This window comes from Xyrauchen texanus, chromosome 30, assembly GCF_025860055.1.
Source record: "Xyrauchen texanus isolate HMW12.3.18 chromosome 30, RBS_HiC_50CHRs, whole genome shotgun sequence".
NCBI classification, from domain to species: Eukaryota; Metazoa; Chordata; class Actinopteri; order Cypriniformes; family Catostomidae; genus Xyrauchen; species Xyrauchen texanus.
In genome coordinates, this window is record NC_068305.1 from 32843364 (window position 1) to 32913183 (window position 69820).

Genomic DNA, 69820 nt, shown 5'->3' on the forward strand with positions numbered 1-69820 from the left:
CAGTCCGGTCAAAGCAATGACACAGCCATGAATGCAGTTGTCTGTGGAGAAATGCCAGTGAGTGTCTGACAGAGTGAATCACAGCGCATGAGTGCACCTGACCGACAGCATGTCAACCTCGATCTCTTTACCAAGAAAACTTGAGTTCTCTTAAACAAAAGCTAATTTGCATTTTAATATTCAAAACAAAAAAGCAGTGTTGATATTAAGAGATAATATTTGAATGCAAAATGTGTGTATGTATTCCTCCATGAGTATTACTGTTGCTCCGTTATTTTCCGTTATTTAATCTATCTTAAAGGGAATGTTCACCCTCATGTTGTAGCAAACCTGAATGTCTTCCACTGAACATAAGAGGATGTGTTAGGCAGAAAACAATAGCCTCAGTCACCATATGCTCCTACTCAATGGAAAAAAAGATCAGATTAAAGTGAATGGTGACTGAGACTAACAGTGTGACCTTTTGTGTTCCACAAAAGGAAGAAAGCCATACAGGTTTGGAACAACATGAAGGTGAATAAATTAGCACAGAATTTTCATTTTTGGGTGAACTATCCCTTTAACTGCAGCAAATTCTTGTTCTGTGTTTGATAAATTGATATACTATTAAAGTATTGTTCATTAATTTCACTGTTCTGCAGACAATAGTACCACATCAGACTTAAAATGACCATGAAGGGTATCTGTAAGGTTTATGGCTTTACCGTAGAAATGCATTTCAAAATGAGTCCCCTCCTCATTTCCATGCATAAGATGTGAATTTACAGTAATGATTTCTATAGAAACACTCAAACAAGAATCTGACATTTCTGAGGTTATTAGGCTATGATGGCAAAATGAAACTGCACTAAAGGACATAGAAATGACAAAGCGAACCTCGTGTAAAACTGAAATATCATCAACAACCCAAGAAAACATTAGGAGAACAATGTGGCAATCTAAATGACAGAGAAAAGAGAATGTAGCATAATAAAATTTAATTGGTCTTTTGCTGAAAATCGAAGCAAATCACAGCCACACACTGTAGCATCAGCAGACTTTCACAGGAAGTGAGTCTGGAGATTGTGGGAATGCTGAATTACCTTAATGGGCATAATAATGTTCAGCTATTAGAACAGAGCAGTAATATTTGATACACATTTACAGTGCGGTTTAATTCTGCTGTGCAGTGGATGGCAGTGCCCTTTGATTGACCCACTGATCTGCCTGCAGTTCTGATCCAGCTGCAGTTAAGTCCATTCATTTCCTCACTATTTGTGATCAGAATGGGTGATTTTTCACATCTCACTCAGTCTCCATTTTTCCCCCTCATCACTCTCATCCATACGCATCCACATACAGTATATGCATGCATATCACACCTTATTATCTTATTTATCTGTTATCACACTATTCAAAGCATTTTATGTTTTCATCGAAGTTGTGGTTTACAGTGTGATAAAAAAAGAGACAGTAACTTTCCCAGGGGAAATTTGTATTGCTAATGGTTGCTCAGGAAACATAATTTTTTTTCTCCTACAATTCCTTTTGAATTATACAGAACAGACATAATTCAGACTATTGTTTATATACAATACAATTTATGTGGATAGCATAGCTCTAATAATTCTTGGAAGAATTTGAGAAGAAATATTTGTGTTCATAGATGTTTCTTTAACTTCAGGTCATTTTATGTACCAGGGGTTGATTTTCATTCAAACTAACAGATTGCAACTTTTTCTTGCTTTTTGTTCTATGACACTCATTAAAACTGAATTGAAAACTTTTTACCTGGCCATCCACTTTTTAAATGCCTGGACTGTTTCAGTAATTCACATGTTATAGCAATCACTGAATAGATGTAAAGGTAAACTTACAATTTACAATTTATTCAAAAAATTTATATTAATAATCAAAACATTTAATTTATTACATGTGTAATTTCCACCACACCAAATATATGTATATGTATTTCAAAAGTTAGTGTAAGTGTCAACATAAGTGTCAGTGAAGAACATGCTGATGTTTGAAGAAAACAGAAAAATCAATAATTTCCAAAAGTATGCAAGAAGTGTAAAAAAAATAAAAAATAAAACATTATAATTAATTGTATGTATTTAGTATACATACAATATTACCAATGAAATTGGACTTACCATTAGCCATTTTATTTAAAACAAAAAAAAACATTTAATTTCCGCCATTTCCATCACAAAATTATTTTAAACATAATACAGAATTTAAGAAAAAAAAAGACACCATAATGGCAATACAGTTTTCATAACTTTACAGGGAAAAAATGACATAAAGCTCTTGCACTACAGTGTAATGCACAAATACTGTTGGATATTGTTCAGAAATTTGAAATTTAAAAAGTTCACTGTACTAAAAGTGCCCAAAACTGAAGAAACACCCTCATTATCTCTAGCTGAGTCATACAATCTGACTTTTTAATGCAGATTTTGGTATATTGGCAAATTTGAGCACATTTAATAACATTAGATTTCTAATGCAACTTTACAGGAGACACATATGAGACTACTTGGGTCTCTGAGAATTAGGAGAATGAAGTAAATGTCTTTAAATCCCCTCAATTAAATAAAATTTCGTCTAAATTATTGAGATATTCAAAAGATCTACTTTTTGTGACTTTTCTATGTGTTGTGTTTAATGTATTTTAAGACAAGATTGCCCATTGCCAGCAGCAAAAAGCCTAACGTCAGGATTGAAAAAATATGCCTTGGCATTTATGCTATTAAACACTTTGCTGTATGCCTTAATATGTGTGTATAATTGGATCCCCGTACAGCAACTCAAATTGTTAAATGCTCAGTATGAGCTGCCAGCCCACACCTCAGCTCAAGAGGAGCTCTCTTTTTCCTATCAACATTTGGATGGCACATTAAAATACGATGTCTGTTTAATGTAATTTTGAACAGTTAAATTATGCTCTTTTTAAGAAATTAGATGTGTGACCAAAGTCACATAGAGGGAAAAATGCAGGTTGACTGATTCTTGAATTACACTTTTTATGCCTTTGTAACCTATATGTATTGATATCACTACATAGATAATGCAGAAGTAAATTAGCACAGGTGTCCATTCAGCCTTTACAACATCTCTGCCTCTTAAGCTCCACCAATAACACACACACACACACACACACACACACACACACACACACACACACACACACACACACAGTGATGCTCAGATGATATACCAGGCAAACCTGTCAGGATATATGACACATTATAACTCAAAGCGCTGTGAGATGCCCCAGAGATTTAGTCCTTAAATATGATAAGACAGATAGCACTATGTACTCCCCAGGTAAGACACCTCTTGCTGCTGCTATGAGAGGCCTGATTACTGCCAGCCTTGTTCAATCAAATCAACACCTAAATATAACTTTTTCAGCAGAACAAAGTTGGCTAAAAGGTCTCACACGGTAGCATACAATGCCAAGGTCGAAAGAAATTCCAGAAATTATGAGGAAAAAGGTGAATGAAATACATCAGCCTTGGAAGGGTTTCAAAGCTATTTCAAAGGCTCTGGGACTCCAAAGAACCACATTGAAAGCTATTATCTACAAATGGAGTAAACTTGGCACAGTAGTGAACCTTCCCAGAAGTGGCCGACCTTCCAAAATTCCTCCAAGAGCACAGCGACAACTCATCAAAGAAGTCACAAAAAAGCCAAGGACAACATCCAAGAAACTGCAAGCCTCTCTCACATCAATTAAGGTCACTGTTCATGACTCCACTATCAGAAAGACACTGGCCAAAAATACCATCCAAGGAAGAGGTGCGAGGTGAAAACCACTGCTAACCCAGAAGAGCATTAAGGCTTGTCTGAATATTGCCAAAACAAGTCAAGTCAAGTCAATTTTATTTGTATAGCGCCTTTCACAACACACATCGTTTCAAAGCAGCTTTACAGAATATCAGCATTAACAGACGATAAAAATGTAATGTCTATAAAGTCGATTAATCATCATTGTGTAATTTAGATAAAATATGATTTTTAATAGTGTTTAAAAATAATTAAATGATAATTATATTAATAACCCCAGTGAGCAAGCTGTAGGCATGTGGCAAGGAACACAAAACTCCATAAGATGTTGATTAATGGAGAAAAATAACCTTGGGAGAAACCAGACTCACTGTGGGGGCCAGTTCCCCTCTGGCTAACATTATGAATGTAATGTAAATATTAATTATGTATAGGTAAAATCATGGTTTAAAATTATTAAACTAAGTGTTAAGGGTCAGTGATTAAACATCGATTGTGTTTGAACTGTAAGATTAATGACCAAAGTCTTTGAAGTCCATCTTGATTAATTGCAGAAGTTCACATAGATGCAATTGTCCTTGTTAATTGGCTGATGAAGGCTTTTGTTGGCAAAAGTTAGTCTAAGCATTTCATTTCATTTCAAGGTCGTAGTCCATAAATAGACCGAGGAAAACACACCTTGATGATCCTCTAAGCATTTGGGAGAATGTTCTGTGGACGTATGAGTCAAAAGTGGAACTGTATGGAAGACAAGGTTCCCGTTACATTTGGCTTAAATCAAACAAAAAATTCTACAAAATGAGCATCATACCTATGGTCAAGCATGGTGGTGGTAGTGTGATGGTGTGGGGATGCTTTGCTGCTTCAGGTCCAGAGCGACTTCCAATAATTGGGGGAAACATGAATTCAACTCTCTACCTGAAAATCCTAAAAGAGAACGTCCGGTAATCAAATGCAATTTAATTAAGCAGCAAGACAATGATCCAATGATCCACCTCTGATTGGCTCAAAAAAAGCTAGATTAAACTTTTGGAGTGCCTTAGTCAAAGTCCTGACTTGAACCCGATTGAGATGCTGTGGCAGGACCTTAAATGGGCAGTTCATGCTTGAAAACCCTCCAATATGGCTGACCTAAAGCAGTTCTGAAAAGAAGAGTGTGCCAAAATTCCACCACAGCGTTGTGAAAGACTGATCTCCAGTTATTGGAAGCATTTGGTTGCAGTTGTTGCTGCTAAAGTTGGCACAATCAGCTATTTCGTTTAAGGGGGCAGTTAGTTTTTCACATTGGTGATATAGGTGTTGGATAACATTTTTGCTTAAACAGAAATATATATATATATATATATATATATATATATATATATATATATATATATATATATATATATATATATATTTAAACTGAAAACTTTGTGTTTACTCAGGTTGCCTTTGTTTTACATGATATCTCGTTTGAAGATCTAAAACAATTTAGTAGGGGGCAAATACTTTTCTACATCACTGTACTTTTGAACAACAATTGGCTCTTGTAATGGTAATTCAGAGAGCAATATGAGCAGCCTCGGGCCTTCGTGCACATGGATGCAGAGCTTAGCAGAAGTGCATCTTCATATCTGTTGTGCTTCATCAGCTACTAACAAGAACAACACTAAGGCAATACAGGCCCTGAATATTAAACAGCTGTTTCAATTATCTTTCTCTTTTAATTATAAAAATTCAGTACCTCATCTAGAAAGGCATGTCATGGTTGTTTGCTTCCATGTTCCTTTTATCACAAATACAAAGTAGAGGAACTTGTTTGTGTTCTCCATTAGTTAAAAGATGCTGCTTCACAGAGTATTACATTTATTATCTGACTCCGTCTTTAACACACAAGAACGGGATAATAACGCAGTCCAATTACAACTGCAGCTTGTTTTCATTTTGATTTTCCAGTCATGTTTTTGCCTTTGCTTGAATTGAACTTTGAAATAGACGATCAAAACCCGTTGGGAAAGTGAGAGAGACATCTAGTGGTGAAAGCATGTAGTTACAGATTTCACTCTGTGTGTTTTGCATTTTTGTAAAATTCCACTGTCCACAAGGAGGATAGAAAAATGTCTTTGCTTCCCTTTGATATAAAACATTAATATATTTATCCACAGCTTTATGAAGTGCAGACGTTCTTAGTCTGAAAGGACATTAAGTGTCCACATGTGTTATTGTACATATTGCACAAATGCACAAATCTTTATACAATTTGCATTTTTACATAAGCATTTTACTGTAGAATTGATCCCTTTTCTCCCCAATCTGGCATGCCCAATTCCCAATGTGCTCTAAATCCTATTAAAGGAATATTTTACCCCCCAAAAAATGAAAAAAATGATCTCTGATCATTTACTCACCCTCATGCCATCCCAGATGTGTATGACTTTCTTTCTTCTGCGGAATGATGAGAGGGTTTTCATTTTGGGGAGAACTATGTCTTTAAATTCAGAAAACCCTAAATTATGTTTTTTATTTTAATTTTAATTTTTTTACACCATCTACTGGATTAGTCTGGTGGTCCTGTGCTGTTGTACTTACTTTTTTACGTCACTAAATCATGCATGTAAAAACCATTATTTTTGATTTTAGGAGATATTTCTGCAGCCTGGCAACAAATTAACACTAATTTCATTTTTTTTTAAAATATTATTTTATAAAAACTTCTTGGATTCTCATTTACCAGTTGTTGCTCATTTCAAATAATCTAAAGTTGTTCATGTTTAAAATCTCATCATGCATGAAACGTGACAAACTTTCTGCAAATTAAGTCAAGTTTAATGTCACTCCAGCCATATACATGTATAGAGTAGAACAAAACTAGATACTATAAGTACATTTCCTCAAGAAAATGTGGGTGGTGCTTGCCATGGCAAAACTCGTCACCACAATATTCCACCAACTGCCCCAAGTTGAAAAAGCCCACCCCCCCTCTCTGCATGATATTCTGGTGCCGATATATGGCTGGGGCATGTTGCTATGAAGGTGCTAGGGTGTTTTGGTTGGTCACTAGTTGGTTACTAGTAGTTTGCTAGGGTAATATGTGTTGTCGCTAGGGCATTGCTAGGTGGTTGTTTGGCGGTTGCTAAAGGGTTGCTAGGAGGTTGCTAGGGTGTTCAGTGTGGTTGCTAAGGCATTGCTAGGTGGTTGCTAGGGAGTTTTTGGTTTTTGATTGGGCATTGCTATGCAGTTGCTAGGGTGTTATAGGTGGTTGCTAAGGCATTGCTAGGTGGTTGCTTGGCAGTTGCTAGGGTGTTCTGGGTGGTTGCTAGGGCATTGATAGGCAGTTAATAGGGAATTCTGGTGTTCGCAAGGGCATTGCTCGGTGGTTGCTAGGGTGTTTTGAGTGGTCATTAGGTCGTTGCTAGGTGGATGATAGGCAATTGCTAAGGTGCAACACCCATGTTCTGGTTCAAAATATGGGTGTAAATATTCAGTTGCTAGGGTGCTCCCTAGGGTTGCCAACCATTCCGTATAATACGGAATCATGCCGTATTTAAAACATCAAAGCAGCGTTCCGTAATAAACCCATATGGAATGCAGTTTGTCCCGTATAGGCTACATGCAGATTAGAGAGGCTTTTATAAATGTGCAAGTGGTAATGTCTGTGCAAGGTAGAGGAATTTACAGTTACTGAATTAAAAAGTGAACTTACAAAAGTACATGAGATGTGTCCGTGTGTCCACACGTGAGAGTGAGAGCTCTCTGTCATTGGTTGTTGCTATGTTACCTGTATCCTCCTGGCTGGATGCTAGCTGACAGTGGAGGGAAGTTTAACTTTACAGCGAGTATCTCATGATGGCAACTGTTACTAGTCCACCTTGTAAAAGAAAAAAACTTTTACAGAAATATTAACCAGAACGGGAGAACCCATGGCTTTGTGAAGGAAATATGTACAGTATATGTCAAATTGTAAACGATGTAGGAGAGATTTCTCTGTAAGCCATGGCGGAGTTTGCGACGTCAAACAACATGCGTCCACAGAGACTCATCAACAGAATGACCGACAGCAAAGGACCCAAGGAATTTCTGTGTCTCATAATTTTTGCAGTCACAATTTTATAGTGGTACTGTTCAGGCTGGTGGTTTGTGTGTAACGGATGTGACATTTTAATATGAGATTATAATTCTTTTTAGAATTAAATTGTACATAAATAGCTTAAGCAAACTGTGTTTATGTCTGAGATTCCTTTTAGCAAGCAACAACAAAAAAAGAGACATTAATACACATACTTCTTCAGACACTGAAATGACATAAAATATGTGGTACAGTACAAATATTTTGAGTGTCCCTTATACTGTCCCTTATTTTCATTTGCTGAAGTTGGCAAGCCTAGTTGCTAGGCATTGTCCAGTAAGATTACTTAAAGACTGCTTGCTAGCCTGAGTTACAAGAGCCAACTCCCATGTCTCTGCCATGATCTAGTGCTGATATATAGCTGGGGCATATTGTTATATGGTTGCTAGGGTACATTGATTGGTTGCAAGAGTGTGGCTAGGCAGTTGGTAGTGTGAGCCTTAAAGGGATAGTTCACCCAAAAATGAAAACTGTCTCATAATTTACTCACCCTCATGCCTTCTCAGATGTGTATGACTTTCTTTCTTCTTTTAGGACAATATCCCAGCTCTGTAGGTCCTCACAATGCAAGTGAATGGTGGCCAGAACTTGACATAAAGAAATGACATAAAGGTAGCATAAAAGTAATCCATATTACTCCAGAGGTTAAATCTATATTTTCTGAATTGATATGATGGGTGTGAGTGAGAAACAGATACAAATTGAAGTCCTTTTTGTTACTATCAATCTCCACCTTTGACCAGCCACAACCAGTAAGTAGCTGAACGTGAAAATGAAACTGCAGATTTAAAGTAAAACAAGATACTTAAATATTGTCTGTTTCTAACCCACCCCTATCATATTGCTTCAAAAGATATGGATTTAACCACTTGAGTCTTATGGATTACTTTTATAATGCCTTTTGAGAATTCTGGTCAACATTCTGGTCAAATGGGATATGCCTTATTTTTCATTCGCCACGCAAATTTTGTTCACATAATCGCTTATAAAAGTAATGGCACAATTTTCCTTTGAGAAAATAATATTTAAGATAATAATAACTGAATTGAGAGAATTGAGATAATAGTGCTGTTTCTATATATTGTATACATACAGTGGTAGGCCTATACATTACGAGTAAGGCATCTGAAGCTGGTGCTTAGATACAAACTGACAAGTGAAAAGTGACAAGTGACTGTGCAACTTTGCAGCAGCAGTGCACTTTAGATCAATATATATATATATATATATATATATATATATATATTGAATATATATTATTCTTAGAAGTACTATTACATAAGTACTGTGGTAATAATGTAATAATATAGTCGTAGCAACATAATAATTACAAAGTTTTGGTGCAGAAGCAGTAGTGCAAAGTGGTATTCTTATTATCACAGCAATGTTCTTTAAATCCATATAGGCTACAGTATGTTTTTATTGCAACAAAAAGAAGCCACTTGGATGAGTGCTGAAACATCATCAAGCTACAACATAAATTTAGCTGTAGCGACTAAATTTCAAATGTTTGTATGTGATGACATGGTTCTGGATGAATGAGAATCTTTACAAGACACAGTTTTAAAGTCAACCCTAGACTGCGCACACACTCCTGTCTATGTTTGGGTTTGTTGTGCTGCACAATATTTCCACTAGGTGGAGTAATACAGTAATCATTAATATTTGCTGTCATTTTCAACCACAATGAGTATACTGTCTGTGAATAAGAGATACATATCCAATAGATTTTGGCATGTATTAACATATTGCACTTAATAATCCTATTAATACTTTATAGCACGTAACATAATAGTGTGATAATGTGATGTAATTATGAATATAATCATATTATTATTATTAATGCATTGATATGGAATTTTATGTAAATTTGTATTTTATTGTTAATATTTTTTTACATTATTATTACAATTGTCATGTTAATAATAAAAGACTTTTAGGTTTTTTTAGCTGTATTTTTGCTTTTTTTAACACATTACTCTTAATACTTGTATTAATATTTTTATAACACAAAATATTATGTTATATGTTGAATTCATATATACAGTACATATGTATATATATATATATATATAATATATAATATATGTATACACACAGTTGAAGTCAGAAGTTTACCTTAGCCAAACACATTTAAACTCAGTTTTTCACAAACATTTTCACTGACATTTAATTGTAGAAAACATTCCCAGTCTTAGGTCAGTTAGGATCACTACTTTATTTTAAGAATGTGAAATGTCAGAATAATAGTAGAGAGAATGATTTTAATATTTTATTTCTTTCATCACATTCCGGGTGGGTCAGAAGTTTACATATACTTTGTTAGTATTTGGTAGCATTGCCTTAAAATAGTTTTACTTGATCGTAACTGCTTTTTGGGTAGCCTTCCACAAGCTTCTCTCAATAAGTTGCTGGAATTTTGCCCATTCTTCCAGACAGAACTGGTGTAACTGTTTCAGGTTTGTAGGCCTCCTTGCTCACACACACTTTTTCAATTCTGCCCAAAAATTCTCTGAAAAATATCGGATGGAGGTAAGGGCTTTTTGATGGCCACTCCAATACCTTGACTTTGTTGTCCTTAAGCAATTTTGCTACAACTTTGTAGGTATGCTTGGGGTCATTTTCCATTTGGAAGACCCATTTGTGACCAAGCTTTAACATCCTGGCTGATTTTTTGAGATGTTGCTTCACATAATCCACATCATTTTCCTTCCTCATGATGCCATCTATTTTGTGAAGTGCACCAGTCCCTCCTGCAGCAAAGCACCCCCATGATGCTGCCACCCCCATGCTTCATGGTTGGGATGGTGTTCTTCGGCTTGCAAGCCTCACCTTTTTTCATAACGATGGTCATTATGGCCAAACAATCAAATTTTTGTTTCAGCAGACCAGTGGACATTTCTACAAAAAGTAAGATCTTTGTCCACATGTGCTCCTGCAAACTGTAGTCTAGCTTTTTATGGCAGTTTTGGAGCAGTGGATTCTTCCTTGCTTAGCAGTCTTTCAGGTTATGTTGATATAGGACTCATTTTACTGTGGATATATATACTTGTCTAACTATTTCCTGCAGCATCTTCACAAGGTCATATGCTGTTGTTCTGGGATTTATTTAAAATTTTAGCACCAAACTATGTTCATCTCTAGGAGACAGAATGCGTCTCCTTCGTGAGCTGTATGATGGCTGCGTGGTCCCATGATGTTTATACTTGCATAAACAATGCTTTGAATTAAAGTCAGAGAAAGCATAACATAAAGTGCTTACCGGAGGGTGGCGCAAAGCGAATAGATGAATATCTATTTGTGCTGCTCAACTGAGATGAAAGATGATGAATTCGAACAAAAACAGCAGTTTATATTATCAATTGTATTTAAATATGTCATAATGCCATTTTTCTCTCTTCTTTTAGGTAAGCACTGCTTACTCTGCGTATATGGACAGCATGATTGGCTTTGCAGATCCTTGGCGTTCTAGCTGTCATTTTGTACAGATACTCGGGTGACATTTCACCCCACGCTTCCTGTAACACTTGCCATAGATGTTGCTGTCTTGCTGGGCACTTCTCATGCACCTTACACAAAAGCTCAATGGGGTTAAGATCATAACACTCTTTTCCAATTATCTGTTGTCCAATATCTGAATTTATTTGCCCACTCTAACCTTTTAATTTAGTTTATCTGTTTCAAAAGTGTTTTGTTGTTGTTATGTTTTTTCTTTGCAATTCTTCCCATATGTCCTGAACCCCTGAGTCTTCTCTTTATTGCTGTACATGAAACTGGTGGGTAGAATTCAATGAAGCTTTCAGCTGAGGACATGTGAGGTGTCTCAAACTAGAGACTCTGATGTACTTATCCTCTTGTTTAGTTGTACATCTGGGCCTTCCGCATCTCTTTCTGTCCTTGTTAGAGCCAGTTGTCCTTTGTCTTTGAAGACTGTAGTGTAGACCTTTGGATGACATTTTTTGTTTGTTTCAAGTGATGTAAAGATTTGCGTCATCCATGTTTGTCTCTGGATAAAGCCGTCCAATGAAAAGCTAGATAATTTTTGACTGATTGGTCGTGTAGCTAATGAAAAGATGAAAACAATGATATGAGGGTTGTACAGTATATATCCCTGATGCTGATTAGCGAAAGTTTTGAGTAGAAAACCACATACTGTATTTGTTTGTGATTGCGCTTTTATGTACGGTGTGCTGTTATAGTGTGTTACTGCCATAATGTTGACAAAGAACTCCGTTTTGGACCTGATCCACCCTCCCCTGCTTCAGTCTCCATCACTGAAGGTATGGAGAACACACGCTCCTGATTTTTTTCATCAAACCCCCTGTTCCACTGCATGTCCAGGGGGTCGGGCATGTCTTTCAAGATGAGATGAGCCTCCCTCCTCTGATTCAGTCACCATCACGAGGGCCTGGAGGAACCGCTCCTCCCAACTGCATTTTCACTCAAACCCTCTGTTCAACTGCACATCCAGGGGGCTCTTGCATGTCCTCCCTGGCTTCGCTCACTGTGAGTTTTCCACTGCTTTTCGTTCAGTTTGCATTGGGAGCAGGTGTGCTCCAGGCTTCACTTATGGAGATCGAAGCCTCGATGGACTGACGGAGCCTTGCCCACCCCGGCTTGAGGCAGTGGCTCTGGGTGAACGGCAGAGCAAAAGCTCTGTAAAAATATATTTACAGAAGCAACTTTATTGTAAGTAAAATGTATAAGCATTGTTTATAAAATGCATAAATATATATGGAATCCATTATAATATATTCCCAAATAATAATAAAGAAAATATATCTTCATGTACATTATGGTTTGTGTGGTATTTTTTTACATTTAAATATAAACAAATTGTGTGTTTTGAACCACTTTGATAATTGGTTTACAGAGTTACTACAAGTGGTCTATTGGCACCTCCAAGAGCCCTTTTGTTTGGAAGTACACTTACATAAATCATTATGGAACAAAGAGTTTTGGTCATATCGACTTCAAACTTGTGTTAGAGAGAGAGAGAGATAGATGGAGCATGTGCGATCACCTGTTGATGATGCTGTAATCTGTTTAGTCAGCTCTCTGAAGATAATGTAATTTTGGTCAAATTCGTAATATCCCTATTTTACGGTAGCTGTAGTGCAAGAGTCATTCACCATAGAAACTGCAATCTCCTCTGCCAATTTGTTCTATCCAATGTAGATAATCCAGTAAGAGGTAAGCTCCTTTCATTTGTGTTATTAATCAGTCTGTTGTGAAGAGCCTTAATGCTGAAGTTGTTAGTTTATGGCCGTTTAAAGATATTTCCTAGCTTTAGTAGTGTAGTAGTAGATCATGGAGATATATGGTTGAATATAAACACTGAGTGACTCTGACTCACTTCATGTCACCAACTGTCTCATAATAAACACAAAAATTTTATTTTGCCTCCACCTGCTGGCTAAAATATGTAATGTTGTAAAATTAAATCTAAAAAGACAGATGGCTCAACTGCACTGCTCTTACACTTTAGTTTAGAATGGCCCGAACACAAGCGGAGCAATACACACAGTAAAGCGTCTGAGTGCTGATGGTGTAAGACCATCAGTACTAATGGAATGTCTATCGTCCAATCAGATTTGTGGACCGGAACTAACTGTTGAGCTATATATATATATATATGCATAAACACACACTGGTAACCAAAAGTGTAATAATGTACAGATTTTGATGTTTTGGAAGGAAATTGGTACTTGAATTCACCAAACTGGCATTCAACTGATCACAAAGTATAGTCAGGACATTACTGATGTAAAAAAACAGCACCATCACTATTTGAAAAAAGTCCTTTTTGACCAAATCTAGCTCCATTTCCAGCAGCCATCACTCCAACACCTTATCCTTGAGTAATCATGCTAAATTGCTAATTTGGTACTAGAAAATCACTTGCTATTATATCAAACACTGCAGAAAGCTATTTGGTTCGTTAAATGAAGCTTAACATTGTCTTTGTACTTGTTTTTGAGTTGCCACAGTATGCAATAGACTGGCATGTCTTAAGGTCAATATTAGGTCAAAAATGGCAAAAAAGAAACAGCTTTCTCTAGAAACCCATCAGACAATCAATGTTTTGAGGAAAGAAGGCTATACAATTCTTGAAATTGCCAAAAAAAAACCTGAAGATTTCATCCAAAGGTGTACACTACAGTCTTCAAAGACAAAGTTCAACTGGCTCTAACAAGGGCAGAAAGAAATGTGGAAGGCCAGATGTACAACTAAACAAGAAGAGTCTCTAGTTTGAGAAATAGAAGCCACACATGTCCTCAGATGACAGCTTCATTGAATTCTACAGTATCTGGACTAACAGACAGCTAGAATGCCATGGATCTGCAAAGCTGTCATTGCTGCACATTGAGAATATTTTGATGAGAACTATTTGAAGTAGTTAAAAAAGTATTGAGCATTTTATTCAAATTTTAATAGTAAATTTTCATTAATTTCTCATGTCCTGACTATACATTGTGATCAGCTGAATGACACTTTGATGAATAAAAGTACCAATTTCTTTCCATAAGAGCAAAATCTGTACATTATTCAAAATTTCTGGCCACCAGTGTATATATATATATATATATATATATATATATATATATATATATATATATATATATATATATATACAGGGCCGGACCTAGGGTTTTGGGGGCCCTAAACAAAAATAGTGTATGGGGCCCTACAGGTTTCTAGATTTCTAGATTTTCTAAATTCTAGTTAATTTAGAAAAAATATACGAAATGAAACATACTACGTTTCATTGATACGGTTGTGTATTTTGTTGATTAGAGTAATTGATTGGCAAAAAATAAAATAAATGGGGGTGGTGGGTGGTGCCCCGAACCAATCACGGGGCCCTAATCAAATGTTTAGTTTGTTTATTGGGTCGGGCCGGCCCTATATATATATATATACTTTTTTTTTTTAGTTATTTACATTTTTGTTTTAATCAATTTTTATAATGTAAATAAAAATCTCAAAGACATACCTCTGGAGGAAAGAAGCGGAGGAGCGGCAGTACCAACCATCACCATCCGCCACAATGGCGCTGCCTTCACGGACTTGAGTTCTCGAGTTCTGGGTGGGGCTTTGCCAGCTGTGGGGCATTTCCACCAGTGTCGGGTTTCTCCAGCGCACCGGTATTTAAATCTGTTGCAGTGGGAAGCCCGTGGAAGCCTGTCATCTTGGGAAAATCTTCTCTACTGGATGATTTGGTGCTTGTTTTCATTTCTCTTAAAAACAGTGTATCACTTGTGTTGGCTGCACTATACAAAAGGATGCATAGCATTGTGTAGCGACGCGCGGTTTTATTTCAACAACAAAGCCTGAATGAAATTTCTATTGCCTATTTTGGCCATGTTTTTGATGATACCATAAGCAAAATATGATGTAATGCATCATATTTTGTAGTTATGCTCTATTCGTCCGTGCGTTTTGTTTCGTGAATGGCATAGATGAGCCTTTTCAATGAAGAATGTCAGTTTAACATTTGGACTTTAAAATACATCGACGTCAGCTAAATACATTCTCGGACGAGCACCTCCAGCGTCATTCATCCAAATTCATTACAGCTCTTCAATTCATTTGAGCATTTCTGAATAAATAACAGAAATATCACACAAGGTTGCCTACACTCGAGAAGAATCATGTTCAGCTGGTTGGGTACCGATGATAGAAGGAAGAAGGATCCAGAAGTCTTCCAGACTGTCAGTGAAGGACTCAAGAAGCTCTATAAAACCAAACTGCTTCCACTGGAGGAACATTACAAATTCCACGAGTTTCACTCACCAGCTTTGGAGGATGCAGACTTTGACAATAAGCCCATGGTTCTTCTGGTGGGGCAGTATTCCACTGGCAAAACCAGCTTTATAAGGTAGGCTGAACCTTGTCTATTTTGGCCTCAGTGAAATAGGTGCTGTTGTCAAGGAGACCAGTCAGAACACTGTATTGGGGGTCAAGTTATAATAACTTCTATCAATAAGTCTTACATAAACATTATACAGTTGGGTCCAAGCCTGAGACCACATGTGGAAATACTTCTATTGTGCATTGTTCAAATTAAGTACCATTTTCTCTATTTTATATACTGTAAATTTTTGATTGTTTTGCCACTTTGTATGACTTTCTTTTGCTTCAATGACAGCATGCACTGGAGCTGGCATGGACTCCACAGGTTTAGGCAAATCCTGATGATTCATGTTATCCCAGCATGATCTGAGAAAGTTCCAAAGAGCATCTTGTGTTATTCAATGGAGACAAAGAAATCTGACCTTTGGTACACAGGAGTTGGCATGTTCAATGTCACAAAGTTTATTAGTGATATTATATAAACTATATTTGATTAGTTAAAACTGTTTATTTGCAGGTTTAAGACCCAAATATGAATCTAAGTTTCTTGACATTTTGAATTATTTGAATGGACATTTATTAGTGTGTTTACAGATAATTGTTTAGTGTAATATTGTTTAATAATGTTAAAAATGAACATTATAAATATAAAGTAATACCACCTTAACAATGAGGCATTTAATAAGAAGTACGACTTGCATTATAGCTCATGAACTAACTATACATTTTTTTAAACAGCGTTTTATTAATCTAGGTTATTTTTTATTAATAAAAACACAATTCTTTAATGTTAGTTCATGTTAGTTCATGCACGATTAAGTTATTTTAACATATAATGTTAACTTTTAATTAGTTAACATGAAATTAACATTAACCAAGATTAACAAATTCTGTAAGAAATATTGTTCGTTGTTATTCATGTTAACAAATGTAGTTCACTGATGTTTACAAATGGAACTTTATTGTAAAGTGTTACCTATTAATATTTGTGTAACACATTTCTGGTGAAATATATATATTTGTTTTTCACAACTTTGAGAATCTTAATAGTGTGTTTGAGTAAAACTAACAATATTTCCCAAACATGATTTATTGAAATAGTCATCTCAACCACACCCTATTCATTATTGCTTTGATTTGAATAACTGTAGAACTCACATTTGTATGTAAAATCCAATGCCACTTTTGCAAGTTCCATGTCAAATTCCTCACAATCCTTTAAGACTTATTAAAGGCTCTCTGACCTGTCAGTGCACCAGGAGGACAGTGGTATGACCACTTGTATTTATCAAGACAAGATGGATTGCTCTGTTCCAGGAATACTAGTGTAATTATCCTTAGACTGTGTGGACCAGAGTTGCACATTTAGAAAAATTAATGTCTGTTCATTTGTATTTCTCTGATTTTGTATTTATTTTTTAATTGGCAAGCCCACTGATGACTTGAAAGATTTGAAGATATTTTGAGTTCAAGCCCAAATAGTTTATGATTTATTACCTTCATTGCTGTGTTTATAGAATACAGATCTTAACCTCATACTAAACATGAGTTCTCAACATGCAGTCTTTATTTTAGCTTGGACAGGGACAGTTACCTACCTCATAAACAGACTTGTCTGTATGACACCATGCTGTGTTATGATGGTTGTCTGCTAGGTGATTTTAGCCTTGTGAGTCTGCTTTGGTCCAAAATGACAGGCAGTAAACTACTAAGGAACTCAGAACAAGAGATACTTCCTGTGACTCCAGCATTGCCATGGTAACGTCTCAATACTAATGGGTTCCAGAATGCAGAAAAGTTAAGAGAAGTAAATGTGGATTGAGACATATTGGTCATCCTTATTAGAAGTTTTAGAAGCACTGCTGGGATCTGTTATTCCAATGTTTTAAATAGTAACATAAATCAAAAACATCAAAAAGTTGATTCTTTGCTTGCAAGTGTGATAGGAATAGTAATTTGAAAAGTTTTGTTTGTAGGTCTGTGACATTTTTAATTTGTCAGACTTCTGAGAGATTAGACACTAGTTTTGACCTTAGATTGTATAGGACAGCGGTGAGTTTTCGATAATTCAACAATTTCACTTGGTAAGAGTCGTTTGCCAAGCTTGTCAATTTTATTTGACTATGTCAGTGTTGTTTTGAATTTTTTTTCCTGCAAAGTAGCCAACTTTTTTCAAATTTCAAAAATAAGTTTATGCATGCAATGGCGGAATGGCAAGAGGACAGTGTCCTCTTGAAGGACAGAAGGGAACAAATAGGAATACATAAAAAAATTAAAAATACAATAAATTACATCAGAAGATAAATGAAAAGAAATAAACAATAAATAATACAATGTTTGCTTAATCTTTTACAAGATTAAGAACAAGCAAGCTAAATACTAGGCAGAGAACATACAGCTATCAAATACATTTAACATGCAACTGCTACCAATTGCAAAGAATTTGAAATTGTTAGGACAAATATTTGTACCAGTTAAATTAATGAAAATTGGTAACAAATATATAATTGTCCAATTCCAGTGCTTTTACTGATGCATTACTGTCATGAATTGGATGTCATTCACATTATTTGGGATTCAAAGAATAACTGAGCAGTATTTTCACCCACTCTTGTGTTTTAAATGAGAGGTATTGTCCTGGATTGCATGATAAATGCGCCATCTCTTTTCCACTCTGGCTCTCTTTCTTCCTGTGCATTATTCATAAGGATCACGAGAGCCTCAGTGGCACTGTCTATTCTGCTTACTGAATACATAACTTTAAAAGAAAATAAGCTCAACTTTCTCTCTGGACATTTCCTGAAAGTGAAAAAACCCATGAAACACATTATCATAATCTCAGAGGAAGTTACATGCTTAACATTGAACCATTTGTCACATAATACAAAAGCTATTCTCTGTTTACACTCTTGTGTTATGGCCATAAACTGTAGCTAATAAGTTCCCAGTTGAGGGTTCTGAAGTTACTCTAAGTGTCATTTTGACCTGTGTTGTATTCCATTGCAGTCACATGTCCACAGCAGGGCCTGTTTGCATGGCTGAGTGCTGAGAAGAGTAAACATTATACTAGCAGACTCACATTCTCCATCAGAGTATGGTCTTCAAAGCAATGTTCCTTTAACACAGAAGAAGAAATAATCTGAATCATATAAACATGTTCTCACATGAGGCGTCAGTAACAGGGCTGAGTGCCAAAGTGTGAATATACAGTCCTTTACTTATTTAGTTTATGTATTGTATAGGTGCAAATAATAATAATAAAAAAAGTTCAAATACTTTCTCCAATGTCAGCTTAAAATGTAGAAACAGCTACAATTAAGCCATTTGTGGCGGATTTCCTGAACACTGTGGCTCTGTGCCATGCAAATAAAACACTGCCACATTTGATTGTGCATCCCAACCAACTCAACATAGAAACACTGGCTTTTGGGATGGGACTGTCTGTCAGATCAATGACAGACATGAGTGTTACAGAAACCTGTTTTGCAAACAGTCATTATTCTGTTTTTTTACTCCTATTGGACAGAAATTACACTTCACCTTAATTACCTAAATTAATGACCAAATTACTATTTATAATAACACATTTTTAATTACTAAAATAAAATGCAGTAAAACCCCACTATAAACTTGCCTTACATTAGAGGTTGACCAATAGTTAGATTTTGCCGATAAAAATATCTAAACTGGTGGAAAATGCTGTTAACCGATTAATCGACTCATAGTTTTTAAAACTGATTTATTGCATGTTAAAAAAAAAATCATTTGTTTATTGAAATTATAATTTTCACAATTCCTCACATTTAATCTTAAAAAAAAACATTCCCTGTCTTATGTCAGTTAGGATCACTACTTTATTTTAAGAATTTGAAATGTCAGAATAATTGCAGAGAGAATTATTTTATTTCTTTCATCACATTCCCAATGGGTCAGAAGTTTACATACACTTTGTTAGTATTTGGTAGCATTGCCTTTTAATTGTTTAACTCAGGTCAAACATTTTGGGTAGCCTTCCAAAAGCTTCTCACAATAAGTCGCTAGAATTTTGGTCAATTTCTCCAGACAGAACTGGTGTAACTGAGTCAGGTTTTAGGCCTCCTTGCACACACACACTTTTTAGTTCTGCCCACAAATTTTCTATCAGACTGAGGTCAGGACTATGTGATGGCCACTCAAACACATTGTCCTTAAGCCATTTTGCCATAACTTTAGATGTATGCTTGGGGTCATTGTCCATTTGGAAGACCCATTTGACGACTGAGCTTTAACTTCCTGGCTGATGTCTTGAGATGTTGCTTCAATATATCCACATAATTTTCCTTCCTCATGATGCCATCTATTTTGTGAAGTGCACCAGTCCCTCCTGCAGCAAAGCACCCTCATGATGCTACCACGCCCATGCTTCATGGTTGAGACGGTGTTCTTCAGCTTTGCAAGCCTCACCTTTTTTCCTCCAAACATAACATTGGTCATTATAGCCAAACTGTAAAATTGTTGTTTCTTTAGACCAGAGGAAATTTCTCCAAAAAGTAATATTTTTGTCCCGATGTGCACTTGCAAACTGTAGTCTGGCTTTTTTATGGTGGTTTGGAGCAGTTACTTCTTCCTTGCTGAGCAGCCTTTCGGGTTATGTCACGAAGGTATTAGGTGTTGCCCATCCCGCTGCCCTGCAAATGTCTGCTAGAGAGATGCCATTGGCCAGTGCCCACAAGGATGCCACACTCCTCGTAGAGTGTGCTCGTAATCCCATTGGGGTGGGCATGGCCACGACCTGGTATGCCAATTCGATAGCATCCATGATCCAGTGGGCAAGCCTCTGTTTGGAGACAGCGTTTGCTTTCCACTGTCCGCCAAAGCAGACAAAGAGCTGCTCAGAGCGTCTAAAGCTCTGTGTGCGGTCCAAATAGATGTGCAAAGCACGCACCAGAGGCTATATCTGCCTCTTCCTGGGGCAGTGCTTGCAGGCTCACCACCTGATCCCTGAAAGGGGTAATGTGAACCTTGGGCACATAGCCCAGTCAGGTTCTCAAGACCACGTGAGAGTCCTCCGGACCGAATTCCAGGCAGGTGTCGCTAATAGAGAACGCCTGCAGGCGATGTGAGCGGGGTCAGGAGGGCAGCCTTCAATGATACCGCCTTCAGCTCAACTGAATCTAGGGGCTCAAATAGGGCCCTCAGAAGGACCATGGAGAGATCCTGTGAGGGGAAGAGGCGTGTCCTAGGAGGATTCAGCCTCCTGGCACCTCTCAGGATCCTGATGATCAGGTCGTGCCTCCCTAGGGACTTACCATCCACTGCTGCTATGGTGGCCACATACACCTTCAAGGTGGAGGGGGACAGCCACCCCTCTAGCCTCTCCAGCTGAAAGGAAAGCACTGACCTGACTGAGCATGTCTGGGGGTCTTCGCCTTGGGAAGAACACCAATTCATGAACAAGCTCCACTTCCAGGCATATAGCTGCCTCGTAGAGGGAGCCCTGGCCTGAGTGAGCAAAACGTGTCCATGCGCTGGGCTAGGGTCACTAAGGGGACAATTGTGTTTTATGTACCTGTGGGTGGGGCCTCATGGCAGGGGGGAGCAGGAGATGCCACGTCAAGGAGCCTTGCTTCATCACCTGACGAAGTGCCCAGGGGCGTACTCTGCATCAACTGCGCAGAGAGAGAGAAAGCCGCTGAAATCCGTTATAAAAAATCTGAATGAGTGGTTGCGAGCCAGCTCCTTTTTTACCCATATGTCCGGGGGAGTGGCTTACAAATTTCACTCGCCAATTCTCATCGACCTTTTCTCAAAGATCAGAGGTGTTTGGGGCTCCCAAGAGCTACCCCTAGTGTCACTGCATCTACACAACGTCGAGTGAGTGACAGAAGGGGAACAATAAAATACACTCTTACAACATATTACAATACAAACACTATAAAGTTAACATTGTCATATGGGCTAATATGAGCAGTAATCAACAGTAGAGTATACTTCAAAAGTAGATCATCAGTGATTGCTCGTCATAATTGACCAGTAATCAGGTATTATATAAAAACAGACTTGTGTCTTTTTTCTAGACACACCATCAGTCACAATCAACATGAACATTAACATGAAAATGTCTTTTTAAGATATGTTAGGAGACTCCTCATGGTGCAGGCCGATAGGTTCAGTTCCCACCTCTATGTAAACCAATCAGGCAATTTCACCCTTCTGTCAAAAAGTATAAACTCACCACAACAGCTTTGACTGAAGTGAAGCATTTTTTCTCCACCTCCTCAGCTCCATCTGTCTAGATCTGCTTTACATGGGAGAGTTTGTTCAGTAGAAGCAGCATGTCTCTTGTATGAGATGCAGCATGTTTCATGCAGCAGCAGTATATTGAAAAATGTCAAGAAGCAGCAGCAGTGTGCGTAAAGCAGATATAGTCGGCCAAGACCAAACCTACTCCAATGTTATTTACAGTACATTAAAAAAATTATCTTTTGTAACCTACTCAGAGATTTGACCAAACTGAAGTATGATTGCTGAAAAACAAAACCATTTCTAACCACTCATTTGTATAACGTTACTGTAACAATTTGTCTAGAGAACATCTAGAGGCAGTTGTTATACTGTAGAACCCTCCAGGGCCCGCCATGGATGAATAAAGCTAAAGAAATTGAACAGATGGTTTGAAAAAGAAAACTGTTTGTGCCGTATATATTGGTTAAACCAACATATCGGTCGACCTCTACTTTACATGATACACACAGATTATGTGAATTATTTCAATTATGTATTATGCACAAGTATACTATACTGTATGTACTTTGCCCTTGTCCAGTGTAACCATAAGAATGTCTCAAATCAATAACCTTTTCAACATAATAATGTACAGCATAAGCTGTTTAATTCAAATGTATTTCTTTTTTTTTTAGATATCTCCTGGAGCAGGACTTCCCTGGTATGCGGATTGGTCCAGAGCCCACAACTGACTCCTTCATTGCAGTGATGCATGGCACCATGGAGGGACTAATCCCTGGAAACGCACTGGTGGTGGACCCCAAAAAACCCTTTCGGAAACTCAATGCCTTTGGCAATGCCTTTCTTAACAGGTGGGATTAAAAATAATAAAATAGCATGTTTTATTTTAGTCCTGATGTTTACTGAAATAGAATACTGTCTCCAGAATTTACAATATATCTTTAAAGGCCTTCACAGTGAGGACACGGTTCAACCAGAATTTGAAGTCAAACATTTTAAGTTCTGGTTTGCAGATGCAACATGGTTTTCTCATTGCGCATTATGACATCACAGAGGGGGCTCGGGCTACATTCCTTTTCTTGATTGAGTTCCCTTATGCAGGCTGATCCACTCCTGACCTCCCGTCAGCTTGCCACTCACATGATCAGACAGACAGACAGGAGAAAATAATACTATCGAGCTCAACCTCACATTAAACCATGAAATGGCTCTTTTTCACAATCAGCAAGATACACAACAAAAAATCTCTAAGGTTTGAGTAGTAAGCACAGAAGCAGAATATGGTTTTCAGTCTTGTTGCAAAGTAATGGTTCTGTTCACACACAGTTCGGTTTTGAATGAAAGTGACAACAGCATTGTATAACCGAAATGTCTCCTTTTATTTTTCAGTGCAGTTAACCTGCTCTGTGTGATTTGAACCACAATGGACAACTAGTTGTCTGTCTCTTCATGCATTTTATAGTCACCTTTTTTTTTGCTATATGGGGTTCAGGTAATGTCATCTAAACAGGGTTCCCATGGATCCTTAAAAAGTCTTAAAATGTCTTAAATTCAGTTTTCCAAAATTCATACAAATCATAAAAATATTAAATATCTTAAATAATACAACAAAAGTCATAATTATCATTTAAAGAGGTCTTAAATATGGGGGTAGGGACAGGAATCGTGATATGATCTTATGTGATTATCAAACTTCAAAAGAATATGGTTTAATTAAATAAATGCATGCACTGTGTCCTTCAACATGAAAACACGGCACTGTTGTGTTTTTTTCAAGGATGCGGAGGCCTGTGAGTGTTTCCAGCTGTTGCAGAGCAGTTCGCAATCATTAAGCCATATCGGAAATTTATGACAAGCGATCACTAATGATCAACTGTTGATGATGATGACATTGTTTACATTTAATTGTTTATAATGTAATATGTTGTGGATTATTGTAGGAATGCACATTTAATTTCCCTTATTTGTTTGAATGAGCAGCTGGAAGCAGTGAAGCACTTACATTTTAAAATAAGAGTCCCCAGTGTTCAACATTTGAAAGTTAAAAGTTGAAATCTTTTAATTATTATTATTATTATTATTATTATTATTATTATTATTATTATTATTATATTTTATCCCTGGTTATTGGTATTTTGGTTGCACCATAAACTGCATCTAATTTTTTTCTCAATTTGGACTCTTGTAGCCTCTGCCTGGCCCATCACAGGAAGGAAAGGTTAAGAAGATTTAATATAAGCTATCAATTTTAAAAACTATTGCCAGATTAATTGCCTTTCTTTCATCACATTATAGTATCAGCAAAATCCAATATTGGTCAACCTCTAATTTGTATTTATTTATATAAATGGTACATAAACCAATTTTAATGTGATATATATGAAGAAAACATGTGAGTATTTAAACCCTTTTTAGATTGTGATTTTATTGGGTTTGTTTTGGTATGGGGATACAGTATTAATTTTATCTGTTCAGGTCTTGAAAAGGGTCTTAAAAAGACTTACATTTGATTTTAAAAAAACTCTGCAGCATCCCTGTCTAAATGTCTTCCACTATAGCTGCTTCTATCCATTTAATGCTCCACTCTACACACAGTAAATAATGTAAAGCATTTAAAGCTTTTGTTGGTTAAAATTTAACAGATGAACCTGTACCTCGCGCTCCTGGCTTGTTTAAGTCATTGATGTTGTGTCAATTGTTATAATACTTACAGTGCTTTGGAAGTCATCATCTATTTAACTTAGTCTTGACATTATGGTTATAGGAGTTATTCAATTTTTTTCCAAAAATATAAAAGAGGATTAACTGGTGCTCTATTATGCAGACAGTTGTCCTTCTGCTACGGTACATTGTTTTATGCACAGGACAATTTGAGAGTCACACCTGCTAGTAAATATGGTTGTCAATCCCAAACACTGACTGTGTGAATGTATGGTAAGTTAGTAGTATAGAGTGACAGTCCTTCGTAAATATCCTTAAGAATACGATTGCATGCTTTATGCATGTGATTATTTTTGCAGGTGGTCTGTACTGCAGTTACTTGACTGAGGGTATGGCGAGCAGCGCAGCTTGTTGTGCAGATCAACAATCCTAGCAGAAACGCTTGAGAAAATTGTCTCTCTGCCTTTTGCAATAGCAAGGCCTGCATATTTGTTGAAATGACTATTTCTCATACAATTACTCTCAGAAGAGCAGCAACACGCACTAAGAAATGCATATTTCCCACCCACTTTTTTGGTATTTGCACTTTATGAAAAATGCTCATGAAATATTTACTTGTCCTGCACCCTGTTTGGATGTGGGTTTATGTCATTTGAAATGCTTGAGACAACTGCCCTGGTATTGATTTATATTTCAAATGGGCATCATTTATGAAACCAAAAATAGCTGAATCTTATGCTGTACTCTAGTTTGTGTGGTCTAAAACACTGGACTGAATTACACGTGAAATTATTTGACAATGTCTGAAAAATAGCTGCAAACATTTTGAGATTAGATGTTAAAAAAGTTACTTAACTTGATGTTTAGTGATTTAAATAAATCAATTTGTAAGTGTTTAAGGAAAACTGATTGTTTCATGTGCTCTACACTGCTTTCAAGTTGTTTTGTGTTCCTTGTTTTATAGAAGGAACCGTCAAGAGGAGAGTAAATAGCGTTAGTCCTTGGTGACCTATTCCAAAACATGATACACTTTTTCTGGGCCACACACTGTATTCCACAAAACACATGTATACTAGTTTATGGTTTGCTTTGAAAGATTCTTGAGCTACAAACATTAAAACATCTTCAGTGTCCAGCTTTGTGACGCTCTGAGAGAAGAGAAGAAATTAGGGATGTGCACGGTTACTGTTTTTAACATTAGGTTAACCGCAGTTTCACAAATGGTTAATCAGTTTTTCGTTGGGAGTCAGAAAGTTTATTGCAATGGATTTTCCTCTAACACTGCTCCAAATAGCAGCAAATAAAGTGCACATTGAGCTATGAGTCTAAATAGCACAATACAAACATCTTCAAATGATCTCATCTGAAAATCTCACATTTAAATCAAACAAAAATTATCAAACTGTCACTGCCTGACAGAAAACAGTGCACTGCTGTGGTTTAATAGCATCTTCACAGTGCATTGATTTTTAAAGGGTTTTAAATAAAATAGCATTAAACTTAACTAATTAATGTGTGGAAATATGCACACCAGAGCATAATGGACAAAGAAACTCTTACTGTTTATGAAGTGCTGAAACTTTACTTGGTTAAAACAACCTGGAATCATGTTTAGTAATATAACAGTTACACGAAGTCCTCTTTGCGACCTGAACTTCTTCAGAATGCAGCAAAACCATTGAAACACAATGTAGGATGCATTAGTTCTGTTTACCTTTACTTGTTGTCTAAAAATGCTGTGATCCTGCATGAGACACTGAAAGAAAAAACAGTGGGATTCAGCGCAACATTCAAAGTCGTCTGTCCAGCACGTGTTAACAGTAAGTAGAAAAACAGTGCAGACGCACACAAAAGCATGTTTGAACAGCCTCTTACTCACCCTATACTTGAATAACTTACCCAAACCCAGCTGGAAATCCCAACGGTTTGTTGGAACTCATCAAGTTCGGATCGGGTTAAAGACTTCTATTGCGTGTGAAGAATAACCGAATAGGGATTTTGGAATTCAAGTAGTCTGTCGAACGGTTATACGAATGTCAACTATACATGCACATCCCTAATAGAAAGTAACAAAACTATGATTTATGGCACTTTGCTTCATTTCTGTATGCCATGTTCACTGAATGAAAAAAAAACATATGCCAGCATATCTACCATTACAAAGGACTTAGTATATTTCCTAATATGTGACCAGGAATCGAGTAACCAACTATTTTCTTTTTTTCAAATATAACTTCAATTTAGTTCTTGACAGTCTCTGCAAAGAAAACAAGCTGATCTCATCTGTAATAGTGTAAAGCATAAAGAAAATTAAATGACCCCTATGTCAAAACTCAGATGAAAGGTTAGTATGATAGTCTGTGTGCTAGTAGGTGTTCTGCAATGTTTGACTCTGGTTTGTTTGGGTTCAACCACAGGTTTGTATGTGCCCAGCTGCCCAACCCTGTTCTGGAGAGCATCAGTGTGATTGACACTCCAGGAATCCTGAGTGGAGAGAAACAAAGGATCAGCAGAGGTACAGAAACAGCCTGCCAAATTGCATAAACATACACGTGTGAGGAGAAAATAACTGATACAGGAGCTATTGAATGTGGGATGAGATGCATTTAGGTGTGGAGCCTAAACACCTCAAATATAAATCACTAGGGTGAGGCACACCTTTATTTTAAACCTTTAATGTCTTCTTTTGGCTGTGCATTTTGTTAACAAGATTCTATAGACAATGATAAATCTGATGAAATGGTAAGGTTTGATGTTTAGTGTGTGTCTTAGTTGAGACAGAAAATGATTTAGGCTCTTTAAGACATAATGTTTTCAAAGTATAACATAGTGTTAGGGTTCTCATGTGATTTAAAAATTTTTTAATACAAGTTCTTGCTCCTTGTGGCATCAACTGAAAGCAATTTGCATTAGGAAATTCTAACTTGACTTGATCCCTCTACTGAAAAAAGGAGTATAATTTTGTATTATCATTTATAATGCAGTTTTCTAATTAAAAGCAACAATGCGTGTGCCGTGTATTGTGTATCTGAAGTCAATTTGCATTTAATTGTGATGTGTTGAAAGTCTTGGGATGTGACGAGAGATGAGAAGGACATTGTTTGGTTCATAAATCATAAGGACAGATACAAAAGTCAAGGCAACAGGCTACATAGTTTGCAAATAGTAATATGTCATTCAAATAAATTTGAAATATGACAAAGCGCAATTCATAATGTAATGAAAATACATGTTAAGTGACGCTAAAGCAGACATTAGCATAAACTGTCTGCTTTTGCTGCCAGTTTTCAATTTCAGGTCATCTATTGTCATGGCAGAACAATAGTTTGAAGAGAATTTCTGCTGAGAAAGTTAATTAAAATTTCAACATGTTATATCTTGTTGCTGTCTTAATAATATCTGGGGTTTTTTGTTTTGTTTTTTGAGTATTTATCTAGCCTTAATTTTCTGTGACACAACAGACATTATTTTTTTCTGTTCTTTTATGTTATCTCTCTATTCAGGCAAACAAATATACAGCTTTTATATATATATATATAACATTTTTTTTTTTTTTTTTCATACCACAAATTGAATATAGTCAGATCTCTTTCCTTGTACTTTTGCTGTTCCATAATGCCAGTGTTGGACTGGCCACCTGTTCAGGTTGTTTCCCCAACTTCGGCCCGAGTCAGCTGGTTTAGGCTCCAGCAATACCCGTGACCTTGCCTATGATAAGTGGCTATAAAAAATGGATGGATGGATGGATGGATGGATGGATGGATGGATGGATGGATGTTCCATAATGCATAAAATTGACATGTGATGTATAGTAACTATTCACTCTGTTTATTAGGTTATATCACAACAAGTGACTCACAAAACTTTATTCCCTGTATACTGTACTGTATATGCTCACTGTTACAACATGCTTGTTTTGCACATGGTTACTTCATCTCTCATTCAGAAAAGTCAATTGCAGCAGCAGGCGGCCCGTAGTATTACCACTGGGCTTCCTGGCATCAGCATTTTTCTTTTTACCCAGTGACAGCCTTCCCACCATGCTTAGCCTCACAGACTGAACTGATACAGCCTGGGGATTATAGGCACTCGCATTTCTGATGCCAGAGCCAAGAGCCGGGCATTCCAAAGTCATTGATGTGATTTCAGAGAACATTAAACCAATTTTTAGTACCTCACGCCTGTACTGAAAGTTGTAAATGTAGCCTCAAAGGCAGGCATTTTAATTTGACGGTAAAATCTGCCCTGATATTGTAGCCTCTGTCGAAAGCTGCCTGCCCTGCTGAATCACCTTTAGCTGAGCTCTTCATCTACTTCCTTGCAGGGGCCAGATTACCCAGATGACAACTTGGTGGGGGCCAAACATTTTTCCGTATTTTCTTAGCTAGCATTTTCATTACAACATTTTAACATAAAAACACCCTTAATACTGTGAGTTTATTTATATTGAAAACCTCACGTGGTGTACTGTATATTGAATTAACATTATAACTGTTTATTGAATCAACAGTGCGATCCATGTTTAGAAGAGCAGTCTAACTGGACTATGGTCATAAAAGCTTAAACGCATGATCCGGTCCAAACAACTGATGACGAATGAATGCTGTTGCACGAGCCATTAAACGTTGTTAAACTCACTGCTGAATGCTGTTGCTCATGCATATGAATGATGAGTTTTGTGCAGAGAGCGCTCTGGTATTCCAGACTGTCAAAAATCAGTCAGAGGGACAGATAAAGACGATGTAGACTAGCCGTGCCCTATAGTACAACAGAAGTCTAAAGGTGAAGTACAACAGAAGTCTGAAGGTGAAGTGTGTCATTTCTGAACCACTAGTGGCACTAAACAGAAGTGAAAAATGTTTGATTGATTCCAAACTGGTTTCCCGTATACTCCCACTGTCCCTTCAGAAAGTCTCATTTCCACATCAGTGAGAAGTTGTATTTAGCAGGCCTTAAAAAGAAAATGTGTCTCACACATCCTCCATTCTCTGCTTATGTCAAGCAGAACTTTGGAATTTCTCCAGAAGTAACATGAGATGTCAGCAATTAACATTCCTTTTCCTATCTATGAATATAAGCTACAGATCACATTTCATTCTGCAGAGAGCAGCTCCTATGAACTGAATCAAATCTGTAGGCTGAGATTTCCATTGAGTTTTGTTCACAGAATTGTGCAAGGAGGTGTGTTGAGCTTTGTCACCACAGGTGTCTGTGTTTGTTTAAACTGACTGTGAGCATCTGTAATTTGCTGCTGTTGTTGCCATCCTACTCAGCCTTGGTCCCAGACTTCATACCTCTGTACTGTTTAAATTCACTGTCTGACTCATATTGTCGACAAAAAATGGCAAGAAATGGAGGTGCAACGTAGTGCAGCGTAGTTCTAGCGGGAAGACTAACAGCTGTACATCATTACTTCATTAGCAGGGTAATTCCTAGCCAATCGCATGTAAGCCATCGCTTCATAAGTCTGCTCACAATCTATCACATTGCTGTTTCAGTGCGCTAAAACGCAGGCAACCTCCGCCACCCCACCACCAGCTGAGCCCTGTCCCGTGCGGGGGTAGGCTCCTCGCCCCTGCCTCTTATCTCCGGCAGGACATGACGGTTCCGGGCACAACTCCCTCGGACCGCTGGACGGGGCCTACGCCAAAGAGAGAGACATTACTTTCTGTTTTACATTTATCAAATAAATGGCATCTTAAACCTCACTCAAGCCTGCGTGTCTTCCCGATAGAACTGACTGAAACTGGCAGTTCCAATCTGATTGGCAAGCTTCAATGCAATTTCTGGGAGTAAGGGTGCACAAGTTTCTATTAGATGATTAAGAAAGAAAGTTATGTGCCCAGGCTGCTACAATGAGGGCTTCCAAAGAAAATTTAGTCGATGGATCTGCTTGGTTCATGGCAGTGAATATTTGAAGGATATTCAATATTTTTTTTTTTATGTTTCAGTTGGTAAATAAAACCTTCTTTAACACATCTTATATTCTGTTGTCAGAGAAGTAATGGTTGTTTTAAGACAACATGTAAGCTTGGCTTCCTCCTAAAATGTAATGAAAAAGCGGCAATGATGATTAGTTGAAAAGATCTCGAAAGAATGATTTGCTAATAAATCGAACATCACTGTCTTGCGTGAAAGTTTTACTCTACACGAGCAATATCTATTGTAGGTGAGAAAATAATTTAGAGCTCAGCAAAACTAGAATAATAATAATATGTATCACTATTTTTTTCATCACTTCTAAGATTTATTTGAAATTCCATGACTTTTCCTGGCCTAGAAAACATCATTTTAAAATTGCTTATTATTTCCAGGTTTTCCATGACTGTGAGAACACTGATGGTTGGTCGAGCTCTCAAATGGGCAGGACTTTGCAACAAATAGCCAAGTATAAAAACTTTGATGTAGGCCTAAAGCGTATGAAATGTAAAAGCACACTATGTTGTAGAGCGCATAGTGTGTTCGGTGCTCTGAGATACACGCATGGTTTTTAGCAATCTGAGGTAAAACATCTATTTCGCCATTCATAGTTTTTAACCTATTTTGTTGCAAAAACTTTTTTTATTTAGATAATTTTTTTCAATGTTTGAATAGGAATTCAAGCCGCTTTTGAGAGCAACATTGCAGACACAAAAAACAATAGTATGTGCTTCCCAACTTTTGAAAAGCACCATTTTCCTCTGTATCAGAATTATATTTGATTTCAGCTTTACCTGCCCCCAAAAATCACATAAAATTATCTGTGGTTGGTCACTTTAGATCTCGGTCAAATGGCCCCTTTCTGTCTTTGTGAGTGGTTCTTGGTCAACATTTGCTGTATTGTCAACTAGACATTACAGCAAATTGTTATAAAGTGGTATATACTGTATTATCAAAAGTATGGCTAGGTGAGACTTACTCAGCCTTGGTCTGAGCATACTCAGGATCACTGTCTGAGTAACCTGATCTAAAGCGTATAGAGCACCAGTACTAAGAGATAGTTCCCCACCCAGATCATGCCATTAACTGCTATACAATTTTAATGCCTATCAGCACTTTTTCATGCCTCAATTACAGAGGACTGCACCACAAAGAGACCATTAGGTCATAAGCTGCTTTTTCTGAAAAATGCTATCACGCTCCTTCCATTTAGAAGAAATGGTTGTAGTCAATATCAAAGTCCCACAGACCTGTTTCTTGCCTCATTTCACACCAAATGTTCACATTGATTTTCTCTCTTTTTCTGAACCTCCTTATCATTTTGCATAAGTTGTTTGACAAAGACTTATTTGCAGTACTTAAAACTGGGAGATACTGTTTAGCTCCACTCAAAATTCTCAGTGGTTATTCTGCTGTTCAAATGGAAGCCTTGGGACATTTTGTCAATAACAGGCACAAGATTCATCATTCATTTTTCCATTACTTTTGCAAGACACATTATCCTCTCTCTCTCTCTCTCTCTCTCTCTCTCTCTCTCTCTCTCTCTCTCTCTCTCTCGCTCACTCATCCACTCCATTATCAAGTCTATGGAAGTGCAGCATGTTCTTGGGGGTGCAGCTGTAAGGCTCCATTGACCGTATGCCAGCTTTGCTCTTAAGAGCAGCTTTATAATTCCCAACTCTCCAACAGCCTCAGGTGCTCTGAAATATAAACTGCAAGGAACTACTTCTTGCCAAATCAATCACTGGAGTGGTTCTGTTGTATTGTATATTTAGCAGATCTTGTAACAGTTGAGGCATACTGTAGGTCCAGTGGCTCTGCTGTAGTTGTTTGTTGATGGTACAAGGTGGTCGTTTAAATCACCCTGTTGGCAATTTAGGTTAATTTAATGAGTGTTTTGTTGTGGTTCTTTTTAAATAATGCCTGAGCTCTGAATTACTCAAAGCATTAAACCACACACTTGCTGCCATTTTTGTTAAATTAGAAAATAGCTTAGGTCCTATATTACAACAATATGTGAAACACCTTACCATACCTTGATTTTAGAAGGTCTTAAGTAGTGATAGACAGATATATTGGTCAGGCCATATAATCAGCAGATATTTGGCAATTACGTGATTATTGCCATTGATATCAGTGTTTACTTGGCCAATTAGAACAGTTAACTTTCCTTTTGTGTCAGTTCCAAAATCTACGATAGATTTGTCAATGGATAGTTAACTTTCAAGTTTTCAAGTTGATGTTTTTGTCTTTAAAAGTTTATGCAAATGTAAGTAATTATTTGCATAAAATAAGTGTTTGATTAACTTTAGAAATTTAGTTTACATCTGATTTGCTGTAGTTTAATTGCATTGTGTTTGTCTGCTTTTAAACTAAGCAAAAAAGAAACGTCCTCTCACTATCAACAAGCTTTTATTTTCAGCAAACTTAACATGTGTAAATATTTGTATGTAAAGATTTGTTTGTAATGATCAGGGCTCTTCGCTGGCCATGGCAGAACACTGACATTCCTGTCTTGCAGGAAATCATGCACAGAACGAGCAGTATGGCTGGTGGCATTGTCATGCTGGAGGGTCATATCAGGATGAGCCTTCAGGAAGTGTATCACATGAGGGAGGAGGATGTCTTCCCTGTAACGCACAGCATTAAGGTTGCCTGCAATAACAACAAGCCCAGTTCGATGATGCTGTGACACACCACCCTAGACCATGACGGACCCTCCACCTCCATATTGATCCCGCTCCAGAGTACAGGCCTCGTTGTAATGCTCATTCCTTCGACGATAAACTCGGGTCCGACCATCACCCCTGGTGAGACAAAACCATGACTTGTCAGTGAAGAGCACTTTTTGCCAGTCTTGTCTGGCCCAACGAAGGTGGGGTTGTGCCCATAGGTGACATTGTTACCGGTGATGTCTGGTAAGGACCTGCCTTACAACAGGCCTACAAACCCTCAGTCCAGCCTCTCTCAGCCTATTGCAGACAGATTGAGCACTGATGAAGGGATTGAGCATTCCTGGTTTAATCAGGCAGTTGCTATTGCCATCCTGTACCTGTCCCACAAGTGTGATATTCGCATGTACCAAGCCTGTGCAGGTGTTGTTACACGTGGTCTGCCACTGCGAGGACGATCAGCTGTCCTTCCTGTCTCCCTGTAGCGCTGTCTTAGGTGTCTCACCGTACAGATATTGCAATTTATTTCTCTGGCCACATCTACAGTCCTCATGTCTCCATGTAGCATGCCTAAGGCACGTTCACACTGAGCAGGGACTCTTCTTTCTTTTGGTGTTTTTAAAGTCAGTAGAAAGGTCTCTTTATTGTCCTAAATTTGTATAACTGTTTTGCTGAGATTATATCGGCCATCCTGCTCTCTAGAAATCGGCCATTAAAAAAACATTATCGGTTGACCACTAGTCTTAAGTGACTGATATATCAAATTACATTAGCACCTCTGATTAGTATTCCTAAGGCCTATTCACTTTTTACTCCAGTGAATATTTGTCAGGATAGGTTCATTTTATAAAGTCCATTTCTTTATAGCCATATACCCTCAAGTCTTAGCTACAAAAAAGGTGTCAAACATTTTCACTGTTATTGAATCTTTGGGAATAATTTTACAGTTCATTGAACACATGCTGAGCTTTTCTGACACCTGTTTTCAGTTCACACTGTATGGGGTAAGTCATCATAAAGGAACCTGGTATTAAACTAGTGGTGTAGGTTTCATGTGATCAGGCTTGCTTTTTCTAAGGCAGACAACTCTTCATGAAACAACAAGAATGTAAAAGGTAAAAATATCAAAACAATATTTTGGATAACATTTTTAGTAATTGATAAATTAGATACATTTATGACATGTAAAATACCTGACTTGACTTCCATAAAAAAATACTTTTTGTCGAAAGAACACATTTAAACCTTTTGGTAAAAATCGATCTTCTTAATATAGTTGACCTTTGTCTGATTGTATGCCAGCACAAAAATATGTTGACAGTGAAAATCAAATTTGGAGGCTAGATTTCCAAAAAGTCTTCTTATTTAAGAGACTTTTGAAGTAGGTTTTTTGAAACCAACATACTACATGCTGATATGTGTTGGTGAGTGTGTGTGTGTATATATTAGTAATAACAAGTGTGGCATTCCCCTTTCATATGCATCATCTGGTTTGCCATGACAATACCGTTTAATGGTGGTTTTGATTGTGCATGTTGTTGCTGTAACAAATCCCTTTGGTTCCAGGGAATGAGGAAACGGGACACTGCGTTCCAAAATAATACAGTCTTTATTTGACAAGTCACACTTTTCAGCAGAACACTCTCACATCACACAGACACAGAGCTTGAAGCTCGGCTCTCTCTCTCTTCTGCCACTGTCTCCCCCCTTTTATCTCCAGCATAGCTCACTAGATCACTTTCCCGGACCTCACTCTACACAGACCGGCGTTCGATCACACCCCCGGCTCCACATACCCCACCACCCGACTCAGGCCGGGGAACTGTCCAGCCTGCAACCGACCCCACAACCCCACCCCATTCCGAGTGGCCATAGCCATCTGCACCCCTGGCCTGTGAACCATCTTGAATTTTAAAGGCTGAAGTGCCAGATACCAACAAGTGATCCGTGCATTGGTATCCTTAATGCGGTGGAGCCATTGGAGCAGGACATGATCCGAACAGAGGGTGATGTCCCTCCCAAGCAGGTAGTACTGGAGGGTGAGGACCGCCCATTTGATGGCCAGCACTCTTGCTGTACTATCATCCGATTAATGTACAGCATGGTGTGCTCCTCCCCCTCTACTACCTGGGATAATATAGCCCCCAACCCCTTGTCCTACACGTCCACCTGTAACAAAAAAGGGAGAGAAGTCAGGGGAATGCAAGAGTGGCCCACCTCAGAGTGCAGCTTTCACTTGATTAAACACCTGTTGGCACAGCTCCATCCACTGAACAGGGTCTGGTGTTCCCTTTTTAGTGAGATCAGTCAGCAGGCTGGTGACATCCGAATATATAGGTACAAACCTATAATAATAGCCAACCAGCCCCAGGAACTGTCTCACCCCCTTTTTTGTCTTGGGTCTCGGACAAGCCACAATAGCTGCTGTTTTATCAATTTTTAGATGCACTTGTCCAAGACCCAAGTGCAAACCCAGATACCGTAATTCCACCAGACCAATTACACACTTTCTCAGATTCTGTGATCTAAGGATGGCCCTCAGGTGCTGGATATGCCACTGTCAATCGTTGCTATAAATAATCATATCATCCAGGTAGGCAGCAGCATATACATTGTGCAGGTGGAGAATTTTGTCAATGAGTCATTGAAACATAGCTGGGACCCCAAACAAACCGAACGGAAAAGTAGCAAAACCAAACAGAGTGGAAAAAGCCATTTTCTGTCAGGACATGGGAGTCAAGGGGATCTACCAATAACCCTTCGTTAAATCAAGTGTCGAATAAAAGTGAGCCACACCTAACCGATCAAGCAGTTCATCAATATGAGGCATTAGGTGCGCATCGAATTTAGACACCCCATTAACTTTTCTTTAGTCCACACAAAACTGGAGCATCCCATTGGACTTCAGTACCAAAACCACCAGGCTGGCACTGTCACTGTGGGACTCCTCGATCACACCCATATCAAGCATACCCTTGAGTTGTTCTTGGACCACTTTCTTTTAGTGTTCCTGTAACTGATAGGGATGGAACCGTACCACCACTCCTGGAGTCATCTCAATGTGGTGTTCTATGAGGTTCGTATGACCGAGTAGAGATGAAAACACGTAAGAAAACTCCTTTTGCAACCTGGCAACCTCATTGCCTTGACGGTGAGAGGTGATCGCCACAGGGAACTGGGGTGGTTTGATGGGCGGTTTTTGACTCCACATCCAGACCTAACTCTTGCCTCTCTGGGACGACCATTGCCAAAGCTATGGATACCATCTCTCTCCACGGTTTTAGGAGATTCAGGTGATACATTTTCTGTGCGCAAACTCTATCTGTTCATTTTACCTCATAGTCAACTTCCCCAACTCGTCACGTAATCTCAAAAGACCCTTGCCACTTGGCTAACAATTTAGAGCTCAGTGGGGGTAATAGCATTAGGACCTTATCTCCCAGGGAGAATTCCCGTAACTGAGTGCCCCTGTTATCCAGCCGGGACTGCCGTTCTTGGGCCTGGAGCAAATTCTCCTGTGTTAGTTGCCCTAATGTGTGGAGCTCTCAGGTCTGGAACTTAATTTCTTGTTCTTACTCTCTGAAGGTCCATCCTCCAAATTTTCACTCAGAACATCTAGGATGCCCCGAGGCTTGTGGCCGAAAAGTAATTCAATGGGGGAAAACTCAGGGAAAACCCTGTGGAGGCTTGTGGGACCTCTCATACACAAAAATATTAACCCAATTTTGGGCATCTTCATGTACTAACTTCCAAACCATATTTTTAAGGGTCAGGTTAAATTGCTTAACCAGGCCATCAATCTGAGGATGGTAAACACTGGTGTGGATCGATATAATCTCCAGTAGTTCATAAAGTTCACGGAGTGTACGTGACATAAACAAGGTGCCCTGATCAGTTAGGATCTTTCTGGATCCTAACTCGGGATATAATTTTAAAGAGTGCCTATGCAACACTGCATGCTGAAATGTTGTGCAGGGGCACTGCTTCAGGGTATCAGGTTGCATAATCCACCAAGTCTAATACAAAGCAATGTCGATGAGACGGTTCAGTGTCTTATCTTGCCCTAAATTTCCCGGCATTGGATTATAATGAGCCGCCTGGAAAACCATTTCCTGATGACTTTTCGTAATTAACAAAGCTGTTGTATTTTCTTTTGTTTGGGCGTCGTGCATCACCCAGTATTACTGGCCTTTAATAATTGAAAATTAGGTGTAGAAGAGCGCAATGCCGGGCTGAAGCTGTTGACCATCAATTACACTCAATTGGTCAAAGGCGTGCCTGAGAGACTCGTCTCTTGTCTTCTCCAGAGGGATGGGGTGTAGCCCTCACTTCTCTTCGGGTTTCCCTGACCTGGAGCTGGCATCGACGGCCTAAGCACTGCCTCCCCATCCAGTGCTGTTTAAATCCCACATGGAATTATACTGGCGCAGGACCCATCTGCACACATTTCCCTCAATAATGACTGAAATGCTGGTCAATTCGTACCCAAGATCAGCGGATGGGTTAGGCAGGGTCTTTTTGTCCCTGTAATTGAATAGTAACAGGCATGTATATCCCCATGCACACACCTCACCTTCCCCCAGAGTGCTGTAGGCAAAGCCTCACCTTGAACCAAGCTTTGGTGAATCGATTTCTGATTACAACCTGAATCCACCAGGGCTTGGCATGTAACCCCTTGGATACTCACTGGTATGCGGCAAGTCCCCGCTCGATCGGTGGCAGCTTGTGACGCTTCAGGGATCCGGACCCACAGCCCCACAACCATCACCGGGCATTGATCCTGAATGTGTTCCGGTTCCCTGCAGCACCAGCGCACCGGCCCAGACCTTACTCCCACACATGCGGCCCCGGATTCACCAACCTGGTGGGAATTGGTAACAGGAAAAGAGGTTGTCGGGGCAATAGAATAGCCTGGGTCTGGGGAGCAGGCTTCGGGGCAATGAACTCTCATCCCCGGGGGGTTGGGACAGGCACAGTATGGGATGGGGAAGGGAGAGAGAGAGAGTTGGAGAGAGAACAGGATTCACCGGCTCCCGAATATGCTGCCAAGTGGTCCTCTGCCAGCTAGACTGCCTCTTCCAGCGACGCCAGACAGTGACACTGGACCCACTCCGCTGTTCCCTTTGTCAGACGTTCTACAAACAGCTCCAGTACCATCAGGTTGACTATTCTGTCGGCTCTGTAGCCCTCAGCCAGCAACCACCTCCGACAGGCATCACGGAGTTGTTGGGCGAAGGCGAACGGGCAGTCAAACTCCCCAAATGTCAGCACCTGGAAGAGCTGACAGTGCTGTTCTGGGTTCCAGCCGACCCATTGCAGGATGGCTCATTTCAGGTCAGAGTACTCCGTGGACTCGTGACAGGTAGCTGTTGGGTCACAAGCTGAGGCCCCCCCACCGACAACAGTGGTTATGAGTGGACCGTTCACTGTGAGCCCCAACCCCTCCGCAGCATGCTCAAAAACATCTATGAAGGCTTTGGGGTCATCCTGGGGTTCCATCTTCGTAAGTGTGATCTGAGGCACAGCGGGCATGGTCGGGGTCACTGCTGGATTACCCCCCTGTGGCAGTAAGCTCCAGTTCACCTGTCAGTCCTCCGCCTGGGCATCATGGCCTGGAACCGTTATTCTTGTTTCAACTGCAGCTCCAGGAGGGCCAGATGTTGTATCTGGTGCATCACACACACACACACACACAGCTTGAAGTTCGTCTCTCTCTCTCTCTCTCTCTCTCCTGTTGCCATCTCCTCCCTTTTTATCTCCACCACAGCTTACTGGAAACACAAACAGGTATTAGTACAGGTGTAAATCCTTAACCACTCAGCTTTCCTGGAGCTCACTCTCCCCAGATCGGCAATCGATCACGCCCCGCCTCCACATTTGCATTAACATCCTATGTTAGCATCTTCATTGAAAGTGCAGCATGTTGAAGGGTAGACATACAGCACAGCACAGCCTAAACCAAAACTATTTCCATTTCTTTCTCATCTTTTTAAGTTGCTTTGTTTTTTAATCTTCTTTATCTGTTTAATTCAGTTTGTGTTTCTCTCCCTAGGGCCCTGAACTACCTAAAATTGTACTACTCAGTGTCATTCAGTGAAGAATTTGAGACACTTCTAATTCTTTTTTTTTTTTTTGTAAGTTGACATCTTTGTATCTCTCTCTCTCCCTTTCAACAGTTGCAGAAGATGGCTTTGGTTATAGCTGCCTGCATAAATGTCTGTACGGAGGTATTGTTGATACTACCAAACTACTTTAAGCTGGCACAGTGTTAACACCTGCAGCTTATTATGCCACTGAAACTCCAACACTGCTCACTCCAGGCGTGCTGTGAAAATCACAGGGTCTCCTGATATTAACCCACAGATCTGTCCCTCTTCCACTATGTAATCACAGCTGTAATACCCCAAAGCCCTGACCAGTTTCACAACTGTTATTGCTCTGCTTTCAATGACACTGTTCTCATGTGTCTGTTACTGTATATTCTGTATTTCTAAGACTTTTATATTGTATATGCTAGTCCTTGTGTAAAGTTACGATTAAACAATACTGTATAGACTTGTAAGTATTAACTATAAGTTGTTTGAAAGATATTTACCATTGTATTGCAGGTGACAATAAAGCCTCTCCTTGTGAAACTGCCAAATCTGAAGGAATGGTCTCTTCCATTTCTGTAGGCATGGGATCTTCCTTTGGAAGAATTGGCTCCGTCTGCCATATTCCATGTCACTGATTTGATATTAACATTCTAATTCTCCCTCTGAACTCAGGAATATAAACACACTCTGTTACTGGACTGAAAGTTGTTACTGCAGGTAAACATCAGCAAAAAAATAATAACAGATTGACCTAGCATTGACTCAAAAGCATAGCCTGGTCAGAATCACCATCACCTCTGCTTACAGAAGGAATTATGCCTTTCGGGTTGGGCATTGCAAGTTAAAAGTATTTAGCCAAATTACATTCTGCAGGATTCTTCAAACCTAATGTTTTACCATGGTATATTACAAGATGAATATACTGTACCTTCTCATAGACCATTTTTGGCCAGGTGTACCTCAATTGGAACAACAATTTTTCTGAATGCTCTGCTGAGAAAAAAAATAAAACAGCCTAAAAAAACAAAACAAAAGAAACGTGGTTTTGAATACATCTGTTTTTTTTATTATTATTTCTATCTAAACATGTGCTAGATGGATGACAGTAGTCCCACATCTCTCTGTTTTTTTCAACATCTCATGCATGAGCACTGCTTTTGTAAGATGCAGTGTCAAGTTAAAGAACTTAAACTTTTAAAAATGTGTCTTGAGATTCCTGCATTCTGTTCAATTTGTTGCTCTGTGTCTAGCTTTAATGCAAGAACACATTTGTTCTGAACCGCTCCTAAAATTTGTCAGGCTGGATTGAGTGGTTTTGTGCACTTGTCACTAGTTGGACAACCAGCTTAACACTGACTTGGCAAGGCTGGTAGACTAGCTTAAACCAACTAAGACTAGCAAAGCACCTAAGACTAGTTTAACCTGTTTTTCTCAGCAGTGAGGTGGAGCAAGGGGACAGAGATGGAGGTAGTAGTATAGTGAAAATATATTTCAATAATATTTTACTTTTGCTGTGAACTTTGCTAGCTGTGTTATAATTTTCCTTACACTTTAAAAAAAGAGGGTTTAATTTAAGCAATATCGCATTGGCATCATTGACATCATCTTTTGCATTGCAGAGAAGTTCATATATATTGTGCAAATTAATCAGTCCAGAGAATCAGGTTTCATTTGAGGATTCTGGCTTTCTTGCCCTAATAGCTCTCTTCCCATTTTAAGATCTCAGTTAGCTAGGACTGTACCCAGGGAGTTGAATGTGTGTTCACCCAGATGTAAAAACTACTTTTCCGCTCCTGAATAAGAGTGTTTCTCAGCAAATATTGATATATGCAATAAATTGCCATAAATTTGATTTATTAATCAGCATGCAAAGTAATTTTAATCATTGTTAGTTTAGAAGTTTTCCAAATGTCTAAAAATGCATATTAACTAAGTGGAATTTTAAAGCTGAAGTATGTAATTTATGCACCACAAGCATCAACAAAAGTAATGATTGTGTTCAAACAGGTTTTCCAAACATTCCACTTGTCTGCTGTTGGTCAACCAATGGCTCATGCCTATGGTTAAGCTAATGTTTCTGCATCAGGCTGGTCAGGATGTTCAATCAAACAAATCTTTTGAAAGAATCACAGAACTTTTTAAGAAATCAACCAATAAATGGCTTAATTAAAGCTTTCGCTGCATATTAAGCTGGGGTATTGAATGTATTGAAACCTTTAATACATTATCCACTTTATCTTTAACTAAAAATAAAGCAGTATTTTATATGATCACCAAATACAGTATTTTCTTATGCAAAGCATTATGACCTGAGAAATGCCATAAAAAGAGAGATATTTGCAAATATTCCTTGAATTCATCTAAACAAATAATGTACAATAACATTAATTACTACAATGAAGCTTTAAAATAAATTATCTTTTCTCTAACCTTTTAAATTTAGGACTTACTAATTGAACAGGTTACAGTGCATCCTCAGAGATGGGTGTAGCCAGAAGTTAAGCTGCAGAAGCCATTACTCACTGGCAGACATTAGATCATAAAACCACAACAGTCCTGTGCATTTTAATAACACCTTAAAGAGAGTCAGCTGCTTGCTTTAGCAGTTTTGATGGTTTACTTTTAGTTCTGTGAAGCACCAGAGTTAACAAGTTCAGTTGCCTTTTCTGATTGGTTGGCTGCCTCTTCACTCTATGTCTCCATTGGGCGTGAAGGCTCTCTGAACCATATATACTGTATAGGATATCAATCTATTATCCAATCTGTCCTCCAGGTTATGACTTTGCTGCCGTGTTGGAATGGTTCGCTGAGCGCGTGGATCGCATCATTCTGCTGTTCGACGCCCACAAGCTGGACATCTCAGATGAATTCTCTGAGGTTATCAAGGCTCTCAAGAACCACGAGGACAAGATCCGTGTGGTGCTCAACAAGGCCGACCAGATCGAGACGCAGCAACTGATGCGTGTCTATGGCGCCCTCATGTGGTCACTGGGAAAGATCGTCAACACCCCCGAGGTGATCCGTGTCTACATTGGCTCATTCTGGTCACATCCGTTGTTGATCCCAGACAATCGCAAGCTGTTTGAGGCGGAAGAGCAGGACCTGTTCAAGGACATCCAGTCACTGCCACGCAATGCTGCCCTCCGCAAACTCAATGATCTCATCAAGAGAGCTCGCCTTGCTAAGGTAAACTTCAATCAATTTAACCTTTGAAATTTGGCAAATAATCTAGAAGCCAAATGCCCACATCTACTGCAGATGCCATAAAAGCACCGTAATATTAGTTAGTAAGACTTTTGTGATTCTCCTGTTCCATTGGGAAAAAAAACATTATAGTTGTCATGAATTGGATTTTCATTTTGTTTTATAATGTTCCTTGAGGTCTACTTCTAATGTTAGTGTGATTGTTTCATTAAAAGTAGTCAAAATTTAGGAATAATTGGTCATTTTCTATCCAGTTTTTGTGCCTCTGATACAAATGCTCCATATTTTGGGGCATGTGTTTGTGAAGACTTAAGTGGTCAGGGCCACTTTTTTGGGCTGTAAATGCCCACTGCTGTGATTGGGTAACCTCTTTGCTCGTTTATAACTGTGAAAGGATACATTTACATGTAAACGTATACAGGATACATTCACCAGTGTCATTCATCATATAATCATCTTTCATTATATATTCAGTGTAGTGACAAATGCATACATATTTCATTACAATGAGTCATGTTTTCATTAAAAAGGAAAGAGATTGTCTAAATACAGTATATTGATGTCTATACTCTTTAGGTGCATCTGTGGCAATTGTGCCATCATGCTAACAGAACAAGAAAATATATGCTGCATGGAGATCCCTGTGCATTAAAACTAATACACAAGGATCTAAAATCACTAGGATCAAATCAAATACTTAGTACACATCTAACAGTATGTAACATACGAAGCAAAACAGTTAACATGGATACTCACACTTGTTTGTTGCGACATCACTGTTGGGTCCAGTATAGTTGCCACTGCATCAACTTTTAATTTAAGTCTCATGGTAAGTTTGATTTTCTGATTCATGACCCCTTTAAATGGGTTTGGAACTACATGAGGGTGTGTAAATAATGACAGAATGTTCAGTTTAGTTAAACTATTCCTTTAAGTCCAAAAGCCTTGGGTGATTTGTTTTCTTTAAATCTCAGCACCAAACCACTACTGACACTAGAGGCGGAAAACAACTGGCTAGCAAATTTTGTTCAAACAAAAACAAACTATGCACTTATGCATTTACTTAGTCTAGGCACTTATGCATTTTACACATTGATGTTCAAAGGGAGAGTATTTAGTTGTGAGATTCAGAATAACATTTCCATCTTGTCTCTGTTTCTCCATTCCGTCATGTTTTTGATGTGGTCCAGCATATAGCTAAGTGTAGAAGTAATGGCAGTCTGTATATGTATTTTTTGTGTTTATGGGGCTGTTGTGTGTCTGATCTATTTGCAAGCCTTTTCTCAGTAATTAGGCCATTTTCTAAACTGCACAATGTGTTGTTGTGGCTCTGTATCTGACCCTGATGTTTGTTTACATTTTTTATCTAAACTGAACTAAGAGGCTTTTTTGTCTATCATCAGACACATATTTACCTCTGTACATTCTGTCATTTTTAGTCCAAGCTTGATACAGCCATAATCAGTTGGCTGTTTTTGTGACAGTATTACAAAAAAGAATTGTGTTGGTACACATTGATGGTATTAGATGGTAAATACATACCACTATGATATACAGTAGCCCCAAAATATTAATATTTGGACAATTGAGTTGCATTTCAAAATGTATGAATGTACATTCACACTTTTTAAGCATAACACTTCACATAAAAGTTGTTTGTTAGATTTTAAGCAAGGAATAATTGTTGACAGACTGGTGAATTGGTAAGGGATAATGTACAGTCAGCCAGTTGTTACCAGGAACCCGACGCAAAGAGGAGGGGTCTTGTATCACCCTGAAGGGGTTTGTTTTGCAATAACAACCGACTGTCTGTACATTATCCCCCGTATTACATCACTACAAACCAAATAAATAAATACATGGACATAAAATATTGATTTGTGTTGAAATTATGTCATTTGAGAAGAAATCTCTGAACAGCTGGAATCAACCTAAAAACCGGTTCTGTTGGTGCTTATTTTGTGAGAATGTCTGACTCCTCCATAAGCAGCCTATTACAAGACTACTTGCCAAATATTTAAATAAATGGACATGAAACGTTGATTTGCACTGAAATTCTGAAATTATGTGAGAAGAAAAAAAAATGGCTTGTTGTTTACTTTGTAAAAATTACCGTCTGACTCCTCAGTATTCAGCCTATTACAAGACTACTTGCCAAATAACTAAATAAATGCACATGAAACTTTGATTTGAGCCGAGAAGCAGGAGAGATGGCTTTCAGAACCTGGATGAGTGGTCTGATGTATCTTAATCATGTGTTAATAATGTGCGGTTGTTACAAAGCAATATCTGCTAAATGGTGCATTGACCAATCACAATCGAGTATTCCAGAGCGCTGTGTAAATAATCATGATAAAATAATAGATAAACTGTTCAAAAGGAATACAAGCAGTATATGGACAGTTTCTGGTTGGCAAACCTTGTGGAAACTAATGTTATGAACGTCACCTGCTGTTATTTTTTAGGGCCTATATTTATGTATCATAGTGTTTACATGGTAACTAAATGCCATTGTATGTCCAGAAAGCCATTATATTACCATAGTACGTTGTCCAAAATTATGGCTACAATCACAAAATCAATTGTACCTTTTCGTACTTATTGTAAGAAAATAACAAAATAGTTTGAAAAAAGGCAAACAAAGAATGTTTTGTTTTATGGTTTCTGTAAAAAAAAAATAAAAAAAAAAATATATATATATATATATATATATATATATATATATATATATATACATATTTATATATATATATATATATATATATACAAATACAGGTGAAACTCGAAAAATTAGAATATCGTGCAAAAGTTCATTAATTTCAGTAATTCAACTTAAAAGGTGAAACTAATATATTATATAGACTCATTACAAGCAAAGTAAGATATTTCAAGCCTTTATTTGATATAATTTTGATGATTATGGCTTACAGCTTATGAAAAACCCAAATTCAGAATCTCAGAAAATTAGAATATTACATGAAATCAATAAAAAAAGGATTTTAAATACAGAAATGTCGGCCCTCTGAAAAGTATAATCATGCATATGTACTCAGTACTTGGTTTGGGCCCCTTTTGCATTAATTACTGCCTCAATGCGGCGTGGCATGGATGCTATCAGCCTGTGGCACTGCTGAGGTGTTATGGAAGACCAAGATGCTTCAATAGCGGCCTTCAGCTCTTCTGCATTGTTTGGTCTCATGTCTCTCATCTTTCTCTTGGCAATGCCCCATCGATTCTCTATGGAGTTCAGGTCAGGCGAGTTTGCTGGCCAATCAAGCACAGTAATACCATGGTCATTGAACCAGGTTTTGGTACTTTTGGCAGTGTGGGCAGGTGCCAAGTCCTGCTGGAAAATGAAGTCAGCATCTCCATAAAGCTTGTCTGCTGAAGGAAGCATGAAGTGCTCTAAAATGTCCCGGTAGACGGCTGCGTTGACTCTGGACTTAATAAAGCACAGTGGACCAACACCAGCCGATGACATGGCTCCCCAAACCAACACAGACTGTGGAAACTTCACACTGGACTTCAAGCATCTTGGATTGTGTGCCTCTCCATTCTTCCTCCAGACTCTGGGACCTTGGTTTCCAAATGAGATGCAAAATTTGCTCTCATCAGAAAAGAGGACTTTGGACCACTGAGCAACAGACCAGTTCTTTTTTTCTTTAGCCCAGGTAAGACGTTTGACATTTGAACCCCATTGTCCAGGACCCGTCTGTGTGTGGTGGCTCTTGATGCAGTAACTCCAGCCTCAGTCCACTCCTTGTGAAGCTCCCCCACACAATTGAATGGCCTTTTCCTGACAATCCTCTCCAGGCTACGGTCATCCCTGCTGCTTGTGCACCTTTTTCTTCCACACTTTTCCCTTCCACTTAACTTTCTATTAATGTGCTTTGATACAGCACTTTGAGAACATCCAACTTCTTTTGCAATTACCTTTTGAGGCTTTCCCTCCTTGTGGAGGGTGTCAATGATGGTTTTCTGCACAACTGTCAGGTCAGCAGTCTTCCCCATGATTGTGAATTCAACTGAACCAGACTGAGAGACCATTTAAAGGCTCAGGAACCCTTTGCAGGTGTTTAGCTGATTAGAGTGTGACACTTTGAGCCTACAATACTGAACCTTTTCACAATATTCTAATTTTCTGAGATTCTGAATTTGGGGTTTTCATAAGCTGTAAGCCATAATCATCAAAATTATATCAAATAAAGGCTTGAAATATCTTACTTTGCTTGTAATGAGTCTATATAATATATTAGTTTCACCTTTTAAGTTGAATTACTTAAATTAATGAACTTTTGCACGATATTCTAATTTTTTGAGTTTCACCTGTATATATATATATATATATATATATATATATATATATATATATATATATATATATATATATATATATATATATATAGTATATAGACAACGATCAACCCTATATATCACCTAAATTGAACATGAATGAAATAAATTAAACATGAGAGTCATGGAAGACATTTGTTCTGTAAGAATTTTGCTGCATTATGATGACTAGACTAGAAAATTGAAAGAAAGTCCTTGCTTTGACTCAGAGGTCAGATGATTAGTGAGGATTGTTGGATGTGCTGAAAGATTCTGAGAGATTGTGAGTCATGATGTCCTTTCAAATAAAGGCGCAGTTAATAATGTCTATCATCCTTCAGATGACAAGACCTATACATTTTAACCATCTTTTATGCTTTAAGAATAAAAAAAAAAGAAATATGTGAAAATTCTTGAAGACGGGGAGTATTTGGGGAACCTTAACAACATGGAAAGCTATTGAAACATCTAAGAAATTATCTGATGAAATAGTCTTCATCTTTTCTTTTCTTTTCATCTTATCTTTTGTCCACAGGTGTAAGGCCCATTGCCAGCTAGATTCCACATTATAACACTGTTTTCAACAGCAGTCCACTTCCTAAATATATAAAAGAACACCAACTTAGGTAGTCAAACATAAAGCTGTCATTTAAAAGGAAACTGAAACACACAGATGTCAATTCATTTACGTCTGAATTCCTTGATTATCCCCATTGGGTACATTGGGTACTGTTGTTACTGGTCAAACTCAAATTAAAACTCCAGATCCAGCTGGTTCCATTAAAAAAGAACATATAGTTTGTCTCTGACCTGTCTCTGACCTCTCCCTGTCCCTCACCCTGATCATAGAGATGTGCTTCCCCTCCTGTCATCATTTATAGTCATCTTTCCTCCCACCCTGTGGTCGGCCTGGACCACTCTGCTGTCATGATGATTAATTTAGTAGCTTGTGTATTCTTGCTACTATCAAGCTTTGTATTGAATGTTTTGATGTATGTTTGGGCTGAATTTAGTAGTCTTGAGCTGTTTTATATACTGTGTGTGTGTGTGTAGTGCATGTGTATATATATATATATATATATATATATATATATATATATATATATATATATATATATATATATATATATATATATACACAATTAATCGCAATGCCCCGGACCATAACAAGGTAGATTCCTGAGAAATGCGAGCTTGTATTACCACCTGTTTACTCCAGAGGGCAGTAAGTGAAATAAGTATATGAGCAATGCACAGTTTATAGAGTGATGAAAACACTTCAGTAGGCAGAACAACACAAACATGCGTTATGTTCTTGCATTCAAAACACTTGAAGGAGCGCAAATGCAAAAACTAAAGATGTGTTTAAACATAGAGTATTAAACTATATTTAACTTGACACAGTGACCTAAACATTTTATGTTTATGACACAATGCACCCAAGACACTACAGAAGCATGTCTGATGCAGGTGTAGATTGACTGGGCTCTCATAATAAATCTCCAACTGATTGAGAAATTCATTTGTGAAATGGATTGCTGTGAACTGTATGCAAAAGATTGGCTTATGTTCAATAATATGGTAGTAAACAATACATTGTGTTCTAAAGCCGCTTTTGTATTGTCTTATCAATTATTAACTCTTCTGCCACAAGAATGTAATGCATTTTAATTACCTGAATATTTTTATATATATATATATATATATATATATATATATATATATATATATATATATATATATATATATATATATGTATATCTTGTTAAAATATTTAAAGATAACTATGTATAATTATATATTGATATAAATATGTATAATCATTATATATTGAATTATTGTTATATGAGGGGCTTTCTCAGCAAATATTTGTATATGCGATTAAATACGATTAATCGGGACACCATGTAATTAATTCGATAAAAAATTGAAATCCATTGACAGCCTCATATTTATATATATATACACACACATATACAGTATACTGTAGCATTTCACCCTGTGAATCTGATTCATTCTTTTTTAGACTTACTTTTTTTTCTACTCTCACAGGTTCATGCATACATCATTAGCTCATTGAAGAAAGAGATGCCTTCAGTCTTTGGGAAAGATAACAAAAAGAAGGAGCTGATTAACAGCCTGGGAGAGATTTACAACCGCATTGAGAGAGAACACCAGATTTCCCCGGGAGACTTTCCCAATCTGAAGAAAATGCAGGTATGTTCAATTTAATGCATGAATAATACTTATTTAAGTATGTGGGCTGTTTCACATTTACCACCACTCAGATTAAAAATCATCTTAAAAGGGCTTTGAAAGGGGCTTTCTCTGGCATCAATGGAGATGTTTCAGTGCACATTCAGATTCTTCATTAATTGTCTTACACTGTTTAATGCAAGAAAGTCTGTACAACACATTTACAAACACAAGCGATTTCTGTATCCTTGTAGCCAATCCCCTAATTATTATCCCCAATTTCTCCTAATCAATTTTAGTTCCTTTAGAAAACTTTTCAACCACTCATTAAAAAAACAAAACAAAACAAAAAAAAAATGCTTTTTCAATCTAGTCCTTGGCATCTATCCTATGATCCTAAGAAAAATTCATAAAAAATAAATTTTATTAATTTTATCGTTCAGAAGACATAAGCCAATATGTTTTTGGGTCTGGCCCATATTGACTATCTTGCCTCTATTTTGTGAGCACAATATTCAAACTTAACAAAACTTGGTACACATGGACAACAGTACTTGCTGAGGGAACATGCCAAATGTCATCCTACTCTGATACTAGGTGGCAATATAACTTAAGAAAATCCAAATTGTGCAATTGTTCAAAGCTTTTGAAATTTGACACCAAAATAATTGTGCACATGGCATCTACTGGACTATTGTGTCAAATATGGCTATTTTGGTCATGTTCTCTTCACATGTGCTTAAATACAATAATTACCCCTTGCAGCTATATTTAATTCTATGTTGTTTTTTTATTTTTTTATTAAAGCAACTGTTTTAGGCTTTGTTCACACTGCACGCAGAACTTATTTGGTTTTCAAATCTGATCTGTCGGCACTGTCATTTGGCAAGTGATAAAATATAAACCATTTGTTCAGACAGTGTTGACAATATCTGGTGTATCTACATCAGTTGCTATAGTAATGATGTAAGTGTCAGCATAATGCCAAGAGACTTTCTCATACTACAACTGAGAGTAGCTGTCAGCATGGAAATATAGGACAGAATACTGGAAATTTTACTTATGACATCTCACTGTGAAGCTGAACTTACAAGGTCATGAGAGTACATAAGCGACATGCTGTTACCCCTTTTCTCCTGTAGTTTCCTTTCTCCCTCTACACTTTCCTACATAATAAAGACAAAAAATGGAGACACATTCCAAAACCTTTAAGCAGATTTCAAACCACAGAAGATAAATTAACAAAATGTATTTTTCGGATTTGCCAAAAAAATCTGTTTTTGCTGCCTGTCTAAATAAAGCCTTTTGAACCAATAATTTTTTTTTACATCCATGTTAATTCTTGCTTTCTTTCCTACTGTTTAGGAGCAGCTTCAGGCACATGACCTAAATAAGTTCCAACCTTTGAAAATTAAACTCTTGGACACGGTGGATGACATGCTGGCCAACGACATCGCCCAACTCATGGTGCTGGTGCGGCAAGAGGAGACCCAGCACCCCAACCAGGTGGTGAAAGGTGGTGCCTTTGAGGGCACCATGAACGGGCCATTTGGTCACGGCTATGGCGAGGGAGCCGGCGAGGGCATTGACGAAGTGGAGTGGGTTGTGGCTCGCGACAAACCCATGTATGATGAAATTTTCTACACTCTCTCGCCTGTCAATGGCAAAGTGACTGGTGCCAATTCCAAGAAGGAGATGGTTAAGTCCAAGTTGCCAAACACTGTGCTAGGTAAGATTTGGAAGCTGGCTGACATTGACAAAGATGGAATGCTTGATGATGAGGAGTTTGCCTTGGCTAACCATCTCATTAAGGTCAAATTAGAAGGTCACGAGCTTCCAAGTGAACTGCCTGCTCATCTTGTGCCACCTTCCAAGAGAAAAGTTCCAGAGTAACATACAGCATGATTGATGTGGTTTGGAATTGGGATTGATTTTGGAAAAGCGGTTGTTGTGAATTCAGGTTGCAATTCATTTTTTGTGGAATTGAAGATGGTTGGACAACTTTCCTTCTTATTATATAGAAGGAAAGCAGTGACTCTTCTGAAATATGTGATTATGTTTTAGTAGAAAGAATGGATTTCAAATGATCCACCAACAAACTGTGGATGTTTTTATTAAGTTGTAGTTTTATTCTGTTTCATTATCACTTATTTTTTATAAACAAATCACACTGTCTGCAATGTCTAAAAACCATTGATGACTTGCACATTTTTATGCCTCAATTACAAATGCTTACGATGGGATTTTGCTCAACTGTTTAGCTTTTATCACTCTAAAGCTTGATCATTCATCCATGTGTTATATTTTCATTCAATTCAAACAAATTTTTTTCAGGAGAGAGGAGACATTGATTACCACAGGAAAATATGTAAACCTTATACCTGTTTCACACATCTCGTGTCTGCTGTATGCAAGTAATGCAGATACATTTATGCACTGAGCATGATAAAACTGTATTTAGAAGTCACTGTACACCTATTTATCAACACTATTTTTTGCAATATAGACATTTATGAAACAACAAAATAAATAGACTACCCACAGTCATGGAAAACCTGAAGAAAATAAAAGTGTAAAAAATCTTTAAAATGTATTTAAAAAAATAAAAATAATGGAAATTTGTAATAGCAAATCGATTTTTTTTTTCTGTTATGCTCAGCTCACACTAGCCCTAATATTTCAAAGACTATACATTTCTCTTTTTGAGTGCAGTCTCCATAGATTAAAAATAAAAAAATCCTAATCCAATCACAAACAACAGGAAAACAACTTAAAACAAACAACCCTCTACGTGTGCCTGTTGTTACAGTTACACGGCTGCTACACTTACATGCTGCTGAAACGAGACGTGTGAAACAAGCCTTATTCTGAATCTTTGATTTAGTAGTTATTCTAAGTGCACAACTGATCAAATGTAACAATTTTAAAAAGCTAAATTTCTTGGGTGTAACTGTTATTCTCTTCTTGTGAAGGCAGCATCTTAATGAATGCGAGTCCTTTCTAGCCTGACAAAGAGACTGTTAAAACTGTATAGACGTCATGTCAGAAGACTCAATGTTTAGTATTTAGGTGGACCCATAGAGCTAGTATCCTTGTTAATAGTCTACTGTATGTTATATTGCCTAAAATATCTAAACTAACTTGGGTTATAGAGTGCATATAGAGTTAAAATTTTGATTTTCAAAAAACAAAATGATGCTGCTATACAGCTTTTACACTTTATTTAGGTGATTTCCATTCAAATGAGCTTGCCTGAGTGTTTACATGCTAACACACTCTGTGCATTATCGTTGAAAATGCAGCGGCTTAGGATCTAATATGTATTTAGTAATATTATTTTATTATACTTACCCTCATAGTAATCATATAAGCATTTAAAGTCTTAATCTCTGTATTCACCCCTTGACAAGCAGTTTTAGCTGTCGCATTTTCTTATGAATTTATTTTATTTTCCGGTTCTCATCTGCTTTGATTTACTTACTGGATGTGAAGCATTTCCACTGATATCCTGGTTAGGACACTGTTTGGGACAACTTAAAAGTTGCCTGTTAAGTTTGATTAGAGAAATCACCTTGACAGTCAGAATAATGTTTGCAAGTTGTGTAAAAAAAACTAACTGTATCAATGGAATTAAGATTGTTTTTTTTTATGATAATGAACCCCACCACAACTTATCAGGGCTTGTATTAATCATTAGCAGAAGAATTGAGCCTATAAGCTGCCTTGGTGCCTTTGGACACACCCATCTCAATCAGAGTTTTCATGTGACACTAGAGATGTACAAAGCACATTGTCATATTCTGCAATGTCATTTCATGCTAATAAAATAAACATGAACATTCTACAAAGACTTTCATTGATGCTGAAGTTGTAGTTTCATACCATTTCCAACATTGCTCATGAATTGCACGAGATTTTTCCTGTTTGCCACAATGCAGAGTTGGACATTTGTGTATTTGACCAAGTATGTACATGTACATGTATGTGGGTGCAAAACGATTTGCAAATGTTTTGTGAAGTAGCTTATGTTTGTGTGCTTGTGCAAAGCACTGATGCTCTGTTGTGTGTTATGTGTTTTAACCAGTGTGGACAAACTATGTGAAACACTACTGTACAGGGAGGTGGACATTATTCTAAATAAAGATCTAACTCATTTAATGGACCCCTCTGTGTTGTGGTTTTCTACTTCAGTTTTGTTACATGTTGACTCTCATCATTTACTCACCATCAAGCCATCCCCATGTGTTTGACTTTCTATCTTCTGCTGAACACAAATTAAGATTTTTAGAAGAATATTTCAGCTAATTCTGTAATCCATCTGACTCCAGTGATTACATACATATCTTCAGAAGTGATATGATGGGTGTGACTGAGCAACAGATCAGTATTTAAAGGGTTAGTTCACCCAAAAATGAAAATTTTCCCATAATTTACTCACCCTCAAACCATCCTAGTTGTAAATGACTTTCTTCTTTCAGCCAAACACAATGTGTTCGGAGTTATATAAAAAAATATCCTGCCTCTTCCAAGCTTTATAATCGGAATGAATGGTACCTTAGATTTTGAAGCCCAAAAAAGTGTATCCATCCATCAAAAAAATAATGCAAACAACTCCAGGGGGTTAATAAAGGCATTCTGAAGTGAAGCTATGCGTTTTTTTAACTTTATCAAATATAATCACTGGCTTGCAGTAACGGCTGTCCGAACACGTTCACAAGAGAGTCGAGTTCCGGCGTATCACGTAGGCGTAGTGTAAGCTCCGGTGAGAAGTGATGAACGTGAAAGCGCAGAGGATAGAGGAAACCAGTGGACACTTTAGAAGGACTTTATTAACTCCCTGGAGCTGATGGATTACTTTTTTGATGGATACATGCTCTTTTTTTGGGCTTCAAAATCTAAGGTACCATTCATTCCGATTATAAAGCTTGGAAGAGCCAGGATATTTTTTAATATAACTCTGATTATGTTTGGCTGAAAGAAGAAAGTCATACTGTATAGGATGGCTTGAGGGTGAGTAAATTATGGGATTTTCATTTTTGGGTGAATTAACCCTTTAAGTCCTCATTTACAATAAATCTCCACTTTAATTTTCACTTTTTACATACTTCTTTTGTTTTTGGCGATTCGCATTCTTCGTGTATATCGCCACCTTCTAGGCAGGGAGGGGAATTTGTAGTAATAATTACTTTCACTTGGTTCACTTGCATTGTGAAGACCTACAGAGCTGAGATATTCTCACTGATCTTAGTGGATATTCCTCTTAAAATCTTTGTTTGTGTTCAGATGAAAAAAGTGTGTCATATATAACTGGAATGCATGAGGGTGAGTAAATTAAGAGAGAATTTTAATTTTTGCGTGAACTATCCCTTTAATTATGCTTAACTTATGCAAATAATGACAGTGAAGCTGTCAAAAAATGTTGTCAGGATGTGTATTTACATTTTATTAGAAATGTATTTCACAAGTTCACTGATTCATATATAGTCCTGGAGAATGGGTCAAAAAGTCAGATTTAAACATATGGTTTCAATTAGTTTTAATTGTATTTGTATAAATTACAGTGGTTCAATTAATTTACAGTTTTTAATGTTTAAATTTTTCCATTTAACAAACAGTATTGTTTAAAAGTAGGAAATTTGTTACTTAAGTTTAAAAAGTTAAAACTACACATTATTCTTCAAATAAGCAATGAAATAAGCAATGCAAGGTATTGTAAATAAATTAATCAGAATCTATGAAAAGTAATTCACAATAAATTCTTAATAAAATCAAAATACGTCCCAGTCATGACGTTCCCTTCATTTCCACAAAACATTCAAATCTGTCAAGTCTCTACGATGAATATACAGCATGAAAACACATATTTGTAATCATACTAAACACAGGAACTCCCCATGGGACAGTACATAAGTTTCCAGCAGATCCTTGTCTTGCATTAACAGTACCCTCTGCATGAGTGATGAGTTCCTGTTTGTTGCATCATGTACTGAATGTCCAAGGAAACATGCGAGAACAGGGTTCATCTGTTCAGTTTCTTGACAGCAGGATGTGATAAGAAGGGATCACCTGACTCTTCCTCACCACCAGTCACAGAATATTCTCTCCAACTAATGGTACTCCTACAGTTTTGGACAAGCTAAAGAACATGGGTGTGGAAAAAGGAAGTACACTCTATTAAACGGTTGAAATTTTTCTAAATGTTATCATTTAACTTACAATTCCAAAATATAAGTGTGATCTAATTTTAAAACAATACAAAAATGTTGTATTTGGCCTACATTCATTCACACTAATACAGGCAGGGGCGTAGATTCCAGGGAGGATGGGGGTGAAGTAACCCGCCAATATTTATACCATGATCAATGGAAACATGTAAAGTCTTCACACTGTAACCCCCAAATGTTCAAGCCAAATCTACACCCATAAAAACAGGTGAAAATGCTTATAACTTCATTAGAAGACTCTTTCAGAGCCTTATATAAACGTAAAAACCTAAGCTCTCTTTAACTATTTGAGGCATCTATATCTTGGTGAAATCAACTCTCAGAAGCCCTCTTAAAATTATTTATTATCAAACACTCTTAAAAGACCATTTCAAACTAGGGTTGGGCGATATGTCTTAAAAAAGGATATTTCGATATTTTTCAGCCTATTGATGATATTCAATATATATCTCGATATTTATGTATTTGCTCTGAAATTACTCAAAATGTTTTTTCTTTTTTTCTTTTTCAGAAGAACCATCATTTCATCCAAACAACCATTGCAGCCAAGTATACTCAATATTTTAAAGACATTTAATACAATTCTACTTAAAAAAATATATATTTTTTTATTAAATAAACACAAGGAAGATTGAAATACATTCATTTGAATTGATATGTACTTTATATTTAATATACAATGATACATAATATCTTAATAAAGAGCATTATTTACCTTCAAATGTTTTTAACCATATACATTTTTGTGAGTGAACAAGGTGTGCAAAGCTACTTAAGTGACTTATTTTTGAAACACCAGTTGAACATTGCATAGTACAAAATTCTAATTGGGACACGTCAGGTTTATTATTAAAATATAATACTGAGTTATCATTATTATTCTGATTATTAGATATGCGTTATACAGAGGTAATGTATGTCTGTCCTGTTTATGTCGCCTCCGCCTGGAGCTTTTATTTTGACACTGAAAGTGCTGTCATATTTCCTTAACTTTACAAGGAGCTTTTATTGTGACACAGAAAATGCAACGTGTATTTCACAATTTACAATGTCCCGCATTTCATGAATCTCTGAAATCTCCTAATTTCCTGTTATTCTATGCCTTATTTGTATATTAACTTGTAGCAGTTACTAATGTTTGGAATTGCGTTAATATATGCACGTGAACTGATCTGAGAGCAACGCCATGCCAGTGTACACAGATCAGTGCTCACCGGTTTGATCTGCATTGCACACAGACCATGTTTATCTGTTAATCGCCTTTTGTGGATTTGTAATCTCATGTGACCAACTTGACATTTTGACGTTTTTTTTTTAATTAACTGTGCAACCATGACAGATCGTGATATTAGTCTACTGAGGCATTCTTTATTGAACTTAATGGCGAAATGAAACCACATTAAAAATCATCACGATATTCACAATATTGTTCCATTTTAAATCGCCAGCCAAACGATTATATTGTTAATATTCGCCAAGCCCTATTTAAAACCATTTCAGACCATGGTTATTTATTTAGGCCAGGTGTTCCCGCCAAGTTCAGCCCAGGGGCGAAAATTTCATCAAAATGTTGGGGGGGGACAATAAACATAACAATTCTCAAGAGCAATTTTTGAAAGGGACACCAAGGTTTTTTTTTGTTGTTGTTGCCTTGTTTGCATTTGTATTATTTTATTTCTTAAACAATTATTTTAAGAATATATCATTATATTATTTACAATACACATATTTTAATGATATTTTGGGGGGGGGGGGACAACCCTCCCCCCTATGGTTCAGCCTAATAGCAAAATATACTGTAGACCGATGCATCAACATTTGGAGATTCAGGAGTGTTGGAACAGTGTGTTGTGGAACAATTAGATCCAGTTAGAGCTGACTGGCAACCAAGTTGGCATGTTTGGAAAAAACAATAATTGCCTTTGTCAAAAAGCACAACAGACCAAATGCATGGTGGTTGAAGCATTATGGTTTTGGGATCCTCTTTTGCCTGAGGGATATGGGCAGATTGCCATTACAGAGTCAACCAAGAATTCCACATTGAACTAGAGAATCCTTTAGTAGAATGTGAGACCATCTGTCCAAAAGCTGAAGCAGAACCACATGGACCACGCAATAACAAGACAGTGACCTGAAACACTCAAGAAACACCACAAATTAAAGGTACAAAACTAAAAAAAAGAAAGGTTATGGAATGGCTTGTTGGAAAGAATGTAGGCCTACTTCTGTCAACAGCAGAATTTATAACATTTACTGTACATTTTCAATGAATACATATTTGCAAAGAATAATTCTTGGTATGATTTGTCACAAAAAAAAAAAAAAAGCTCATTATAAGTAATATCGTTGAAACGAAGATTCATTCTAACTAGCATATTTGTTCCACAGCAGTATATGGCCTGATTTTCTTCCACTCACACCAAATAACTTAAAATCCTACAGTAAATTTCTTGTCATGATGACTCCAGTCATAGGCCAAAGAATCAGGGTTGTGCATGTCCAGATCCCCTGGCCTTGAATGCTTCCCATGTTGAACCACAAGAGGAAGAGGAAGATTTCATGATGTGAAAGCTCCCAAATATCCGCCTTGCAAGTCAAATCCCTCAGGAAGAAAAGCTCTCATCACAGCTGGTTAGGGACACCATGTGCATGTCTGAGAATGTAAATGTGCATGAGTGAATAGGATGTGTGAGAATGAGGACTGTGTGGGCATGAGATTGTGTAATGAGCTTTCAACTTTTTAGAAAGTGATTTCAATAAAAAAAGAAAGAAAGTAATTTTCAAACACTTTTCTTTTTCAGTAGCAGTTTGTAATTCAGAGTGAAATGTCTAGATATAAAAGGGAAACAAATATGAAATGTAAAAAAAGCAATGTGTCTAAGCAGGCACAGGACTACGAACACAACAACAGGATTTTTGAATCACTAACTGAAGAAACTCAATCATGATTTTCATTTGCGACAGAATATCATATAGTTTTCAAGATAAGAGAGGAGGATATACAGAAATGTCAGTGCTCATTATCAAGTAAAAATCTCATTAATAATCCTGATAAGATCTTCCATGGGTTAAAAGGATTGTGCCTTTAAAAAGAGTCTGAAAACAGATAGCTGATGGTGAGATATAATATAATAAAGATGGGAAAACACATGGTCTCAGTTCTGTTCACAATAATTCCCTATATGCATCTGCTTTCATGTAAACTTGTTGGCACCCAAACACCATACTTCGATCTGCCAAGTCAAATTAAAGGAATATTTTGGGTTCAACATAAGTTAAGTTCAATCGACAGTTTTTGTGGCATGATGTTGATTACCATGAAAATTTATTTCGGCTTGACCCTCCTTTTAAAAGAAGAATTACTGTAAGTGCATGCCAAAAATGGAGTGTCAATTTGCACCCTGGTGTAAATAGCATCTGCCACACAGGGCAGCTATTTGCACCCCAATAGTCTGGTGAAACCACAGGAATGTACGACAAATAAGTCATTCGATGTCACGGCAGCAGTGTGGGGTGCAAAGACGGTGTGTGAATGTGTAGTGTTGTCCTAGCGACTGTGGTTTTGTCCCACTTTTTTCCCCATCTGATTTCCTGTTTCTACTCTTAATTTTTTCTTTAATACTATTTGTAATAATAGATCAAAAATGGATATACATTTTGATTTCATCACAGTGATTTGGTCACGGTGAATGTCGAGAAGTGTAGAGAAAAGAGGTGAGGTCTGTCGATCACGCTCGTTCCCTCGGCTCTATTGTAAGTGCCTCACTGTAACGTCAATTTTTTATTTGTTGACATTAATTTTTTGTTGTTAGCAACATTCTCCACAAATGCTGTCAATTGAGCCTAACTTGCATTGAACCCAGAATATTCCTTTAATTCTAAATTTCTTTTAACATTCTAAAGTATGTTTTAAAATGGATAGAGATGAAGAGAGATAAAATAGTGTAAAGGAGAGAAAACATTCTCGAGGATGTATTTTCAGGGTCAGCGAGTGTAAAAGCAGAATTCTCCCTTGAGTCCATAAGTATAAATGAGTTCAGTTATTGAAGGAAATGACTGTGGGTCAGGCCAAATTTTCTATTGGTAAATAAATAAGCATCCAAAGGATGTGGAAAGAAATCACATGTCATCGCATTGAATAAATACTATACAGAGAGAGACAGAGAGGAAATATGGCTGTCAATGTAGCATTTTAATTCAGTACAATTACTTATAAAAAAAACAACAACTTGCATTTAATCATGCCTCCTGACCTGTACAGAAATTGTTTACACAGAACATATTCCATCTGTGATATATTTTTTATTTATTTGTTTACTTAATTTTGTTCATATTTAGCTGCTGTGTTGTGCCTTGCTGGATTTTTAATTTAATTTTTTTTTTAAGGAAAACGTTGTTCTCTTTCTGCAACACCAAGACCCATGCATTCTCTACCATTCAGATGTACTTCTGCATTTGAGATGTCTCTTGCCACACTAATGTAATGTAAATTGAAAATGTAAACAAATGGTTTTCTTAATTTTAGGGGTTTTATCAATAAATATATTTATTTGTGATTAGATTCCCAAAGGACTCGGAATCTCATTCTTTTGCATTTTTGTGAGATTAACAAACTGAAAGAATGTGACATGAGTGTCAAGGCTATGCTGTTTTACTCATGAAAGCTCACACCAGGTTGCTAATTGTCTCAGACATGAAGATCCCTCGATGGATAAAGCTGAAGATGAGCTGGCTGACACGAATGTAGAACTGGCCATGAACCCGGGGCACAAGGTCTCACGAGTGCATTACTCACCACCTGAATGTGTTATTGGGACCTGAAGATACTCTAGAAATGTGAGTATTCTCAAGTATGTGAGGAGAATGCCTCTTAAGACACAGCGAAACCAATTTACATCTCTGTGCTGAGCTAAACTAAATATCTGGAAATCTACCAATAGTATTGTCTGTTTGTCTTGGATAGATAGGAAACATAAGGATTTTCTCCAATGATACGTGCTACTGAATATATTGGTAATTCAATGGATTGGAAAACGTGTACCTCATCTTACTGACATTTGGGTTTGATTTTGAAGAGCTCTGCATGATATATTTCAGACAGGATGTTATCAACCAAACACATATAGCGGGGTTTTGCTGTTAGTATTTGTCTCCCCCTAGTGCATGACAACAAGTAACACATGTGGTGTTTCAATTACAAGAAACTCTTTTGGCTTTAAAGGGATAGCTGAAAATTATGTCATCATTTACTCACCTTGATGTTGTTCCAAATCCATATGATTTTTCTCTTTTATCTCTGGATATGATTTTTATCCAGAGGCCATTCAAGCTAGAAATGCCACTTCACCTTAAGTTGCATCACACCAGTTGTGCATGTTTATATTTGTATGAGTCATCATTCACTTTCTTTGAATCTTTTTTTCATACATTGAAAGTGAATGGTGATGAGAACATTCTGCCTAACATCTCATTTTGTGTCCCACATTTTAAATGACCGCCAAAACAGTTGTTGGCCACTTTAAATATATTTTACATAACTTATGTACGTTCACTAACAAAAAGCCATAGTGAGAGTAATGTGTGCTGCTACACATGTTCCTGATTTCAAGATCAAAGGATCCTCTGGAAAATGGTTAAAATATCTTTAATTTAACTTAGCACCCTTTGGCAAGCGAAGCAAGGTATGCTTTTTCAATTTGTGATTTTTTTTTCCATCGTGGTTTTATGTTTGTTTGTGTTAACGAGTGTGCTCGTTTTTGAAATAGTCTAAATTGTGATCATTTATTTACATTCTGTGACACTGTGTATATGCATCAATTTGAATGAATCCCTTTTTGTGTGTATTTTCATTTGTGTATATTTATTTAGTAATTTCTTCATGTAGTTTCATGGTGGTACAACGATATTCGAAATTGCTGCTCAATGGTGCTCTAAATGGGTTCGTTGTTCTTTTCTGCATATCGTGGCACTGTTCCCTGCTACACTTTGATGCCTCGCTGATTTAGCGCTTTGGGAACAACTTTAGGTGTGACCAGCTGTGAATATGTGTGCAACACGTCAATGAAATTGACCAGAATTTATAGCCTCTGCTGGTGACTTCATTGGATGACACCATTGGTGGACTTCATACACCTGTAGCAGGGCTATAAATAGATGCGTCACAGGTGCATCATCAGGAATTTTGTCTGAAGAGCAGTCCTGAAGCGGCAATGAAGCGCAGCATCTCGTTCCACTTTTATCAGGGAACAGGGGTTACAGTTAAAGGGGTCATGACATGAGAAACCAAATTTGCCTTGATCTTTTGGTATATAAGAGGTCTTTGTATCATTAAAACGTCCTGCAAGTTTAATATTTTAAGACGTCCTCCCCATTCTAAACGAATCATTTATTTAATCAAGCTCAAAATACAGCTCGTTCTGGATTCATGGTTAGAAGTGACGTGTCGGTTAGAAGTGACGTAACAGCGTTTGCATATGACCGCCTCCAGCACAAGATAACTACGCTTTAAGCGCAAGACAGCTACGCTCATTTCAGTATCGCCGTCGCCTCACAAGTGTTCAGTCGATGGACAGCGAGCTCTGACAGAGACTACTTGTGCACAGGAAAATTACGATGCCACACAGATGTGCTGTTCCTGGCTGTGGTCAAACAAAACCTCTGAATAAGCTGCCGAAAGATCCAGACGTCAGGGAAAAATGGATGCAGTTTATTTTTTGCGGACGTCCCAGTCACGGCAGTGTTAACTTAAGCGTTTGTTCTGTACATTTTAAGGATGACTGTTTTGAGAACAAATCTCAATATGATGCTTTCTTTGCCAGAAAACTGTTGCTCAAAGATAAGTCCGTGCCGACTATTCTGGGAACAACGACGACGCAAACTGTAAGTAGGCCTAATCTATTTTAAACTTTAAACTACTTTTTAAAGCGCAATTTCATTCATTATGAATAATCACAGTGTTTTTACTTAGTTTACTTGCATATTGTTCTGGCTGGGGCGTCAATAATTGATGCATAGGCACTGACGTTAGCCAATCATAACAGTGGGCGTTAACACTGAAGTCTTAAATGGAAAACGCCCCCAAAACAGACTGTTTGAATCAGAGGATGAGAAACAGGGTGGGAAAAGGTCATAAATCACTAGATTTTAAAAGTTTTTCTTAAAAAAAAATATATTAATACTATAATTGCACCTAAGGGAACATAATAATACAATAAAAAAAACCATGTCATGACCCCTTTAAGTAAACCGAGACATTCCCTGTCAAAAAGCTACACTTTGATGCTGCATTGATTTAGCGCTTTGGGAACAAGAATACTCCTGATTGGCCCCAAAGTGTGTCGGCCCACCGGGAAAATGCCAAATTACCAGTCCAGCCCTGGTGGTAACTATGGTTTAACTAAATCTCATGGTTAAACTATAGTTACTGTAGTGAAACCATGGTTATTTGTGTAAGGGAAAATAAAATAGAAGTCTAATCATTTTCTGTTTAGGCTCACAAATGTAAAAAAAAAAATATACAGTATATTTTATTTTAAAAATGTAATAGATGTATCGGTAGTGGTATCGGTATCGACGATATTGGACTTGAAATTACTGGTATCTGATCGGAAAGAATATAAGTGGTATTGCCCGTCCTTGCTGTATTCGTGCGAACGAGTGCCTAATCATTACGTCAGCTTCTTAAAGGGGAAGATCGGAAAGAGACAGCACATCATCCTACATGCACTACGAATGAAGAAACCGTTTAGGATGAGCATACTTGCATGTGAAGAGCATCATTTTACTTGGAAGATGAAATGCTAAGATAAAAGGGAGATCGTTTAAAGGGCATTATACAACATTATACCTGCAAATTTAAAATGGGGATTTAATATGCTTTTAAAATTGAGATACAATGCAATGTTGTTATGTTTTTTTTTTTTTTTTTTAACACTGAAGGTTAAAATGGTTGATTTTATTGAGCATCTTGAGAATTAAATGATAACTGTCATACATTCTTGCTTAATTTGTCTTGTGGTAAAACATTTATATTTCTTTAGAAAACATTGCTTGAATATTAAAGTCCATGTTAAAGTAAGTTATTGTTGTATGCTTTTTGAATTATTCCTGTTGCCTTAAATTATTGGGTGATTAAATACTAGATGTCTGATGTGAGTGGTGTCACTCAGGTCCCTCTCACTGAAGTTGAAAACAGACAGGGCAATGGAAGACACAGTTGACCAAGCGGCTGAAAATTATATGAGATGTCACCCTCTGCAGAAGAAACAAGCAACCCCCTTTACGTGCAACAGGTCATGTCAAGTTTATGTGAAATAAGTTTCACAGAGTAAGGCCTTGAACTTGGACTTGGACTTGGTCAAGATGAAAATGTGCTGTTCATGAGAGGATCTTGACAAAATACAGCAAGACATTCAAAGCAGACATGACATTAGTTTATCAGTGTTATGAACGAATACTACACAACCATACTACTACACCAGACATTGTCAATCGAATGGATGCCAGCGCTGCTCTGACTGCAGAGATTTGTGAGCTTGTGCGTAAAAGGTTAGAGACAACTAATGAGGTCTACAATGAAGAGCTTGTGAAGGAGAGGGTGAGACAAGTGCTAAATAAGGACGAGTTTGGTCTTTGGATTCACATTAACAAACACAGTAATCAGTCATCAGGGGATCTGACAACCAAAGACCTCCTCTAAGATTTCAGGCAAACAAGCTGAAGCCGAGGCAAAATTGTGACTGGAAAATTCATGAAACAAAATAAATTTGCAGCCAAAAAAATTATGAAACAAAAATGTTTGCTGAAATAAAACAGTTAAAGCTACAAGATGAGAAAAAAACTACAGGAGCTGCAAGTGAATAAAGATGTCAAAGTAGCAGCATCCAGGGTGAAAATATGTAATGAACTTGAAGGCGATCGTGAGTGTCGCAGGGATGAAATAGACCCTCTTTTCTAAAATGGCTGCCAAAGGACAGAACCAACACCTCAACTAAACCCAGAAGCTGAACCTTTCCTACCTCAGCAAGCATTCTTTGAAGTCCTGCCATCTCAGGAAACAGTGGGTCTTGCTCAGGTATTAGCAAATTCATTAAGCTCAAATCGGCTGCCTGTTCCAGAATGTACAGTCTTTATTGGCAATCCCTTGAAATTCATAGACTAGAAGATGTCTTTCATGGCCCTTATTGACCGGAATCCCCTCCTACCAGGTGAGAAAAAATTGAAATCTTGCTAGAGAGGCCCACAAAGCTGTGGAGATTTTTCGACAGAAACTCAGAGGATGCATATCAAGGCGCTTAGAAAGTCTTACAAGAGAGGTATAAAAATGAATTTGTTGCACAAAGGGCTTTTCGAGATAAGCTTATGAGATGGTCCAACATCAGCTCAAATGACCCTTTGGCCCTTCGAGAGTTTACAGACTTCCTACAAGGCTGCATTTAGGCAATTCTTCATGTTAAAGGACTAGCCATCCTAAATGACTATGGAGAAAATCACAAGCTGCTTAAGAAACTGCCTGAGTGGATTGTAAGCAAGTGGAAGAACTTGACAAATCAGGCGATTATCCAAGTTTCAAACATTTCACGGAGTTCATCCATAAGCAACCCTATCACCTCCCCACTCTTAATGAGTCTCAAGACCTCAGAAGAGAGGTTCACCAAGAGAGCTAAATCCCTCAGTACAAAGGCACAACCAAAGGATTTCAGCTCAAGGCAGATAACTGAAACTCACAACCCTAAGCCAAAATCACTGTGCTCTGTCTACAAGGATGAAACACAGCATTGCTCGATGCCCTACATTCACAGAAAAGACCACTGAAAACAAGAAGATATCATTAAAGATAGCAAAAGACGACATGCTGTACCTGTGAAAAATGCAGCCAACACCATCACATTTGCTTGCATGAAGAAAGGTACAAAGTACCCTCAAAGGAATTAAAAAAAGTTATGCTCGGACTGAAGTTCAAGCAAGCCAGGAAGTCCACAAGGTCATGGCTCATGCACTTACACAATGTTCTTGTTTTACATCCAGCATTGCCACAGTTCTCATGTCAACAGTAGAGGAGCCACAGAAAAAAGTTCTCACTTATTCTCTACGTACACACAGAGTGATTTAACATTCATTTAGGAAGATCTTCTTTATCAATTAAATGTAGTTGCTCAACCAGTGCAGCTGAAGTTTAGCAAAATGACAGTGATTGATACAGTCACAATGAGAAAAAGGGTCTGTGGTCTGCAAGTATGAGGATTTATATATAAATAATTATTCTGGACAGATTCAAAGGTTTTTCTGGTGTGCATCATCAATGAAGCAAGAGAGTTTCATGTATTCATTGCTAATTGTGTCCAGCTCATAAGAGAAACCACAGATCCTAGCCAGTGGTATAATGTTGACACAACAGAAAACCCAGCTGATCACAATCTGGCTATCAGGATCCACATTTCTATGGGAACAAGAAGTACATCCAACAACATGCACCTCTGTCAATCTACTCATTGGTGATCTTGAAGTTAAAGGGACAGTTCACCCAAAAATTCAAATTCTGTCAAGATTTACTCACCCTCATGTTTTTTCAAACTCGTATGACTTTTGTTTTTTGTGGAACACAAAAGGAGATGTTTGGCAGAATGTTAGCCTCAGTCACCCTTCACTTTCATTGTATAGAATAATGATGCTATGAAAGTGAATGGTGACTGAGATTAACATTCTGCCCAACATCTCTTTTGTGTTCCACATAGAAAATAATTTCTATTAAAAAAAAGCTATTTGGTTTGTTAAATGAAGCTTAACACTGTCTTTGTTTTTGAGTTGCCACAGTATGCAATAGACTGGCATGTTTTAAGGTCAATATTAGGTTAAAAAAAAATGGCAAAAAAAAAAAGAAACAGCTTTCTCTAGAAAACCGTCAGTCAATCACTGTTTTGAGGAATGAAGGCTATACAATGCTTGAAATTGCCAAAAAAATTAAGATTTCCTACCAAGGTGTACACTACAGTCTTCAAAAACAAAGGACAACTGGCTCTAAAAAGGACAGAAAGAGATTTGGAAGGCAAGATGTACAACAGCTTCATTGAATTCTACCTGCTCAACACCAGTTTCAAGTACAACAGTAAAGAGAAGACTCAGGGTTGCAGGCCTTATGGGAAGAATTGCAAAGAAAAAGCCACTTTTGAAACAGAAAAATGAAAAGAAAAGGTTAGAGTGGGCAAAGAAACACAGACTCTGGACAACAGATAATTGGAAAAGGGTGTTATGGATCTTAACCCCATTGAGCATGGGGTGAAATATCACCTGAGTATCTGGACAAACTGACAGCTGGAATGCCAAGGATCTGCAAATCTGTCATTGCTACACATGGAGGATTTTTTGATGAGAACTCATTGAAGTAGTTTAAGAAGTTCTGAATTTCTTTTTCAAATTGTAATAGTAATTTTTCACGTTATTAATGTCCTGACTATACATTGTGATCAATTGAATGCCACTTTGGGGAATGAAAGTATCAATTTCTTTCCATAAGAGCAAAATCTGTACATTATTCAACACTTTTGGCTGCCAGTGTATATCATCCATGTGAAAACCTAACAGCCCCCTTAAACTTAATAGCTGGTTGTTCCACCTTTAGAAGCAACAACTTGTCCAAATGCTTCCAATAACTGAACATCAGTCTTTCACAACGCTGTGTTGGAATTTTGGCCCACTCATCTTTGCAGAACTGCTTTAGTTCAGCCATATTGGAGGGTTTTTGAGGATGAACTGCCCGATTACGTTCAATCGGGTTCAAGTCAGGACTTTGACTGGGCACTCCAAAATAAAATTTTGCTACATTTGAGCCATTCAAAGTTGGACTTACTCCTATTTTTTGGATCATTGTCTTGCTGCATAATCCAGTTGCACTTGAGATTCAACTCACGACTGATGACCAGACATTCTCCTTTAGGATTTTCTGTTAGAGAGCAGAATTCATGTTTCCCTCAATTATTGCAAGTTGCCCTGGCCCTGAATCAGCAAAGCATCCCCACACCATCACACTACCAACGCCATGCTTGACCGTAGGTAGGTATGATGTTCTTTTGTTGGAATTCTGTGTTTAATTTATGCCAGATGTAATGGGAACCCTGTCTTCCAAACAGTTCCACTTTTGACTCATCAGTCAACAAATCATTCTCTCAAAAGGTTTGAGGATCATTAAGATGTGTTTTGCAAAATTCAGACAAGCCTTAATGTTCTTCTGGTTTAGCAGAGGTTTTCGCCTCCCCACTCTTCTATGCATGACATTTTGTCCCTGTGTCCTTCTGATAGTGGAGTCATGAACATTGATCTTTATTGATGCGTGAGAGGCCTGCAGTTCCTTGGATGTTGTCCTTGGCTTTTTCCTGACTTCCTGGGTGAGTCTTCGCAGTGCTTTTGGAGGAATTTTGGAAGGTCGGCCACTTCTGGGAAGGTTCACTACTGTGCCAAGTTTTCTCCATTTGGAGATAATGGCTCTCACTGTGGTTCTTTGGAGTCCCAAAGCCTTTGAAATAGCTTTGTAACCCTTCCCAGACTGATGTATTTAAATGACCTTTTTCCTCATAATTTCTGGAATTTCTTTCAACCTTGGCATAGTGTGCTACTTGGCGAGACCTTTTAGCCAACTTCTTTCTGTTGAAAAGTTCTATTTAGATGTTGATTTAATTGATCAGGGCTGGCAGTAATCTGGCCTGTATGTGTCTAGTCCAGATAAACCCCATTATGAATGAAGTTTAATAGATTTGGGGATTTAGTAACTAAGGGAAAATACTTATTCACACAGGCCCAGTTGGTATTGAATAACTTTTTTGCTTCAATAAATAACATTATAATTTAAAAACTATATTTTGTGTTTACTCAGATTGCTTTTTGTTTTATGTTGATTTTGTTGATTTTGAGATATACACAAAAACAGAAGTAATAATTTTCCACAGCACTGTATCTACTAATAGATGGCACTGAGTTCAATACTTGATCAAACAATTCTAGAGTCGTTGGAAGAAAGAATATCCTCTCAACATCTCTACACAGCAAAAGTGGCATACTCCCCGCCACAACCTCAAGGTCAATGACGTGGTAACCATCAAAGAGAAAATGTTCCCAAGAAATCAGTGGCAGTTATGTCGAGTCACTGAAGCTGTCAATGAGAGTGACAGACTTTTTAGGTGATTCAAACTACAATTATGGGAACGGAAACCTACAAGCAAGCAAGATCAGAAGTTGGTATTTTAATTTGTGTATATTTATTTTGTCATTTATTTGTGTAGTTTCACGGTGCTACAGTGAAACTTGAAAGTGCTGCTCAATGGCGCTCAACTGAGCAAAATAAATGAAAAAGCACCTGTCAGAAACATTCCAATTTATCTATGCCAAGGGGGCCGCTACACATGTAAGTAAGGAAGTCATCCAGGTTTTGGAGCAAAATGAGTTTGAGTAAATGACAGAATTGTAATTTTAGGTGAATTATTAATTGAAACACACTGAGATTTGATGTGAAGCAATCGTTTGTTATCAGGAGTCTGAGAAATGCTACCAACATATTCTAGCTGGATATCATATCACCTTTTGTGGAAATTATTACAGAGCACACCATTTAAAGCAACCCAAAATAGCTCCTCTCCATATACAGTTACATTTGTACATACAGCTTGACCTTGTGATATCTGCATGATTGCATACTATATATTTGTTCACTTATCCAAATGTTTAGAAGAAAAAAACAGGATGCAGTGGAAATCTTTCTTCCTGAGTGGTCTGACAGCAATATCCCTGTGAGCAGAGTGGGTGAACCTCAACTGGCCATGGCCTCTGGTGGGCTCTTGAGCTTCTCTCCTTGGCATGGGTGAAGAAAAAACAAGGGTAGTGTCCTGTCTCTCCTTGTCAAAATTATTACCCAACCCATGATAGTCACAATGATAGTCTATTCATATTCATCATCATCTTCTCATTACTGAGTTAAAGTTTGTTGTAATGCATTTACCCACTTCCTGTTGTTGTGGTTGTTATCACAGATGATAGGTTACAGCCTGAGGAAATACTTTCATTTGATTTGGTTTTTACATGTCACTGTATTTCTAATGATACCATGAAAGTACTTCATTGTACTTCATTGTAAGGACAGACAGACTCATACAATTGCAATTAACAGCCTCGCTACTAAAAATGTTATTCATTTATCTGTTATTTTCTCTCTTTTCATTAACATCCCATATTTGATCTGTTTGAAGCTATGAAGTTGTGCCTGGCACTGCCTTACCCATCACTACTATGCATGACAGTTTGACTGAGTATCTGTTTCAACAGAGACGTCGTTACATTACTATCTAAACCAACTTAAAACGTTCTGTGTTCAGGCTTTTTACAAGAAATGTCATGAAGGAATTTCCATTGGATATACGATTTTATAGGTGCACAGGCACAAAAATCTAGATGCACCAAAAGATTGACCTTTGACCTTTGAGGTGAGGGCATATGTGGAGTATGGAACGGAGATGCTCACAAAGGTCCCGTGAGTGCGGGCAAAGTTCAACACATGTTTTCTCCACTGGCAGA

The 69820-nt window shown here is 37.6% G+C and overlaps 1 protein-coding gene across 2 annotated transcripts; it reads left to right on the top strand.

The window, feature by feature from the left end:
* The first annotated feature begins 15059 nt into the window (after positions 1 to 15059).
* LOC127623550 (EH domain-containing protein 3-like) lies at positions 15060 to 53191 on the top strand. Of its 2 annotated transcripts, XM_052097931.1 has the most exons (7): positions 15060 to 15761; positions 22636 to 22812; positions 27040 to 27137; positions 39390 to 39440; positions 42082 to 42494; positions 48897 to 49061; positions 50406 to 53191. In XM_052097931.1, the coding sequence occupies exons 1-7, from the start codon at positions 15535 to 15537 to the stop codon at positions 50931 to 50933; spliced, it is 1659 nt and encodes a 552-aa protein (XP_051953891.1). In that variant the 5' UTR covers positions 15060 to 15534; the 3' UTR covers positions 50934 to 53191. The 2 variants fall into 2 exon arrangements, with proteins under 2 accessions (XP_051953891.1, XP_051953892.1); XM_052097932.1 differs by lacking the exon at positions 39390 to 39440.
* The last annotated feature ends 16629 nt before the right edge of the window (positions 53192 to 69820 follow it).

Coding starts and splice junctions, on each gene's coding strand:
- LOC127623550 (XM_052097931.1), top strand. CDS start 15,535: ATGTTCAGCTGGTTGGGTACCGATGATAGAAGGAAGAAGGATCCAGAA. Junction 39,441..42,081: donor GCATAAATGTCTGTACGGAG/GTATTGTTGATA, acceptor TCTGTCCTCCAG/GTTATGACTTTGCTGCCGTG. Junction 49,062..50,405: donor CCAATCTGAAGAAAATGCAG/GTATGTTCAATT, acceptor CCTACTGTTTAG/GAGCAGCTTCAGGCACATGA.